The 70,521-nt window shown below is 49.9% G+C and overlaps 2 protein-coding genes across 2 annotated transcripts in view; both read left to right on the top strand.

Annotated features, from left to right (window-relative positions):
* Window positions 1–23,185, top strand: part of Bpi (bactericidal permeability increasing protein) — a 24,408-nt gene extending 1,223 nt beyond the window's left edge. Inside the window, exons 2-15 of the mRNA XM_041670445.1 lie at window positions 1,778–1,892; window positions 2,909–3,037; window positions 3,952–4,110; window positions 5,056–5,119; window positions 9,555–9,618; window positions 10,700–10,788; window positions 13,467–13,643; window positions 14,509–14,568; window positions 15,316–15,483; window positions 16,612–16,679; window positions 17,711–17,753; window positions 20,242–20,305; window positions 21,046–21,122; window positions 23,147–23,185. Coding sequence (XP_041526379.1) covers window positions 1,778–1,892; window positions 2,909–3,037; window positions 3,952–4,110; window positions 5,056–5,119; window positions 9,555–9,618; window positions 10,700–10,788; window positions 13,467–13,643; window positions 14,509–14,568; window positions 15,316–15,483; window positions 16,612–16,679; window positions 17,711–17,753; window positions 20,242–20,305; window positions 21,046–21,122; window positions 23,147–23,185 — 1,316 coding nt within the window. The remainder of the gene's footprint in view (window positions 1–1,777; window positions 1,893–2,908; window positions 3,038–3,951; window positions 4,111–5,055; window positions 5,120–9,554; window positions 9,619–10,699; window positions 10,789–13,466; window positions 13,644–14,508; window positions 14,569–15,315; window positions 15,484–16,611; window positions 16,680–17,710; window positions 17,754–20,241; window positions 20,306–21,045; window positions 21,123–23,146) is intronic.
* Window positions 23,186–29,719: 6,534 nt separating this feature from the next.
* Window positions 29,720–52,640, top strand: LOC121460204 (lipopolysaccharide binding protein). Its single transcript, XM_041670443.1, has 15 exons — window positions 29,720–29,856; window positions 31,847–31,961; window positions 32,888–33,016; window positions 35,459–35,614; window positions 36,192–36,255; window positions 39,906–39,969; window positions 40,579–40,670; window positions 41,124–41,303; window positions 42,889–42,948; window positions 44,956–45,123; window positions 46,522–46,589; window positions 47,035–47,077; window positions 48,236–48,299; window positions 49,069–49,145; window positions 52,241–52,640. Exons 1-15 carry the CDS (start codon window positions 29,733–29,735, stop codon window positions 52,283–52,285), a joined length of 1,449 nt encoding a protein of 482 aa, XP_041526377.1. The 5' UTR covers window positions 29,720–29,732; the 3' UTR covers window positions 52,286–52,640.
* The last annotated feature ends 17,881 nt before the right edge of the window (window positions 52,641–70,521 follow it).

Below are 70,521 nucleotides of genomic sequence, written 5' to 3'. Positions count from 1 at the left end.
GTCAGAACTCCTCATGCTGCCACAGCTGCCTCGCTTTTCTCTTCTGCTGGTGTCCCATGTGGCAACTGGAGTGGGGTTTTAAAAGTGTGTCCCACACCCAAAGGCTGGCCCTGGGGCCTGAGCTCAGGGAACAAGAGGCCTGCATTCCCATTCTGCCTCTGTCTACCACAGGTTGGCTGTGGGCTCTTGAACAAAGCACTGGCCTCCCCCCAAAACCCGCCTGTTTCCTTTGTGGGGGATGGGAGGGGTGAAAGGATTCCTCGATTGCTCAGCCTTGCTGCAAGCAGGGCCTGGTGGACAGGAAGACCCCGTGCGTGCGTTTTATTGTTGCTCTCCGTCCCTCTTGGTTCTTGGGAAACTGGAATCCTATTCGGTTCACCTCTCTGCCTCCCTCCTCTCCCCTCAGGCGATATGTTTGCCTGGTTAATTGGATCCTTGATGCTGTTAGCCACTTCCTCACTGGTGGCAGAATCCCTGCCTTTGGGGCATTCATTTATTTACCCAACAAACAGTAAGTGCCAGGCACCCTGGACATTACCGCCAACTTCTGGGGACTTTCATTTAGCGAAGGAGAGTGACATCAATCAGAGTCATTGTGAATAGATGCCTAATTACAAAGAAAAATGGGTGCTTGGAATGAGACACTCAAGACTGTGAGGATAGTAATATCTGTGTCAGGAAGCTTCCCGAAGGAAGTTAGAGGTAGAACAGGGGACTCCAGATGAAGGTCCTGTAGAAAGCCTAGAGGTGGCTGTCGGTGGGAAGACAGCCCAGAGCAAGGTGTGGAGAAAGATGCTTGGCTGAATGTTTGGGGCTGTTGTATCAGTCTATAGCCCACAAGCTCAATGTGGCTTGCTGTGTATTTCTGTATGAGCTATGATCTAGTAAGAAGGGGTGTTTGTTTTGGGGGTGACTGTGTAAATGATCATGGGGTGAACACACGGGTGTGAGTACATCTGGGAGCCAGGGGAAACCTCAGGTGTTGTCCCTCGGCACCATGCACTCACTGTTGGGGGGGAGTATTCTTCATGTTCATGTATGTGTGTGGGCACACATGGTTGTGTGTGAGCGAGGGTCGTGTGGATGCCAGAGGTTGACACTGGGTGTCTTTCTTGGGCGCACTCCATTTTGCATTTCGAGGCAAATCTTCAGTCCAGAGCTCACTGGTACAGCTGTTCTAGGCAGCCGGCTTGTTCTGGGACCCCTGTCCCCCTTCATGAGCCCTGGTATTACAGAGAAGTCACCACACTGTCCAGCATTCGTATGGGGCCTGGGGATCTGGGATCTGAGCTCTGGTCCTTATACTGTGTGGCCATCACTTTATCTACTGAGCCATCCCCCGCCAGGCAGTTGCTTTGTTTCTTAGAAATAGGGTCTTGCTATGTGGCCTTAAATACAAGCTCTCCGGCCTCAACATCCCCAGTGCTGGCATTATAGGTGCACCACACACCCCTTAAAGACTGTCTTTGGAGTTCAAATGGTTGGAAAAATTTCCAAAGAAGAATGGCCCATTGCATGTGAATGACTTATCCCAGGGCTCCCCATGCAGTGTTGGCACATGGCCACCTTTCTGTCTTTGCTTCGGTGACATCGAAGCGGCACAGAGTGTGGGAGGAGTGGGTGAGCCAAAGGCTCAAATCTTGGCTGTCTGAAGACAGACCCCCGCTCAGCCCTGCTCTTCCCACTGTCGTTGCTGAGGCCAGGCCCAGGGGTCTGGAACTGCTGGGATCCTCCAGCCCTGCTCCTAAGCTGCGCTTGTCTCTGCTCTGCCCTCTAGCATGCCAGGAGGGCGTGACTGAGCTGCAGAAGGAGCTAGAAACCATCAAAGTTCCCAATTTCTCTGGAATCTTCAAGACGAAGCATCTGGGAAAAGGTTCCTATGAGTTCTACAGGTGAGGCTAGCTGAGGCTTAGGCCTCCCAACACTGGTGGCAGGGACCCGAGTCCTGTGGCCAAGTTCTCAGCTCATGGACTTTAACCCTTCCAACCCAGCATGCACACCAGCCCAAGGTTTACCACGCCTCAAGCTGAGCCTGGAGGTTGTCTTTCCAGCACCCTCCATCACTCCACAGTAGACATCATGAAACCCAAACCTGTGCTACACACGTGGATTCCAGGGACAGGAGAACGGCCTGTGCCTGAGGTCACAGCCTCACGTGACTGGGTAGTCTAGCTGTAGCGCCTGCTTGAGCCAGCCTCTCGAGTCTCTGGACATTGGTCTCTCTTACCACCTCAGCGTCAGGTCCTTTCAGTCCCCCAGAGAAAGGACCGTCACCAGGTAGTTCTAAGAGCGCAGCCCCTAAGCTCTCTGTCCAGGAAGAAGCCTTCTCCTACAACACCAGACAAAGCTCTGAGGTACACTCTGATAGGCCAGTTTAAATAATGTATATGCCCCTAAACCAATCACTGTGCCAGAGGAGTAAAAAAAAAAAAAACTAACCGTCTAAGCTTAAGTCGTCCCCCCCCCCCCCCCCGCAGAAAGACAGGTGGGTTCCTAGCACAGAACAGGTGAGATGGGCTCCCTAAATACACTTGCGTGTCTGCTGTACCAAGAAAGGGGGTGTGGCTGCTGGACAGAAAACCCCCAGTGTTTCCTACAGAATTTCATGCCAGGTCCATTCAGCAGACATCTGAAACACCTACTGTGTGTCTCTGGCAGGCATAGGGCACACCTACTATGTGTCACGACAGCATATCTCCCGTTTCCAACAGTGAGGACGAGTGGACACTTAACACCCTATACAGAGCCCATGGTCAAGGCTCAGGGTCGGCCATCTTTGTTGACAGACCGCCTGTCCGCGCCGTGAGCCCAAGCAGCCTAAATGACACACCTAGGGTGGCACGTAGGTGAAGGGCCTCACGACGCCCTCCTGGCCCAGGATGATGACTGGGCGCTTTTTCCTCCGCAGTATGACAGTGGACGGATTTCACACCCCTAATCCCCAGATTCGTCTGCTGCTCGCGGACAAGCTCCAGCTGTCCATCAAGAATGCCAGCATCAATATCAGAGGAAGATGGAAATCAAAGAAGAACTTCCTGTGAGTCTCAGGCGCTAGGGTTGCTGGGTGGGCTGGTGACACTTGAAGACTTCTGAGCCAAGGTGTTGGGCATGTCCACTTCTGCCTTGTCTAGAGACATAGACATGTGTCGCCACCGGGTGGGAGGGTCACTTAAAAACACTCCACCTTGCATGAATAGCTGAGTCAGTCGGGTCACACCCTAGTGCAGGACGTGGCAAGGTAGAACGGGTGAAGAGTCGGCGAGGGTGGCTCAGGAGGGAAAGCTGAGCAGGACTTTTGATCTCTCTCTGTGTTCATCGGCTACTGCTGCTGTGTAACAAACATCCCAGTCTCGGTGACTTGAAACAGTAACCGTGCTGCGTTGTCTCTATCTTGTGTGTCCACAAGGCCCAGGTGAGAGGCGTGGCTTCTTCTCTGAAGTCCCGTGTGTCACCCAGAGCACAATCTTAGAGACAGAAAAAGTGCAAAAGGCAAAGTTGGTCAAGCACACTGTGTTCCCTGTCTTATATAAATTCACTTCGTGCCTACAGGGGAAGTGATTAATTAAGTTCATTAATCAATTACTGGGTTAGTAACTGCTTAAAGTCGTGACAAAACCCTCAAATCTTGAGTGACGAAACTGAGATGTACACACGCATGTTTAGCTGCTAGTGAAGAAACAGAAGCTCAGAAAGGTTAAGAAACCTTCACAAAGCCACACAGCAAGGGCGGGGGGGGGGGGGCAGAATGCCAAGTGAAAATCAGGTTGGGATATCTGGTTAGAACCCCGACATTCAGTGTTGTGAGGTTTGCACAGTTGCTTCTTGTCTCTGACACACCCCTATCCCCAGGGCGGTGCTGACAGGGAACCTAGGTCCCCCGCTGATGCTGACAGGAGAGGTATGAGGAGGAAAGGGTTTGCTCCAGGTCACTTCTCTCTGTCTCCCCATCAGCAAAGCCCGCGGCAAGTTTGATCTGAGCCTCCAAGGCGTCTTCATCTCCGCTGACCTGCAGCTGGGCAGGAGCCCCCCAGGCCGCCTCCGTGTGGATTGTTCTGCCTGCAGCAGTCACATTGACAGGGTTCATATCCAAATCTCGGGCAGCATGCTGGGGTAGGTCTCCTGGGGCTGCAGTCCCCCAAACTCCCTATCTCAGAAAGTATATCTGTAGACTCCCCTCTGTACAGACCTTTTCAGAGCCTTGGGTGTGAGCGGGGCAGGACGTGTGTGTGTGTGTGTGTGTGTGTGTGTGTGTGTATGCGTGTGTGTGCGTGTGCGTGTGTGTGTGTGTGTGTGAAGAGACGCTGCCTTAAGGCCCCGCTCAGTACTGACAGACTTCCACCTTCGGACCTCCAATCACCTGTGTGCTGGCCCTGCACCAGAAGCCTGCACAGAAGATGGCAGGCATTAACCAAACCTCACAACCAGCTTCATCAACCAGAGCCTCGCCGCGCTGCCAGCACAGCTCAGCATAGTCACACGCTGACGCTGACGCAGTCTGCCCAGGGACCACCACGGAGTAGAAGGCAGGCTGTCTGACCCTAGGCCCTCAGGCAACCCAGACTGTTCTCTTAAAACTCCAGGTCTGGGGTGGTTGGGGGGAGGGGGCGGGGGACCTTAGCAAGGTTATTACATCAATGAAGGGCTCACTTAGGGCGGTAAGAACCTAGACTTAAGAAAGGTACAAAGTGCCCCGGACACTTAGAACTGGAGGACCTGGCCCAGTCTGGGGGCAGGAGAAAATGACATTTGAACCGAGATGAAAAGGGTGAGTGGGTAGAAGTTGGCGGTGGGGTGTTTGGGACGGGGGAAGGGGGGACCCACATGTGCAAACGGTGGCGAGAGGAAGCCAATGTGGCTGGTTTACAGAGGGGGAGGGCTGTGGGGGGTGGGTATGGGGTGGGGCAGGTGTCTGTAGCTATTAAGAAAATAGTCCCGTCAACGGGTTGCTGCCAGTGGGGAGAACAGTCTAGTGACGGCTGCATGATCCAGGGCTAGTTTCCAGGGTTCCCAGGCACACCTGAAAACCCGTTGTATGTCCCCACACGTCCCCGCCAGGTGGCTGATTCAGCTGTTCCACAAGAAAATCGAGACTTCCCTGAAAAACAGCATCAATGAAAAGGTAGGTGGGCGTCAGTGGTGGCAGAGCCGAGGCCTCAGAGCGACATCTTAATCGTGCTGGGCACCTTGGCCTTCATCTCAATCCCTCGGCATCTACAGAGCCCAACCGTGTGCTTTAGAGACAGTCCCACAAAAAGAGCAGGGAAGGGCAGGGCCCCCTGCTCAGCAAGCCTTCCGGTAACTGCCAAGAGGCTTCTGCTTACCTCCCGCTAGCTCCTCACAGCAGCCTCTGCTGTCTCCCCCTAGCTGCCATCCCCTCCCCTGCTCACCCCTGCTGGGCCCTGCCCTAGAATACACACCGCCAAGGAAGCCGCTGCGTGTCTGTGATTTCTTGCTGCCACTAGGAGGGACCCCTGTGGAGTATGAAGCAGGGTGATGGCAAGGGTACAGATGGCAAGGTATCCCCCATGCTGAGGACAGACGTAGCTTAGCACTATTGCAAGAACCCTCTGTACGCGCTCCGGGGTCCCTGAAGGTCATCACCAGCAAGGCACCCTTCTCAGCAGCAGCCCTGGCTTGAGGAAGTGAGGTGGCAGGTGGCACAAGGTTACAAGTGGGCCTGAGCAGGCTGGAGTGGGCTGGGGAGTCGGTCAAGAGGGGACCTGAGGCCATGGGAGCCGCAGAGACTCCATGAGACTGGCTGACTTGGAGCCCCCATTGGCCTGTTGCGTGAGCGATGGGGCAGTGGAGCAGGCGATATCTGAGAAGCAGCCAGTGTTCAGCCGTCCCCTACCCCTCCCAGTCTGGGTCAGTGAGAGAAGTGACACAGGAGCCACAGAGGATGGTCCAGTTCCCATTGGGACATCATAGCCTCCTGTGACAGAAACACACTCCACGGGCAACTTCTCCACCCCTTCCCTTTTCCCTTCTTCCTTCCCAAATCTTCCATCCCTCCTTACCTCCCCCATCCACTGCGAAGACCTAGGAGGTCTTGCAAACCAAGGCCCAGCAAATAAGTGGACACTTTATTCCTTAATCCATTCAGCCAATCTGTATCTTTTTTTTTTTAGGTTGTTTTGTTCTGTTTTGTTGTAGTCCTGTCTGTCCTGGAACTCACACTGTAGACCAGGCCGGCCTTGAACTCAGAGAGATCAGTCTGCCTCTGCCTCCTCAGTGCTGGGATTACAGTCTGCATCTTTGGCGAGTTAAGGCCATTTACATTAGCGGAATATGTGTGTGTGTCTGTGTCTGTGTGTGTGTTTATGTGTATACATTGGGTATGTGTACACTCATGAGTGTGAATGTAGACACACTTGTGCCACTCTGTCCGTGTGAAGGTCAGAGGACAACTCAGGTACCCATCCTCACTTTCCACCTTGTTTGAGACATGAAAGTCTCTTGGTCACTTTTCTGCAGCCTACACCAGGGAAAGTGACCCTCAGGCTTCTTCTGGGCACTTTTCTGTCGCCACCTTCCATCTCTCCATAGGGAGCACCAGGGTTCCAGGTGCTTGTGCTACCTACCCAGCTTCCACATAGGTTCTGGGGATTCGAACTCAGGCCCCTCACTCTTGCGTGGCAAGCATTTTTACCACCGAACTGCACATTCAGGGTTATCACTGAGGGGCGCACATTAACTTCTTTCTCCTGAAGGCTTTCTAGTTTACTGTGAGAATATGAGACATGTATCCTTGCCCGAGCTCTCAGGCTGGTGTGTGTCTCCACTGTGTCATGAAACCCCCCTCCCCCCCAGTTCCTCTAAGTATCGCCTGCAGCACTGGTGTAATAGAAAGAATAGCTTTAGCTTACGGATGGACGTTGTAGCTTTAGCTTGAGGATGGACGTTGTAGCTTTAGCTTGCGGATGGTCGTTGTAGCTTTAGCTCGCGGGTGGACGTTGTAGCTTTAGCTTGCGGATGGGAGTTGTAGATCTTTATTTCCCTTGGTGTTGTCCCAGGATAGCTGTTTTGGGGCAGAGCTCTTGGCTGGAGTGTGTTTGAGGACTGAAATGCGTCACCGCTCTCCTTGCCGTAGGGCTTCGGTGGTCAGGTATGCCTTTGCTCTGGCCATTTTGCCTTTGTAAGCACTTTCTCTCCTGCTAGCTTCTTGGTTTTAGCTACAATATGACCTGAGATGGTTCTCTTCCAGTAGAGTCAACACGAAGTCCCAAATACTTAGTGTACTTAAATGTCATTTCTTTCCCCAGACTGAGGGAATTTTCATCCTCGCTGGTTTGTTTTAATGGAGTAGGTGTCTCAGCCTAACTCTGTCTCGGTTCTCTCTTCGCCCAGTCTTGTCATCGTGACCCAGAGTCTTGGATGTTGTCATCATAACCCTCGATCCCTTGCTACTCTCTATGTGCAGTAACCACTCAACCTTGTCTTCAATTCCCAACATTCCTTTTCCCTCTTGGCCTAGTCTCCCAGCAATTGCATCAACTACTCTACTCATTGCTGGTTCAAAACCTGACAAAGGTAGGAAAGGTTAATTTGTGGTTTGCAGTCCATCATGGAAGGGCAGACAAGGGAGCAAGACACTGAGGTGACTAATCACAGCGCATCCAGTCCCAAAGCGAGACGAAAGCTGGGGTATCCTCTCCTTTTATCCAGCTGGGGACCCAGCCCATAGGATGCCGTCACCCCATTCCAGCCTTTTCCTGCCTTTAGGGACAAATCTTAGGCACTGTATCAGCCCAAGAATGAAACACATCCTAAATGAGCATACGCCATGGCTCGGATTTGATAAGAGACTATTGTAAAGGTTCCGGCTGCGTGTGCCTGACCTTAGAGTGCACACCGTGGCTCGGATTTGATAAGAGACCATTGTAAGGGTCCCGGCTGCGTGTGCCTGACCTTAGAGTGCACACCGTGGCTCGGATTTGATAAGAGACCATTGTAAGGGTCCCGGCTGCGTGTGCCTGACCTTAGAGTGCACACCGTGGCTCGGATTTGATAAGAGACCATTGTAAGGGTCCCGGCTGCAGTGTGCCCGACCTTAGAGTGCACACCGTGGCTCGGATTTGATAAGAGACCATTGTAAGGGTCCCGGCTGCAGTGTGCCTGACCTTAGAGTGCACACCGTGGCTCGGATTTGGTAAGAGACCATTGTAAGGGTCCCGGCTGCAGTGTGCCCGACCTTAGAGTCCGTATCAAGTCACTCCCAGCTGCATGAGCACAAACACGAAGGTCAATCTGAGGACCCATGTGGCTACTGAGTAACTGTCCGCAGGTAGTGTATACAGCTTGGGTACGAAGGGCAAAGGGGTCATTCATGTCTTAGGTGGGGTGGAGGGTGCATCATCTCTTCAAACGGACTCACAATTTAAAACTTGAAAATTCTTTACTTCTAGAACTTTCCACTTAATAGTTTTGGATCGTGATTGATTATAGGTAACCCCAGTTTTGTCAAAGACAGAGGTTTGGCTATCCAGGCTGCCGCAATTGATCAGTTCCATGCCGCAGGGGAGGGAAGAGGGCTCTAGAGAAAGGGAGAGAACAAGGTCAGCCAGTGGGGTGGAGAAACTGCCAGAAACAGCTTCTCCAGCCACAAGGCTAAGGTGAGGGCACCTACACACACCGAAGCCTAGAAGGTGCCCTGCTATCCAAAACCTGGAGAAGGGAAGACTGACCACGAACCTCCCTGTGTTTGTTGGCCACCTCATTCTATGAAGGATTTGCGATAACAAGAGACAGATAAAGAGAACAACAGAGAACACAGTGCTATAACCCAGGACCCATAAATACCCGTTAGGGAGGTTCCCGTGCAGGAAAGACTCAGAGTGCAGATATGCAGGCAATGTAGTCTTACACAGTTAATTGTTTCTGAGCATCCAGTGGCCAAATAAAAAAAGGAAACTGGATTAGCTGTGTGATTTTTTTTCTTTTTTTGGGGGGGGGGGGGTTCCAGACAAGGTTTCTCTGTAGCTTTGGGGCCTGTCCTGGAACTATTCTTGTGGACCAGGCTGGCCTTGAATTCACAGAGATCCACCTGCCTCTGCCTCCCGAGTGCTGGGATTAAAGGCGTGTGCCACCACCACCCAGCTAGCTGTGTGATTTTTAACAAGATACTAAAGGAAGAGAAAGCATGTGCTATGGTTTGGATTTATCTCCACAGAGTTCATGTGTTGGACACTTAATCCCCAAATTAATCTGTTAATGGTGTTTAGCGGTGCAGCCTGTGGGTGGCACTAGGGTTAAATGAGCCCCGTGATGGCCTTGGTGACTTTATATAGGTAGAGGTAGGGTTCCTGAGCTAGTACCTGCCTCTGTCTTGCCAAGCTCCACTCTCTACCTCGTTACAATCTGGAAGCCTCTTGGCAGACTCTGCCCCCTTGTCGTCATGGACCTGAAGGAGCCATGAGCTAACTAAACCTGTTTTCCCTGTGAATCACTTGGTCTCTGGTATTTTGCTGTCACCACAGAGAGAAGATGGAGATGGCGTGTCTGGACTCTCACTTACCACATCTGAAGCTCACTGGCATTTCTTTGGTTGTCCCTAGATCTGCAGAATTGTGACCATCTCGGTGTCCACCAAGCTGCAGCCTTACATCCATACTCTTCCAGGTGAGGGCTGGGAGTGGGCTGAGGATGGAAGAGGATGGGAGGGCTAGAAGGGAGGCAGAGTGGATGGAGCAGGCCTGAGCCTGGTGACGAGGGGAAGGATGGGCTGCAGTCCTCCACAGCTAGCATCGGGCCAGTTCCTTGTGCATTCAGAAGTGAAGTGGAAGCCAGCTCCTTCCTCCAGCCAGGCAGAGGGCAAACACCTGAACCCTAGCACCCCAGTACCCCTGTACCTCAGCACACACACACACACACACACACACACACACACACACTGGCTCTCTGAGGCCATTGACACACACAACCTGAGATGAGAGACTGCCCACTTCTCTCTAGACCTCAGTTCCCACGCCCTGAAAAGGGAACAATATCTCTATATACCGCAAATGACAATGAGTCCCAGCTCCTGCTGGCGGGCATCCTCCTGCCCCAGCCTCCTCACTTCACTCCTGGAGAAACTAAGACTCAGAGAGGGACAGAGCCATCTAGAAGAATCCAGATCCCAGTGTGGAGATAAAATTTTATTCTTGGCAATTTCATACATTTATATGATGTGTCTCGATCACACACACTGGAAGTTGGGGTCTTAAAAACCTCAGATAGAACTGCCCCCTTGTGGACTGCGCACTGCTGGCCCATAACGCATGTTCTGGTGAGGACCAAAGAACAGCCTCCTCTCTCTCTTTCTTCCCTGATTTCAGGCTGCAGCCCAAGCTAGCCTCAAACTCTCAGTCTCAAACTCCTGCCTCTGTCTCCCATATGATGGGATTACAAGCATGTTGCCCCTCACTGAGCCATTGCTATCTGTGCCAATGCGTGCATGCATGTGTGTATGTATGTGCACGCGTGCATGCGTGAATATACGTCTGTGTATACACGTGTACGTGAGTCTGGGAACTGAACCCAGAGCCTGACGTAGACACACTGGGTGCTCCAACCCAGTCTTCATCGCCAGACTTCACATCTTTTCTGGGAACCTCAGGGAGTCCTGCAGGGGTGATGGAAAGAGACCACAGTTCCCCCGTGCAGCCGTGCAGGCTGCTGCCACTGGAGCCAGCTCACAGCCCATCTTCTCTGTGTCTAGTGGTTGCCAGAGTGGATGAAATGACCGCAATTGACTACAGTTTGCTGACTCTTAGAACCACAGTTGAGTTCCTGGAAGGGCAGCTAAAGGTGAGGTTTCCACAGAGATGGGTACCTGCTCAAATACGTGCCCTGTAACCCTGGAAACTGACCTCTTCCTATTTGCTTTGCCCCACTCCACACTCCCCTGAATCCCCTGTTCCAGTCATGCTGGCCACCAACATTCCAGAAACTCACTGTGCCTGCCCGGGGGCCCTGGGTCTTTGTGCTCACTCTCCCCTCTGCCCAGGGTGCTCCGGGGCAGATATGCGCATTGCTCTCCCTGCTTCCTTCCGGTTCTTGGTCAAACTGGGCCTTCCCAGGGAAGTCTTCCTAGGGATGCTTTCCCCAACCACTCATGCTGAAATAGCCCCCAACACTGCCTTTATCTCAGCAGAGTTAATCAACCCCACCACCACACACACACACACACACACACACACACACACACACACAATATGTCAAGAGAAGACAGGGACTGCATTGTTCAGTGCTGTATGTACAGCACCTGGGAATATGCCTGGTGTAGGTTGGTGTCGGGAAATTTGTTGGATAAGGGTAAAGGTTGGCAAGACAGGGCAGAAAAGGAGTGACATTGCCTAAATCAGTGGTTTTCAACTCTCTTAATGCTGTGACCCTTTAACACAGTTCCTCATGTTGTGGTGATCCCAACCATAAAATTATTTCATTGCTACTTCATAGCTGTAAATTTGCTACTATTATGAATCATAATGTAAATATCTGATATGTGTCCCCTATGGGGGTCGCAACTCATGATTGAGAACTACTGGCCTAAATCACACCATGCAGAAATAAGCACACTCAAGACTGATTTAGGGCCTCCAAGGCTTCTCTACAGTAATACAACATACACAGAGAGAGCAAGAGGCGGAACAGACACAAGGAGAGACAGAAACAGAGCATACAGAGGCATAGAAACAGATCCACACAGCACAGATGCAAACACAGACACACACACACTTCATGATTTTCTTGTAAGCACTGCTATTCATCACTGAGCCAGAAGAGTACAATGTGGACAGCTCCTAAGACACCCACAAAAATGTCTCCTGTGACCTCCCACTGATGGCTCTGTGCTTCAGTGAACAGCCAGAATAAGGTCCCACCCTAGACAGCAGTGCCCCACCTGGGACAGCTGGACTTTTCTCAGATGTCCCATGCAGCTAACCAGAGCTACAGTTGGTACCAAACCAGGCCATTTTGTCCAGTGTGTGGCATGCTGGTTACTAAAATGACAAGAGTTATTCATATGATGGGCAAGTGTGAGTAGGGAGCCTGGGTCTCTAATTATCCCCAAGGGCAAGCTTGGGGGTATTTATAGGCTGGGACCTGGGGAGAGGTTAACTGGGCAGATGGGGGATAGAAAAACAAAGAACTTGGAGCAGGCAAAGCTGCATGGTGATCTAGGAAGAAAGAGCAGGCAGCTGCATTTTCGGGGATCATCCTGAAAGCTCTCTGTCCACTCAAGACTACTCTCTAGAGGTGCCGGAAAAGACTGAATGCTTAAAATACCCACATACACACAGCAGTGCACATATACACATGCACACACACACTCCACACACAAGCACACATCTGGGTACATACATATGTGCACACGCATGCACACACATACACATAGTGACACATGCACATACCTATGGCATACACGTACACATACATACACATGTGTATGCGTACACATGTGCACACATTTATACATATACACATATGCAAACGCATTCACCTGCTCTTGGCTGGTGACCTGTTTTGCGTGGGGGATGGTGCTGTCCTGCTCATATTTCTCTCCAAAGGATCCATATTGGAGCTAGTGTTCACTATCTTTAAGAACTGCCTGGTCAGCTGGGTGTGGTGATGCAGGCCTTTAATCCCAGCACTCAAATGGCAGAAGCAGGAGGATCTTTGTGAGTTTGGTCTGGTCTACATAGCAAGTTTCAGGTCAGCCAGGGCTACAAAGAGACTCTGTCTCAGAAAGAAAGAAGGAAGGGAGGAAGGCGAAAGGAAAAGAAAGAAACTATATGGTCTTCCACTGTGTGGGCAATGTGGACATTAACTTTAAATGACCGTGTGATTCAAAGGTTCAGAGAACATGGCTGGGCTGTAACTCAGTGGTACAGGGTCACCTGTGTGTATGACGCCAAGGCTTCAGGGAATGTTCCCCACTGCCCTCCTGCCCATGCCAGGCACCACACTGAAATGATGTTTGTCCTTTTGTACACATTTAGACTTTCTGTGCTCTTTAAATTTTACGTAAGTGGTATTCTACCATATGTGTCTACAAGTGGCTTTCCTGAGCTAGACATTGTTTTTCTTCCTAATAAGCAATCTGTTTTTGTCACACGTTGTCAGATCACTTCTTAGAGACACAAGGGACAGGTGTCCTCTCAGTAGCATGTGACGCTTACCAAAAATACACACTTTAGCCTTCCTGAGTCTGTTAACAGGACAGAGGACACAACCTGGAGGCCACTGTTCTTTTGACGGCTGCTGAGCTGACTGGAAAGAGGGAGGGGAATGGTGCAGTGGGAGGAGGCTTTGGGTTGTGTGACCGTCTCGTGCCCTCCCCCCCCCCCCCCCCCCCCCGTGCCCCACGCTGCCACCAGCAGTTCCCGGTTGTGCTCAGCTGGTTCCCTCCCATCTTGTACCGGACTCAAGCTGCTCACCTGCAATCCTAGGACACCCAGACCTGCTCTGTGCTTTCCACCCAGGGGGAGTTTTTCTGGAGGAGACACCACGACCCACTCCCTATTACCCCACCAGCAATGAGCGTCTCCCCCAACAAGAGCTACATGGTACAACTGGGCATCTCCGAGTACTTCTTTAACACTGCCGGGTTGGCATATCAAGAGTCTGGAACCTTGCAAATGACCCTGAGGGACTGGATGGTGAGTGTGGCTGACTAGCACGGAAGAGCATAGACTCCGTGTCCAGCAGACCTAGGTGGGAGGCTTTGTTCCTAGGGATAGAGCCCCAGGGTCAAGTGTCTCAACCGAGAGACTCTAGGTCACTAACATATCCCTGTACCTCAGACTCAACTGTAAGTCACCCACACTAGTGTCCTCCCCGGAGGCCATTGTGAGTTTTAACTGGAAGAACAGTGCGAGAGGCTGGGAACCCAGAGCTCAGTGCATTGCAGCCACACCCCACAATATGCTATTCCCACCCCTGACTTAGCATCATTGACTCTTACCACGTGTTCATGGCTGGACTCACTCTGGACCTCAGTTTCCCCATCTGTACATGATGAAGTAATCCCTCTCTCTACAGCCTGGGAGGTACAGCCATCCCAGCCAGCCAACTTACATGCTGGGCCCCTTTTACAGGACTCCTCAAAACCCTCAGGTTCTCCTCTCTGTATAGGAAGACATGCAGAATGACCACGACTCATTATGGAAGCAAACACAGACCACTCATGGGGGCTGGCCAGGCTGCTTACTCACAGCAAGACTGGGCCCCATGGCTGGTGTACCTCAGGAGTCAAAGGTGGCAGGGGTGGGGGCCTCGTGGGATTGGAGGGGCAGCATGGAGGCAGGCTGGATGAAGCGGGCCATCCTGTGATTGGTGCGACAGCGGCAGTCACTGACCACGCCCACCCTTCCTCGCCAATAACTAACCAAGTTGTAGAACCAGGTGGTACTGGCACAGGGGCGCCAGTGTGCACTGATATGCAGTGTCTCACCCCGGCCTGGCATGCACCTATTCCTCTCAGCTTTAACCGTCTCCCAATGTCCTTGCCCCTCCTCACCGCAGTTGCCAAAGGATTCCAAATTCCGACTGAATACTGAGTTCCTTGGGACCTTCCTGCCCAAGGTAGGAAAGCCTTGTCTCCTGCTCACTCGCTCTCTAGAGTGCCAGGGACGCTCACCCACCCATCAAATCTCTGTTGGGGACCAACAGAACAGACTGCCTACCCACCATCCCCCCACCTGTCCCTTCTGCCTCCCCCACCCCTGAACTTCCCTCCCGCACTGCCCTCCTCTCCTCTCTCTGATTTCTTCATGTTCCTCTCTCAGTCTGTGAAGACAGAACTTTCCATTCAGTGCACATGAACAAACCATGCATGTGCTCTGTGGGTAGATGAGGTTGCGGTAGACGAGGTAGACAGGTGGCTTCCTTCTGTAGACTGAATGGCTTAAGCCAGAAATTTATTTCTCATGAGTTCTGTGGACTGGAAGGCCAAGGCTGGGGTTCTGGGAGGACAGTATGCCAGCCACTAGTCCCCAGAGAGAGAGAGAGGGATGCGCTGATGTCCCTTCCTCTGAGAAGAGCCCTCAGCTCAGAGCTCGTTCAGCCTGGCTGTAGACAGCCATCTCTAAGCTCTAATGGGAGCTGCAGAACAGGAGCACAAGCCGTCCATTTCCAATAGTGTCTAGGGATTTCAACAAGGAGGTGGCGGCTGAGGAGGTGTGGTGGGTAGAAGTGCCCAGGAGGTTTGTCTTGAACACTGGCCTTGTGGCCATTGCTCTTACCTCACCTGGATGGCCTAGGGGGAGGATGCATGGCTTGCATGGATCTCAGATAAAAGGGACCTCTTCTGTCACTTGTACCGGACCACAGGTGGCCTTGAAGTTCCCCAGCACAGAGGTGCAGCTGCTGATCTCCGTCTCCTCGCCTCCACGCCTGAGCATCCAGCCCTCAGGCCTCTTACTCGACCCTGCCCTGGAGACCCAGGCCTTTGTTGTGCTCCCCAACTCCTCCCTGATCCCTCTTTTCCTGGTTCACATGGTAAGCTGGGTGGGGACCCAGATCCAAGCCTGAGCCTGGGGACACCGCCTCATCTGCACCTCCCAAAGACCCTTCTCACCAGCGTCCCCTGTGCACTTGCTTGTTTATGTGTAGATGTCCCTCCCTTGTCCTTTGATTCATTCGGTAATTCATCCCTCCACTGTGCAAAACAGTTCCCAGCTGCCTGTCTTGGGTGATTCAGATTTGCGTGTGTGGTTTTTTTTTTTTTAAAAAAGATTTATTTATTTATTACGTATACAACATTCTGCTTCAATGTATGCCCGCACGCCAGAGGAGGGCGCCAGATCTCAGTACAGATGGTTGTGAGCCACCATGTGGTTGCTGGGAATTGAACTCAGGACCTCTGAAAGAGCAGCCAGTGCTCTTAACCTCTGAGCCATCTCTCCAGCCCCCACGTGTGTGGTTTTTCATCCACCCGTTCACCCATTTGTCCAGTTTTTAATTAAGTCAGTTACTCATTCTTACGTGAAATATGCTGTCCCTTTTCTGGCCCCTATGCCCATTACTTATTCAATTACTCACGGATTCATTTGCTTAACCCTTTGTTCAGCGGGTCCGTCTTCACTTATTCATCCATGCATATCTTGGAGTACTCCTTCATTTGTGAATTTGCTTAACCCTTAATTTGCTCAAATTTTCATTCCACTGCTGATTTGTATCCATTGGTTGGGTCACCCTGTTGGTGGCCTCTGCATGTGTCCAGCATCTCCCCTAGTAGGGGACACTAGAGGCCTGTGGAGCATCTACAGGGATGTTCCCAGCAGGGGGTGCTAGAGATGTGTGGCCGGTCTGCCCAGTTTCAAGCTGTAGCTCACTGGTCAGATGAAATGGGTTCTGATTCAGTTCCCTGAGGCCATAGGTAGGCCAGGGGGCTGAGGTGGGGCTTCTCTTCCTTGGTAGCTTTTGAGGGAAGCAGTCAGTGGCTATTGTGCTGACAGGCCAGCAGGACTTTCAGCCCTTGCCTCTTCCCAGGCTGACAGAACCCCAAGGCCAAAGCCTTTCTCCCTGCTTCCTGGGGCTCTGTGGGTGTGACCCAGAGGTGTGGTCACTCTGCTGACCCTCCCCTGCCAGGGGTCAGGCTCTTTATCTGGATCACTTGCTTTACAGAACACAACTGCCTCTTTGGAAGTGGACGCTGAAGCAGACAGGCTTGTTGGAGAGATGAAGATGGAAAAGTAAGCCTGGGGGGAGGAGGAGGTGGGTGTCCATCCATTCCTGGGGGCATGAGGAGGTGGGTGTTCATCCATTCCTGGGGCAGGAGGAGGTGGGTGTTCATCCATTCCTGGGCCCACAAGAGAGTAGTGGAGGGGGGAGGTGGATGTTCATCCATTCCTGGGCCTGCAAGAGAGTAGTGGGGGGGTGCAGGAGGAGGTGAGTGAGTGTTCATCCATTCCTGGGCCCACAAGAGAGCAGTGGCCTTCCACGCACTCAACACCCAGTCCTGGCCTTAGTCCACCTGACCAGGCCTCAGATGGTGTGCAGTGGGCTCCGAACCCATTTGCTGCAAGCCACAGGTGGTGACTCAGGAGAACTGGGACCTGCCTGGGCAACCTAGTAAGACACCGTCCCAAAGCAAAACTGGAAAGGGCTGAGAATATGACTTGGTGGTAGGGCACTTGCCTGGAACGTATGGGGCCCTGGGTTTTCTCCCCAGCACTGCCAAAGGAAACAAGGAATCAAACTGATGCTCAGAGACAAGCGACTCCCCAGGCTCAGACATAAGTGACCACATGTCCCTGTTTACCCAAATGGCCTGGCTTTAGTAAGTAGGCTATGGGTTCATCTAACTGAGAAGCCCGAGGCTTTCAGGCTGAGTAGAGCCTGGTGCCTGGGTGATTTCATTCTGTCTCTCGGCTTTGCTGTCCCCTGGGCTGGCTTCATTCCTTGCAGGTTGTCCCCACCGGCAACATCCCATGTGGCAGGAGAGAGACACTCGCTTGCTATTCTAGAAGCCTTGCGACCAGCGCCCACTGGGCAGCACATCCCTCCCCACACACACACCCCAGCACTGAGCAGGGAGGCGGGCTGTGCTCAGAGCTTAGGGTTTGGTCAGGAACACTAACCATTCTGGGAACATGTGACTCTCCCCCAAGGAAGAGCCTGGGGCATGCTGAGAAAGCATACTGGGTCAGAAGCCTGGGTGGTATTCATGGGTGGGTTCCCAGCCACTCAGGCCACTGGACGACCTCGTCTCCCCTCCCTGCAGGCTGACGCTAGAACTGAAGCAGTCTGAATTCGGCTCCTTTAAGGTGAGTCTGAGCCCTGTCAAGGAAGCTCCTGGCTCACCCGCACATAGCTTGCTCTGTAGGCAGGCCACCTGAGCCAGAGTCCCTGCCTCTTATAAACCCTGTGGCCTCAGGCCAGTTGCTTGCCTTCTCAGAACTCATTTCTTCCTCACCTGGACTTGTGTGCTGGGATTCCACTGAAACAAAACACACACAAAGTGCTATTTGATGTGTTTATTGATGGGACAAATTAATTATTTTACTGAGACCCTATTCCTAGGTATTATGCGATGAGATCAAGCTGAGTGCATTAATCCCACAGTCCTTGAGAAGCAGAGGCAGGCAGATCTCTGTGGGTTCAAGATCAGCCTAGTCTACATAGTAAATTCTAGACCAGCCAGGACTACATAGAGGGACTGTGTCTCAAAGAAAGAGGCAGGCAAGTGAGATCAGAGAAGGCCACCCTGAGGAGGTGATATTTGGCCGTGAGAATGAGCCAGCAGCAGTGGGAAAAGCAGGGGCATAAGGCCCTGTGGCAGGACCATCTTGGCATGTGTGTGGAATGTAAGGAACTAGGGTGGCTGGTGACCCATGAGGAGAGGATGTAAGAGATGTGGCCGATGAAGCAGGCTAGAGCTGGATCGCCCAGGGCTTTCTAGCTAAGATGGAGGCGAGAAGATAGAGTTCAAGGGCAGTGAGCAGCCTTGGGGAGCCTGTCCTTACAGAGAACAAGGAGCTGTGGTCTATGCCACTCTTAGGGTCCTGTGGTCAGATGAGGGGAACAGCCACAGGACACAAGAGTGTAACCACAGGGTATAAAGCCAGGAACAGAGGAAGGAGGGATTTGGAGGAGAGGCTTAGGTGGAATTGATGGGAGAAGATGTTTGTGGGAAGGCATCATGGTGGTATCCGGGTTGTGGCTAAGTGACTAAGTGAGCCAGAAGAGGTCTAGTTATTTGGCTGCCCGAGCACTGTCCTCCTCCCTCCACATAGACAGACCCATCCGTGTGGCACCTCCACACAGTGCACATCCCTGGAGGCTGAGACTCCTGAGCACTGACAGACCCCGCTTCCCACTGCTTTGAAGAGTACCCCCTTCCCCACTGAGGGCCTTGGAGCCACCAGCTCGAGAATCACATGGTCCCAGCCTGCCACCTCCAAGTCTGCTGAGAATCCATCTGGGATAATAGCAAATGGAAGGCTAGGCTGCCCCTCCTGGGGCTCCTCTGGCTCCCCCTGCCTAGGCTGCCTCCGGCTGGTAACTAACTTCTGCTCCCGCAGAAAATGAAAATGGGCTTTCCCAGATGTAGAGCTAGGGGGGACCGAACTGAGATGCCCACGGGAGCACAGCCTGGGGAGCGATAACGGCTTCTCCAGGAATAAAAGCATACACATTTACGAGCTGTAAGTGTCACTGCTCCAGGCAGGCATCTTGATGGGTCCAGGTTATCATTTATTTATTTGTTTATTTTTATTGTCATCAAAACAACACATATGCAGCCCTGAGCACCGGGAACCTGCACTTCTGCAAACCCAAGCGGTGAAACTCATTTGTGTTTCTACCATTTGACTCCCGATTCAGAATACAGCCTTCCTGGCTTTTCAGGAAGCCTCTTTAATTAAAATTCAGAATTCCCTGGTCCCCAGAACCTCCTTTTCCTGCCTCACACTTTGGTTACATTCCTACAATATCCTGTTTAATGGTTCCCTACTATTGCTTGGTATCAAGTTGTGCCACATCCCCAAGTGAGTGCCCTGCTGTTGCACTTGGTAGTTTTGCTGGTTTATTATTTGTGTTAAATTGTCTTGTGGAAGAATCTTGCTTCTCAGGTTTTTCTTTTACTCCATGTTATTGCCTGCTCCCCGGCCCCCAACAGGAAGGATGTATGAAGTCTGTTACTGCCTAAAAAAAACACACATTTGAAATAAAGGCCTTCCTTCCTTCCTTCCTTCCTTCCTTCCTCTTTTCCTTCTTCCCTCCCTCCCTCCCTTCCTCCCTCCCTGTCTCCCTTCCTCCCTTTCTCCTCCTTCTTTGCTTTTTGTTTTTTTGAGGCAGGGTTTTACCATTATAACCTTGGCCGGGATCTCACCATGTAGACCAGGCTCATAGAGATCACCTTCCACCAGCCTGTGGCTTCTGAGTGCTGGGATTAAAGGCATGTGCCACCATGCCTGGCTTGTTTATTTGTTTTAAGCCAGGGCTCAGGGTCTCAGGAGTCTTGTGTTGATCTCAAACTCACGATGCTCCTTCCCAGCCTCTGAATCACAAGCATGCCCCATGTCTTGCTCATTTGCAACACCTTTATTGACCGCTGTAGTTTTCATAGTCTCCCTACCTTCTGTGTCCTTATGGCCTTACCGGCTGCCTGGTTTCCTCATATTTTGTCTGTCCTGTGCCCACTCTGGGTGCTTCTCCAGGTTGGGAGGCTGTGGAGAGTCGGGTGGCAGGGAGATGAGGTGTGAAGGAAGGGTGGTTGCCCTGATGACATAGCCCCCCCCCCCCCATCCGAAGGTGGAGCTGCTGCAGGCTGTCATAAACTACCTCATGCCCACGATAGTGCTGCCCAAGATCAATGGTAAGGAACTCTGAAAAAACCAATGGTGGGGTTACCTGCCTGCAGGTCCTGGTTCCTGGCCTGGGTTAGAGGCCAGAGGATGGGGCCCCTCAAGTGACCTTAAATGATATGACCCAAAAGTTCAGAGGACAAAAGGAACCGGCATGCCCTGGGCTCCTCCCTTACTCCCATCCCTTACATCACTCCTGCCTGGGAGGTGGCGGGGGGGGGGGGTTGTTTTTGAGTGACTTTTTCAGGGTGGTGTAAAACTAACATCTATCCCAAGCTGGGGTTCACACCAGCAGCCCCGAGACTGACCTGACCAAGTTCACCTTCATGGGCCAGATGGGTCTAGGACAAATTCCTCGGGGCTGACCCAGGCCACTCCAGGTTACAAAACTATCCCCTGTGCTTGTATGCGTCAGTTCCACCTCAGTTTATGGGGTGCAGGTGTTGTTCCCCCAGCTACTGCCCATTCGCATCTTCGTCTGCAACACAGAGGGGTTCCATGTACAGATACCCCCAATCCCAGGTCCATGTTCTGCCTATAGAGCCCCCAGTTTCACTCAGGTGTGGCACAGAGCAATGGTGTGTACCGTCAAAAGAGAAGTCACTGGGGAGAGGCCCACTTGTCCTGCATGTGGGCTTGGGGGTCAGTGGAATAGAAGGGGCAGTGCACAGACACAAGGGCAACCTTCCTTCCCGGCATGCAAACCTGTGCTGGCCCCTGCTTCATGTGCCCCTCTTGTCTCACACCATAGAGAGGCTGCGTAAAGGTTTCCCTCTGCCTTTGCCTGCTGGGGTCCGGCTCAACAACCCCGTGTTTCAGTCCTACCAGGTAAGTCCCCAAGTTCTCCGGTCACCAAGTGGCCCGTGAGAATAGCCACCCACTGTTGTCAAGCCTCCTGTGTGCCACACCCTGCACTGAGCCCTTCCTAGCTTCGCAACATCCTTAGGACCAGAAAGAGTTGGCACTTAGGAAACCTGGGCTGTTGCTTGTTCCTGTAAACGTGGACTCACCAAGTAGCCACACAATTCTTTTTAGGTGGGTGTGTTTAAGTGCCTAATATCAGATTATTTTAAAAAGCAACTGGAGATGCCGGGAGGTGGTGGCGCGCTCCTTTAGTCCCAGCACTCAGGAGCCAGAGGCAGGCGGATCTCTGTGAGTTTGAGACCAGCCTGGTCTACAAGAGCTAGTTCCAGGAAAGGCTCCAAAGCTACAGAGAAACCCTGTCTCGGAAAACAAAAAAAAAAAAAATAAACAAAACGAAACAAAAAACAAAAAGCAACTGGAGAGAGAGTAAGAGGGTGGAATAAAGAAAGGCTTGATCTTACCTGAGGAGGGATCATGTTCATACATAGATAAGGGATGTCTTTGTTACCCACATGTGTGGTTGACCAAAATCCCTGCACACCTGCAGAAGATGAAATGCGACTTTGTTGTTGTTTTTCGAGACAGGGTTTCTCCATGAAATAGTCTTGGCTGTCCTGGTACTCACTCTGTAGACCAGGCTGGCCTCAAACTCACAACAATCCACCTGCTTCTGCTTCCTGAGTGCTAGAATTAAAGGTGTGTGCTACCACTGCCCTGCTATGGGATGCAGCCTCTTGTAGGGGTGGAAATGACTTCTGTAGTCCACAAGGGAAGCTGGGAAGTGTAGTCTTTCACAGGAAACTATCACCTAGAGCATTGTTTATAGCACTGACGCACCAGCCTCACCTTGGTACGTTTACATAAAGAATTCTATCCACGCCTGTCCTGCAGGAATGTGACACCCTGATGTTTGCACACCTTCCTCTGAGTTTCCAGGCTCCCGGGCTCCTGGGAACTTTCCCTCAACTGTCTCAGTCTCCCCTTCTCATTCTGTCTGCTCCTTGCATACCAGCAATCCAGGCCTTCCTCCCCAGGCATCTTCTCCCCAGGTCATTGGCATTTGTGGTCGATCTCAGCAACTCACCAAGCTCAGCATCCACCCCTGCAGCACCCAGCTTTCCTCTGTGCTGCACATGTCGGCCACCTCCCTTCTGCAGTGTCTGTACCTCTTCATCCCTAAACATCCCAATAAACCCATAACCCCACAGGGAAGCCCTCACCTGGCCCCGAGTTCCTGCCTCTGTTGACAGCTTGCTTTTTTGACACATGGCCCCTCTGAGAAAGTCCTATGTCACCAAGTTCCTCTCTCTAATGCATGGTGGCAGTCAATCCTGGTTCTTTAGACCAAGGAGCAGCTAAAGATGAGACCGGAAAACAGGCAACAGAGCAGAGGAATCTGCCCCCCTCCCCCAACAGCATCTCTGTTTCTGAATTTTATCAAGGTCATCGTAAAAAAAGAAAAAAAAAGCCCCTGGCAAAATTTAATCGCTTCACTTAGAAACAGAGGGAAGGAGACTGGGTCAAAGGAATTTTTCAGTCTTGATTGGAACCAGGTCTTTTGAGCTGCTGCAAGGCAGGGGTGACACACAGAGGCCCCCAAGGTGGCCAAGAGAACACCTACAAGGGAAGCTGCTGGCAGGATCTCCAGCTGTCACTGCAGTCACAGAGGCCCAAATGCTGACACCCTTGCCCTTCTCAAGCAGACTGGCCTCAGCCCGCCCCCATCTTAGCCAGGCCCCCAAGTTTGCTTTTCTTAAACGTATGTATGTGTATGCTTAAATGTGTGTATGTGTGTATGGCTGCGTCTGAATGTGTATGGATGCACGTGTGTGTGCATGTGAGCATGTATGTGTGCACACATGTATGTGAAGGTCAGAGGTGGCAAGTGACATCCATCACTCTCTACCTTCCCAGCCAGGCCACCCTTCTTAAAATCCCAACCCAGCATCCAGGGTGCAGTTCAGCTAACGGTGTCTGTCTCTCCCTAGAATTTCCTGGTACTTGGAGCAGATGTCCACCGGACCTGAGAAATCACCACAGGCCCTGGGCCTGGGAGCCCTGCATCTGCTCCCAAAGGGGCCACTGCACTTACAAGACATCCTGCTCCAGGAATCCTTTAGTCTCTGGTCCTGTCCCCCAGTCCCTTGATCTCTTCCCCAAGCTCAGCTCTAGAAATCACCCAAGCCAGTGGAAGTTGAGCACAGGAAAAGAGGGAGGTTTGTATGCCAGGGCTCCACGCCTCTTTCAGTGCGGCCCCTCCAGCACCGGCCTTTCTGCTGGAACTGTGACATTACTTTGGACTTTGCAAAAGCACCTGTCTTTTTCCTGCACATCCTGTGTGTTGGTGTGACTTCTTGTCCATTCATTGATGGGCTTATTGGCAGTCGTCAGCATGGCCTGCACGTGTACTCTTACATCCCTTACACCTGTGTTAGCACAAAGTCCCGCCAGTATCCTTGGGGCTTTCTTAAATGAAGGGATGAGCAGTTTTGAGAGGGGGCTTGTCTACTGGGCTGTTGTTCCTATCATTACCACCTGGTGTCGCTGTTTGGCTGGCGCTCCTGTACGGCCTGTTGACTTCCTGTGGCCAGTGCTGAGACTGCTGTTTCTCACTACCACGTGGTGGCAGTTGAACACGTGACCCAAAAAGCAGGAGGGCCGAGCTAAGGCTCTCCAGTCCCTAGCGTGGGAGTCATCAGTTCCAGGCTGTCCAGGACTAGTGTTAGATCTTACTGGGGGCTTTGGGGCATTTCCTTCCTTGAGACATCTAATGTTGTAACATCTCAGGACTGCCCAAGCCTGTTAGATGTATATATAGATTAAGTGGCCCCAAGGCCTCTGTGGGCTGGGGACCTTTGGTCTGAGATCAGAATGATAAACAAGAACACATCTAAAGGTTGAAGCCGGTGGTGGGGCCCGGGTATAAGATCAGTTTAGTTTTTCAAATGGTATTTTAGTTGACATCAGACAGCTATGGAGAGGCAAAAGGGGAACAGAGTGACTGGAAGGAGGGGGGTTTCTGGAATTCAGACTTCAGCCTGGCTGCTGACAGCAAAGATGGAGCAAAGCAGGTGAGTGGTCCTCCTAAGGAAGGGTGCACACACCTGCTGACATCTTGGCTCTGTTATGTGGAGGCCGAGGTTCCAGGGCCACTAAACACAGGGCTAGCCCAGCCCAGGAGGGCCTCATTCATCCTTCTGTCCCCTCCTTCTGGGACTCATTTATGTCAATCTTTATGATTGTCCCTGGCAATCATAAGCCCCACTTGTAGCAAAACTGGGGTTCCTACACTCCTGCCCTGCTCAGAGTCCATGTATCTTCTGTTCCTTCCAGATGTCAAAGCTGTCTGGGGGGCTTGGCACACAGAAGGTAGGCGTTCTGTGTTCAGTTGCCTAGGTCATACACTGTAAAAAGGACCCAAGCCTCAGGAAACAAAAATTCTCCCTCTGATTTGTCCACCAGGAAGGTACACCGGCTTCTTTTGCTGATGGCTAGTGGAGGACCAGAGCGCAGTGTGAGACGAGGCTGAGCTGATCTCCAAAGCACCTGAATGAGGTGCTGTTACAGGGTGAGGCACAAGCCTAAGAGTTCAAGTCAGGGTGAGCATCCTGGAAGCAAGAGAGAAACCAGATATCTAAACCCAAGGAGGCAGGAGCGTGGGTGCTGAGTGAACCAGGAAAACATGACCCCTGTGGGTCAGGAGAAGCGTCCTGACCTCTGACCTCATGCACTCTGTCCTCTGGCTGAGTCCAGGTTCAGATGAGGAAACTAAGTCATAAAGAACACAAAGCCAGGCCTTAGGCCCAGAGACTATAAAATTCATAGACTGTTTATCCTTCAACTACTTCCTATGGTGAGCTCTATAGCACCAAGAATTCCCATCCCTGAAATTTCCAGCCAACACATTTACACATTTGCAAACATGAGAGAGAGAGAGAGGGAGAGAGAGCTTTCTCAGCAAAGGGAGGTGTGGCCACCATGTAAAGCACAACACCCCATCTGCTTCATGCTATTCACTATGCACTGTGGTACATGCCTGTACTATGTGACGATTCGCAGTCTCGAGCAAGGGCCTGGAGATTGACACACATACAGACAGAGAGACAGAGACATGAGGACACGGGTCATTCTTGAATTCCCGAAGAATGCCCCCTTTATTGTGTTCCAGGGAAGCTTATATAGGGATCCTTAACTGATAGCCACGCCCCAGCCAAACCCACCAGAAACCACTCCCCTGCCATCAGGAACTCCTGAGGGTCTCATGCTCAGAGCGGCTGCAAGCATAGAAAAACAAACTGTTTACAGGAAATTCAGGGTCTGGGGGTCCACAGCCCCCACACCACTGTGGATGTAGACGGCCTGCTGGAAGAAAGACTCCGGGGTCTGTCAGCATCAGCATCAGGGCCATGTGCTCCCTGAGGTCTCTGGCGAATCTTGGAGTGTTAGCAGGGACCTAAGTCAGAAAGGCCATCAGTGAGCAGGAGGGGGGGGGGTGGCGTCTACACCTGGGGCCATAGCACACTGACTGGCAGCTCTGAGGTCCAAAGGTCATTGCTGTGGGAATTTCCCATTCCTGCAAACAGCTCCCAGCTGGGACTATCCGCAAATTACCTGAACTGGGAAGGAGTTCCCATTGCCACCAAGTCGCCAATCTCCCCATGGTCCTTCTCTGTCCTCTAAGCTGCGGAGCCCAGAAGAGTCTCCTGCTCATCCCCAGCACATCACACAGGAGAAACTGAGACCAGAGATGAAGCTACTCAAGATCTGGGCATGGACCTTGGCATGGTGGGAACATACCATTCTGGCCAGGTTCAAGGGAAGCAGAGGCTCTCTGGGGACCCTTGGAACATACCTGTAAGTTATGTCCTGTCCCCAGCATGTGTCCCTGTCACTGGGACAACTCTTTTCCTAGTGCCTGGCCCTGGCATGTCACCTACTCAGACAGGCCTTTCTTTTATTTTAAGATTTATTTATTTATTATGTATACAACATTCCTCCCATGTATGCTTGCAGGCCAGAATAGGGCCTAAGAGGGCATCAGATCTCATTACAGATGGTTGTAAGCCACCATGTGGTTGCTGAGAATTGAACTCAGTCAGTGCTCTTAACCTCTGAGCCATTTCTCCAGCCCCTCAGACAGGCCTTTCTTGACCAGTGTTTTGGGATGGAACCCCACAGCCCCGGACACAGGATCTGCTGGTGGCCATGAGCTACACCAGTTACCCACCAGAGATTAGAATATGCACCCTAGAGGACTGGGCAGGCGCAGGAAGTAGTGCAGGCTTGACCAACAAGGGTCTGGCATGTATAGACCTCAACAAACACAGCTTCCTTCTAACCCCCATCAATCCTTAGCAGCAGCCACAGGGTGGAAGACATGTGTCATCTGGAAATACCAGGCTGGGGGTGAGCCCGGCGACTGAGGTCCCCACATGGGGGGCTGCCCCACGATAACTGCTACGTGGCGCAGACAGTCCTGGGCTGTGAGTTGCATATGCAGAGTTTGCATCTTAACCCCAGGGCCTTCAGTCCTTCCCATGAGCCATAGCGGTGAGCCCGACGCAAGACACCTTGAGTCCATGGGAAGTGAGCAGGCTCCACCTTTAAGGATCTTTTTAAATTATGTTTATGTGCATAGTTATTTTTCCTGCATGCCTATGTGCAGTACCTGAGGAGACCAGAAGAGAGCATTGGATCTCCTGGGATTGGTGTTACAGATCTGTAAGTCACCATGTGGGTGCTGGGAATCGAACCCAGGTCCTTCTGGAAGAGCAGACAGTGTTCTTAATCACTGGGCCATCTCTCCAGACCCAGGCTCCATCTTTGATCATGTTTCCAAGTGAACACAGTTATCAAAAGCAGAATGTAAATGCCACGCTGGGGAAAGTGCAAAGGATTCTGGGACTCCAGGGGCACATGGGAATGGTCCTGGAGACAAAGGTGAAACAAGATGGGGCAATGCCAATCATACAAGACCATCCCTCCTGTAAATTTTGTTTCCTGCTGTAAAATGTTATTACCTTTACTTAACTGTAAACATATATACCAGTACCCAGGAAAATACTGGTAAATGTCATGTGTGTGCTGAGTGAGTAGTCTACCATGGAGTTCTATCTTGAGCCCCAAACACCCACAATCCTACCCAACTATCAGAGACAACCTTCATAACCCCTTGATAATTTTGATCTTGATTATCGTAAGGCATAAAACCCTACAATATAGTGTCACTGGAAATGACACTTTCCATTCATTTCTGTAGCTCTGTCACCAAACCAGACCCAGAGGCAGGCCACTCCCCTCCTGGAAGCCGGTCCTTGGGAGATGAGAGCTGGCGGGTAGGGAATCGGGTTTATTTAAAAGCCAGCAACCCAGATGGTGCAGAGAGCTCACTCTCAAAGCTCCAACACGCAGAACCCAGGAGCCAAGGAGGCTTCATAGGGACGAAAAGACTAGGCTGTGGGCAGGAAGGCTACCTGCTTCTCAGGGTCTTCACGGCCCTGGATGTACCAGGCTCTTTCTTTTGGGCCACCTACCAACTAGCTCCCAAATCATGACACAGAGACTTCTTATTTATTATGAATGCTTGGCCTATCTTAGGCTCATTTCTGGCTAGCTCTTTCAACTTAAATTAACTGGTTTCTCTTTATCTACCTTTTGTCTTGGGACATTTTACTTTTCTTTCCTTCTTTTATCTTAATTTCACTACTTCTCATGTCGGGCTGACTCGTGGCTGCCTAGCTTCTTGCCCCAGGCATGTCCCTGTCTTTCTTCCTTGTTATCTTCCTCTTCCTTCTCATTCCTCTCCTATTTATTCTCTTAGCCTTGTAACCCCACCTATACTTTTCCTGCCTAGCTATTGGCCATCAAGGGCAAGGTGAAACAAATGCAACAGACCTTTGCATAATTAAACACATATCTTTACATCATTAAACAAATGCAGCATAAACGGATATAACACACCTTTACACGTTAAAGTAATATTTTGTAGCATAAACAAATGTAACACATGTTTGCCTAGCTAAAATAATATTCCACAACACCTGGGTGTGAATCTTTCTTATTTCCTGAGATTCTCTGGCTGTGGAACATTGCAGCCTTGGCTTCATGGGGCTAGCTCCTCATAGTGGACATATCCTCACACCCACAGGGTTTGCGCATGCTGGGTTAGTACTGTACGGTGGAGCCATGGTCCTGCTCCATTATGCTCTTTGCACACTTAGAACTTTTCTGTTAGCCGTCCAGGAAGATCAGGGTTTTGTGTTAGCTTATATTCAGAATGAAAGATTGAAGAAGGTAGACACTGTATGCTCTGATGTCCAAGGGTCCCTGATGCTCTGATGTCATATGAGGGGTCCCTGAGGTTCTGATGTCATATGAGGGTCCCTGACACTCTGATGTCGTGTGAGGGGCCCTGATGTTCTCATGTCGTGTGAGGGTTCCTGATGATCTGATGTCGTGTGAGGGTCCCTGATGATCTGATGTCCTGTAAGGGTCCCTGACGCTCTGATGTCGTGTGAGGGGCCCTGATGTTCTCATGTCGTGTGAGGGGTCCCTGGTGCTCTGATATTGGGTGAGGGTCCCTGACGCTCTATTCTGTGAATCTGAGCATGTTTAGCAGTTAACATCTATCTTATAAGCTGCCACCTCTTGGAATTTCGAATGCTGACATTAGGGAAGTGGAAAGGACTTAAAGGGGATCAAGAGTTCAAGACCAACCTGGGCTACATAGGGAGACCCCATCTCCAATATCAGAGAAACAAACAAACGGAAGAATTTTGTAGAATACCAGGAAACAGGGAGGACATACGATCCTGTAAGTAAGGATGATGCTGCCAAGTCCAGCTCTTGGAGGAGCCGTGCCATTACAATCTCGCTCGAAAGAAGCACCCAGTGTGACCAGTGGCTCTTCCCTGACACCTTCCCTGGGGCTCACTCCTCCCCCTGGGTCACACAGTGCAGCAGCTGACACATTTGCACACTGGCTGAGTTATACACAGCAAGTTCCAGAAGGAAGATTGCTGGGCTCACGGGGCACAAGGCTGTTTTGAGAGCTTTTGGGTGGTGTTTGGCTTGGCTTGGTCCTGGAAACTAACGTTTGAAGACTTGCCAAGTTGCCATCCAATTATGCCACAGCAAGACTGGGAGGGGAGGTGGTTATTTAAACCGAGCTGAAAAAAGGGAGAGTCCAGATGGAGCCACACCTATTATCTCATCCAGCTTTCTTTGGCTGGCCTGTGACCCTGAATGAGCATAGTTTCCTGTCTGTGACTCCAGGCCGTCCTAGCAGAGAGGTCAAGAGATTGGACAAGGCAAGGCAGAAATCCCACGGAGTGCGGGCTTCCCTCGGTGGGCGGGGCTTAACTCTTGGGTCCAGGCCAACCCTCCTAACCTGAGCAGTGGCAACAGCAATGACCCCAGTGGTGTTGCAAGCAAGTTCCAGTCCACAGGCCTCCCTTTCCCGCTTGCAGGAGCCCGCCCTCCCCCAAGAACCACCCTCAACCCTGGGCCTCGGCTACTTTAAGGGCTCCAGAGCCAGCCCACATTGACACAGTCCCCACTCACCCACGGTCCAGGATGGAGGCTGGGACTGGGCCTCTGCTCTCTACACTTCTGGGGCTGCTGCTCCTTTCCATGCCCGGGACTCGAGGTGCCAACCCCGCCCTGGTGGCCCGGATCACGGACAAGGGCCTGGAGTACGGTAAGAAGCCGCACTGCAGGCTGGCCTAGGAGACCGACACCACGCACAGCCAAGACAGGGAGGACATGCACCTCTGGTAGGGAGCCTGCTACATGGGTCATGTGACCATAGCTGCGATTCTGGCCAGGTCACTCCCCAGATGTGTTACCTCAGCCCACTGACTTCTGCACCCGAATGGGGAGGAAGGGTCCCCTCAGCTGAAGCAGGAGGTAATTGAGAGAAAGGCAGGTTGTGGAGAGCTCGATAAACAACCCAACGCCGGGGCCTGGGATGGTTCCTTCAGAAAGAGTCTTGGTGGAGTTTGAAACGTGACCTAAAATCCACGAGTCATAGCTGGAAGCAGTTAGAGGCTGGGAGGGACTAAGGGAGGTCTTCTGGGGGGATGGGATGTTCCACCCTGGGATCTGGGAGGCGGTCATATAACTTACCAAACTTTAAAACGTCCTGATTGGTACCTTTCAAGATAAGCACGCCTCACATGCCTATATTCATGTTACTCCAGTTTTTGTCTTGTTTTGTTTTTGTTTTTCATTTATTTATTGTAGTACCGGGGATCGAACCCAGGACCTTGCACATGCCAGGCGGGTACTTGACCACTGATCTACAGCCACGACTACACATTCTCTCTGTTTCAGTTTCGAAGTTTGGATAGCGAACTGAATTACCCAGGCTGGCTTTGAACTCACTCTATAGTTCAAACAGGACTTGAACATGTTACAGTTTTCCTGCCTCCGCCTCCCAAAGTAGCCTGGGTTATAGTTCTGTGCCACCGGGCCTGTCCCCACTTTAAAACCTGGGGAGAAAAAGTATTTGATAAGCTACTGATATAATACCACAGAATTATTGTGTCCAGGGGGCGAGGCAGCTGGGGTGCTTGCACAGCCACAACACGCCACATCTGGAGAGCCTCCACTGCCTCGTCTCCTGGAGGTCACAACATCCCTCAGCTGGGTAGGGATGCTGGGATCTCAGACAGGCAATGGCAGGGTAAAATCGGGTAGGGCCTTCAGGAGGAAGTAAGTAGAAAAGGCAGTGAGAACTAGCCAGGGACAAGGGTGGCAGTCCATCAGAGGGCTCCTGCTGTATACACTTTAGAGAAGAGGTTGCATTACAGGAGGTGAAAGGGAAGCCTCTAGAGACCTGTGTGCACAGCCCGACTAGGGCAGACACTTGGGTTCTGCTCCTGTCAGAGACACAGTAGGGCCACGAACTGCATTTGTTTGGAAACCCTAAGTCAGGTGCATTTGTCTTCTGTCCTTCCTGGGCACATGTGCATGTGTGTGCTCCATGCTCGGAGACTGATGACATGTACCATGTGTGTGCCCAGAGCTCTGAGGTTGGTGCCATGTGCCACGTGTGTGCTCAGTCCTCTAAGTTTGGGTGACATGTGTGTGCCCCGTGCTCTGAGGTTGGTGCCATGGACCATGTGTGTGCCCAGTGCCCTGAGTTTGGGTGTTTTGTCCTTTCCACACTTTTTGTTAATCCCCCTTTGCTGGTCTGGGAATTTACGGAGCACCTACTGTCTATGCCAGTCACAAGCTCTGGGCACCTGCTAGGTCTAGGCTGCCACTGGTGTGACAGGACGGGCCCCATCTCACCCATGAGGAGGGTACCATTGTTGTCTTGTTTGAAGGATAGAGAAAGTTGAGCCTGGGGACTTATTCAAAACCACTTGGTTATGTCCAGGATTCTAGCCCTGAAATCCTTCCAGTGTTTGCCACACCCTAGGCCGGCAGCACTCCTTTCCTGTTCGTGTAGTTGGTAAAGGCTTCTCCATCCCCTTATGTGTGGGCACCAGCCTAAGAACTCCATGATATGCAGGCGTTCTTCTGACTCTCTGGCACAGCTGGGCTGGGCAGCCTGGGCTGTGATTACTGTCAGCAAGGACACCAGCCTCTCTAGTCAGGGAAGGTGAGAGCCACCAAAGAACCGAGAGCCCAGGAGAGGAGGCAGGGTGTCCGGGCTGACCCCACCTTTTCCTTGTCTGCAGCGGCCAAGGAGGGGCTGTTGGTGCTGCAGACAGAACTAGAGAAGATCGCGCTGCCCGACTTCACCGGGGACTTCAAGATCAAACATGTGGGCCGTGGGCGTTATGAGTTTCACAGGTGACTGGGGAGGGGACAGAGCTCAGGAGTGGTCCTGGAGGCCTCTTGGTGCAGGCAGTGGGAGTTCAGAGGGGGGTTGTTGAAGTGAGCTGGGTCCTTGCATTCAACATACAGCAGTGTTAATACCTCCTGAGTGTGTGGCCTGAGCCTCACTTTCCTCACCTGTATAATGGAGCTGCTGCTGCTCTCTCTGCCTTAGAGGGCGAGCTCAGGATCCAGTCACTTCACGTAGCCTGGAAGGGAAGATAGGCTTAGAACTTAAAATGAAGTAGTATCCTGAGCACTAATGTTGCCTTTTGTGGGTGGGGAAGTCAGGGAAGGCTTCCCAGAGGAGGGGGCACCCAAGATGAGTCTTCAAGGCTTTACTGGATGTAAGGGGCTCGTGTTTATTTAAAGAGGCATGAAGGGTGGACAGCAGAAAGAGGGCAGTCAGGCCTGCAGCCTATGAACGCCCTCTGTACTTAGTGTTCCCTTCTGTTATTCCTTTTGTTAGTGCACATTTATTTAGCGCTTGCTGTATACCAAGCTCCCCCAGCCTCTCCACCCCAAAAGGAATTGACCTATTGTTTCCTTTCGAGTCTTCGCTAAGGGCTATCTCAGGCTTTCTTAAATCTGGCCCCCTTCCTGGGTATGAGGAAGCCAGGGTTGGAGGAAGGATCTGCCATCTAACAGAGCGTATCTACCCACCCCAGGAAACTGTCAGTGGCCACTGAGGTTCATAGGGCCCAATCCTGTGTTCCTGAAAGCCCCTGAACCCCTTCCTCAGAGTGTATTCACCCAGCCTGCTGCAGGGGCCCCAGTGACATCAGGAAGTGGCCCAAGCATGCCCGGTGCTCTACCAATCAAGGCCGAAAAGGAGGAAGCGTGGTTCTTGGGTTAGTTGTGTCCCGAAACCAGCCTGATGCCACCCTTCTGTCTCCCTACAGCCTGGAGGTCCAGAGCTGTGAGCTGCGTGGCTCCTCCTTGAAGCCGCTCCCAGGCCAAGGCCTGAGTCTGGCCATCTCCGACTCTTCCATCGGGCTCCGAGGCAAGTGGAAGGCACGCAAGTCCTTCCTGTAAGTTAAGCCCCATCTGCCCTTGGGCCTGTGGTCTCTCTCAGTCTTCAGTTCTTCTTCTTGGGTTATTGAAAGACCACATGATGGAGACAGGTGTCCTGAGTCTCTCTCTCTCTCTCTCTTCCACGTCTTCTGATTCGGAGTGGACTAAATGAGACACTCGGCCTGTTCCTGGTTTGTTTCCCACAGATCTAGACCCCAAAGCCAGGACCTCCCTGAGCTAGGGCTGTCCTTGGGGAATGACCTTCCAAATGTCCCTTCCCTCAGAATGGGAGAAATAAGTAAGCTTAGAGACAGTTGGAGCTCATGGAACAGGATGCTGGGTACTGTGAGAGATGCCCAGAAAGTCCCCAGCTCAGCCTGCTCACTCCTTCTACTGGCCAGCATTAAGAGCTATTTGGGGTCACCAGCATTCCAGCCCCTGGATGGGGCAGCCCCACAAAACACACATGGGTGATTTAAGGACCCTAGAGTTGAGAAGGTCAAGGAGGAACAGGCCTGGCTTCCCCAGGGGCCTCTCTCCTCAGCTTGCAGATGGCATGCGCTTGCCACATTTCCTTGTAGACTCTGGACAGCACTGATGTCGGCTTCCCTACATTCTAACCTCCTGTGACAGTGGCGCTCAACCTGTGGGTCGCCACCCTTTTGGGGTTGAATGACCTTTCACAGAAGTCGCCTAAGATCATTGAAAAACACAGATGTTTTCATTCCAATTCATAATGGTAGCAAAATTACAGTTATGATGTAGCAACAAAAATAATTTACGGTTCAGGGGTCACCACAACGTGAAGAACTGTATGAAAAGGTCGCAGCATTAGGAAGGTTGAAAGCAACTGTTCTATGACGACACGCCCTCCATGCCTCTGTTAATCACATTGACAGGACTGTCTCCCTGTGGTGTCACCACCAAGGGCTACTGGGGGTGGGGCTTTAACCTGTGCATTTGGGGGCACAATTAAGCCCAGGACCAGTCTCAGCTTGGTGGCCTGTTCACATCTACTCCAAAGACCTATGGTAGCTTCCAGCAATGTGTTTTTACAAAGTATCTGGTATAAACTGAGCCCCACTAGAAGTGTCAGATGGCCAAATTTAGAGATTTGGTGTAACTAGGGAAGGGGGAAGGGGCGCACAAATCGTACTGATTCTTACACAGGCTACTGAAGCTTACATGCTGAAATGGCAACATCCATTATTACGCTTATTTGGGGGACTAGAGAGAGAGCTCAGCAGTTAAGAGCACTGACTGCTCCTGCAAAGGACCTGAGATCTGTTCCTAGTTTCACGTGAGGCAGCTCCCAACCACCTGTAACTCCAGCTCTAGGGAACTCGATGCCTTCTTCTGGTCTCCATGGCCACCTAAACACACACAGATGCAGACACACACATGAATAACTATAAATCTAAGAAAGATGTTCTTGCCACTTTCTCTGTCGTTTTAGGGTTTTTCTGTGTAAGTTCTTAGATATCTTGGAACTCACTCTGCAGACCAGGCTGGCCTTGAACTCACAGACATCCGCCTGCCTCTGCCTACTGTGTGCTGGGATTAAAGGCGTCTGCCACCACCACCACCCAGGCAAGTTTTTTTTTTTTTTAAGGTTGGTTTTATTCTGTATGATGTGCATGGAGATAGGTGAGAGAGGGGGACATGCTCACCCGTGGTGGCCATAGGCCTTGCATCACACTGGACCTGGGCTGACGGATCCTTGATGGCCCTCTGGGTCCTCTGCAGGAGCAGTTCACACATTTAACTGCTGTGATCTCCCCAGGTCCCCTCAGGCTGTTTCCTGAAGGTACTTCTTTGTGGGTTGTTTTTGGTTTTTCTACTACTCAGTGAGCCACCCCACACACACATCACAGAGAAAGAGTTGGGAGTCAGGTATTGGGGCCTGATCGTGTGTTCTGGAACTCCGACAGCTGTGCCGGGTGGTTCCAGAAAATGCTCCAGTGTTCTTCGTGGGCCACAGCACCTGCAGTGCCAATTGGCCTTCATCTTCAAAAGCCTCAGCTTTGTGGTGGGAACTGGTGTTGTCGTAGGTTCATTTTCTGTAACTTTTCCTCTGCTCAGCGCTTGGCAGAGCTTGGGTTTCTTTCCATTGCTTTCTCCCTTCCTTGCTACTTTGTTCATTGTGTGGACTAAGAAATGAACCCCCACCTCCGTATATGCTCATATGTTAAGGAGGCAACGCCTCCCAACCCCACCAGCTCAGAAGCTAATTCTTTTTGCCATATATATATATATGGGGTTTGTTTGACCCCTGGCATTCTACCAGCTCTACCAGCTCTTTTATTGGTGATTAAATCTTTATTTTTTTTTCTTGCTTCTGATTAACTCATAAATCCTTCCTGGTGTCCGCTCCTTTTGAGTAAGAATCCAAGTTCCTCTTTCCGCCCCAGTGGTGGCAGATCCTAGCCACAATGAATAACTGCCCCTCTGGCCTCCAGGAAACTGCAGGGCTCCTTTGACCTGAACGTCAACGGTATTGCCATCTCAGTGAACCTCCTGCTGGGCAGCGATCCCTCAGGGCGGCCCACGGTCACTGCCTCCAGGTGCAGCAGCCGCATCTATGACGTGGACGTGGACATATCAGGAAATGTGGGGTGAGTCACCATGGGGACCCCCTGGGTATGGTCCTCGGTGGGCTCTGATAAGTGTCCAGATCTGGGTGGAATGCTTAGTGTCCCACTGACAGTGGAGACTATCCCTTGGGGACCCTGCTGGGACACACAGGTACAGACCCAGGCAAGAATGCTGAGGTGCCATTTCCACAAGTCAACAGACTTAGGGGACCTCGTCAGGGGAGGAAGCTTTGGGTAGTTGGAGGAACATGTGGCTTTGGCCAAAGTTCAAGTTTAGGGTCAAGTCATTTTGCCTCCCAGTCTCTGTTGCCCTTGCTAGAAAACCAGATTCTAGTTCCAAGCCCAAATCCCCTGATCTTATCAGCTATGATAGGGGACTGAACCAGCCATACTGGCCATGGCAGGGCTCTGGGACCTGGATTGTGAGCCACCTGATGTGGGTGTGAGAACCAACCTTAGGTCCTCTGCAGAAACAGTAAGGGCTCTTAATCGCTGAGCCATCTCTCCATCTCCAGATGGCAGAGCTTGGCTTTCTCCATCCCCACTGTCCCTGTACCCAGTGGCAGACAGCTGACTGTGTACTCTGTCCCCTGCCCAGGTGGCTGCTGAATCTCTTCCACAACCAGATCGAGTCCAAGATCCGAAAAGTATTGGAGAACAAGGTAATTAAGGCCAAGGGGGTCAGGCAGATCTCTTCACAGGCCGCTGTCTCTGGACAGGCTCTGGGGGCCTGTTACACACACACACACACACACACACACACACACACACACACACTGTGGTCCTGGGATCTAGGTGAACTTGATAAGCATGTCAGCCTCTGCCACGACACCTTACCAAAGTGACTTACACTCCCCACTGCTGCTCCTGATAATGATTAGCAGTATGTCTCATAGCAATGTACATCTCAATTATTATCATAAAATACAGGGGTATAATTATTGTTTTCTCAATTAATATAATTAGTGCAGAACATACTATTCTTATTTATTTATTTATTTATTTATTTATTTATTTATTTATTATGTATACAATATTCTGTCTGTATGCCTGAAGGCCAGAAGAGGGCGCCAGACCTCATTACAGATGGTTGTAAGCCACCATGTGGATGCTGGGAATTGAACTCAGGACCTTTGGAAGAGCAGGCAATGCTCTTAACCACTGAGCCATCTCTCCAGCCCCAGAACATACTATTCTTATTTATAAAGAACAGCTGCTGTTTTATGATCCTGTGCTTTGGCCAGGAATAGTGAATGATCTAAGGTTCTTTTGCATAGTCTTGGCCCATTTTTTTCTTTTCAGTGTTATGAGACAGGGTCTGACTACATAGCCCAGGCTAGCCTCACACCTTCCTGGGGTTATGAACATCAACAACAAACTGGGATTGAACCTCAGACTTTGAAAGAGACAGTGGGGTGGCTCAGAGGGGTGTCAAAAACTAAGTGGTGCTAGGCCAGGATGGAGACTTTCCCAGCCCTGGGGCTCCATTTGCCAAAAAGTCCTTAGGAGTATCTTGGAGGAGTTGAAGATCTAGCTTGACCCCTGCTCTCTACAAGTTTTCAGACATCTCTTCCCTGCAACCTCTTGTCTCTGACTGCTACAGGACACGCTCGTCCTGATGCTAAGAAAACATACTCTTGTCATGTTGCCCTGAGCCCCCAAACATCTAGGATGTGGTTGGCCTTGGGTCCTGTGAGCAAGTAGCCAGAACTCAGAGATACAGAGGTCACAGGGCCAGCAGATACTGATCAGGACTTGAACCCAGAGCAGAGGCTTCCTCCTCCTTACAGCACCCTTAGCCGCCATGCTTCTATACACCCAAAAGACCCCCCCCCAGACATCTGGGGCAGAGGACCTCATATTTCCCTTCCACAACCACTTAGGTCTCTGAAAGAATAGGGTACCCAGGCATTGGGGCAAAGTTTCCATGTCTCTCTCTTCCATTGAACACGTAGATGGATACGTTGCAATCAGTGGGAACTCACAAATCAAAAAGAGCCGTAGCTGGGCATGGTGGCACACACCCGCAATCCCAGGATCAATACGGAGTCAAGAGAATCTCAAGCCTGGGGTGCATAGCAAGAATCTGTCAAAATGGAGGGAAGGCAGGGCAGAGGTGGCTCAGTGGGGAAAGTGCTTAATGTACAAGTTTAGATGTCCAGCCCCATGTAAAAGCCAGCAGTGTGGTGCATCTGTAACCGAGAGCTATGGGGTCACAGACAGGCAGGTCCCAGGGGCTTGTTGGCCATCTAGGTTAGATAATAGTGAGCTCTAAGTTCAGAGAGAGATCAGTCAAGGTTCAAAACCAAGATGGGGAGAGAGAGAGAGAGAGAGAGGAAAACACCTAAAGCTGGCCTCTGGCTTGTTTGCATGCATGGGTGAGTGCACCTGCACACGAGTGCATGCATGCATATACGTGTGCACACATGCACACAACATACAACACCTACAGAAGGGAGCAAAGACATGCTGTTCAAAGTTTCCACTCTCCTGTGCACATATCAACAAAGAAAATACTTATACATTGGTGTGGGAAGTCCTTCTGTATATGTGTTGCTTTTATTGGTTAATGAATAAAGAAGCTGCTTACAGGCAATGGTTTAACAGAATAAAACTAGGCTGGAAGGGATATGTATATATATAGAGAGAGAGTAGGTGAAGTCAAGGAGAAGCCATGTAGGCCTGCTGGAATCAGGTGCCAGATGCCGGAACTTTACCCGATAAGCCACAGCCACATGGCGATACACAGATGAATAGAAATGGGTTAACCAAAGATACAATAGCTAGCTAGCCACATGCCTTTAATCCTAGCACTCGGGAGGCAGAGGCAGATGGATTTCTGTGAGTTCGAGGCCAGCCTTGTCTACAAGAGTTAGTTCCAGGACAGGCTTCAAAGGTACAGAGAAACCCTGTCTTTAAAAAAAAAAAAAAAGATTTAGCTAGCAATACGCTAAGTGATTTAAGTGATTGGCCAAGCAGTGATTTAAATAATATAGTTTCTGAGTGGTTATTTTGAGTCCAGGCTGCCGGGAACAAACAAGCAGCCTCCTACAACAATGCAGGGGCTCAGATGTAAGTAAATGTGAGTTGATACAGGATATGGAGCTGTTCTTTGAGATGGGCTCCTGGCAGGCACAGCCCTTGGTCTTCCTCACCTGTGGGATCAGCTTGTTGCAAGCTCCACTTCTTCAGCCAACTGCGAATGAAGAGTTCACTCGCAAACCATCGCCATGTTGGCAACGTTTATTTATTTACTTATTATTTGTGGGAGGGGCACACGGGCCGTGGTGTGCATATAAAAGCCAAAGGGCAGCCGGGCGGTGATGGTGCACGCCTTTAATCCCAGCACTCGGGAGGCAGAGGCAGGCGGATCTCTGGGAGTTCGAGGCCAGCCTGGTCTACAAGAGCTAGTTCCAGGACAGGCTCCAAAACCACAGAGAAACCCTGTCTCGAAAAAGCAAAAAAAAAAAAAAAAAAAAAAAAAAAAAAGCCAAAGGGCAATCTGTGGGAGATACTCTCTCTTTCCACTCTGTGGGTCCTAGGTATCAAACTCAGGATGCTGGGACTGGTCACAAGTTTTTTTTTATGCAGTGAGCCACCTCGCCAGCCCCCATCTTTATTTTTTGGACCCCTTTCCTCCTCCTGGCTTCTCTGTTGTCCAGAGGGAACCACATGGTTAGAACCTCATCTTTCAGAGTATTTATGTCTGGTCTTCTTGAACACATTTCTTCTTGGTCATATTTTGTTGGCTTATATAATAAATAACTCAAGTGATTACAGCAGCCAGGACAACAAACCGGTTTGAAACACATATTTCCTGCTCTTAAGAAGTTCACGGCTCCACTGGTGGCAATAAATTGTGTGTAAGCGTTTCATACGCACGACCACTGGGTGTCCTATGGGTACCCAGGGAACGAGCAGCCAAAGCTGCCATGCCCAGTGACAGGCAGTAGGGGACCACTGTACGACCTCTATGTCTACTTAGACAGGGGTCCGCTGTGCAGTTCTGAGCTCCTGCTACCAAGGCTTCCCCTAAGAAGCCCATAATGGTGAGTGTCACATACCATGTCCCACCAGTGCCTTTCTGTTTGCAGGCATCCAGCCTTGGGGCCAGCTCGGACCCTGTTAGAGTCCATGTCCAGGCTGACATGATATTTATTTTTATCATTTCTGCTCTGGTGACACCTGGTACATGCTAACTAAGCATTTGCGGATATTTGCAGATTATCCGCTCAGATTATTACTGAGCCCATGTCACCGAGGGCTTGGACAAGTGGAGACTCATGAACCTTCCCCTTCCTGTTCCTCTCAGGTTTGTGAACTGATCCAGAAGTCTGTGACCTCTGACCTGCAGCCTTATCTCCAAACCCTGCCAGGTAGGGGCACCCACATACCCCTCGGGACTCTATTTCTCTTCATTTTTCTTAAGTTCAGATTTGAACCTTATCAAACAGAGACAAAAGAGTAGAAAGCAGTGATTTTAAGTCCCCTTTTCTCCTCAGGTTTTCTCCCAAAAAGTAGCCTTGATCTAGGCCATGCCTATAAAAAGCATTTAACTGGGGCTTGATTACAGTCTCAGACGCTTAGTCCATTATCATCATGGCAGGGAGCACGGTGGCTCACAGGCAGGTGCTGGGACACCTGAGAGCTTCATCTTGAGAGGCAAAGAGAGACAGCCTGAGCCTGATGTGGGTTTTTGAAATCTCAAAGCTCGCCCCCAGTGATACACTTCTCCAAAATGGCCACATCTCCTAATCCTTCCAATCCTCTCAAATAGTGCCACTCCCTGGTGACGAGGCATTCAAATATACAATCCTATAGGAGTCATTCTTACTCAAACGACACAGATGTCTAGTATTTGCTATATTTTTTTTGCAGTGGCCACAAACAGGATATTTAGGGAAGCAGGGCTCACCCCCTCTTCACCTGCTGCAGACCACACCTGGCCCTGCTGCCCCTCACACTCTTCCTGCTCTAACTTGCAGTCACTGCGGAGATCGATGACGTCCTGAGCATTGACTACAGTTTGGTGGAGGCTCCCCGCGCAACGGCCCAGATGCTAGATGTGATGTTTAAGGTGAGGGTGTAAGAACGGGAGTTAGCGACAGGACACAGGACAGTCAGCCCACTCCGCTTCCTCACCGCAAGTCTGTCCTCATTTTGGGGGGGGGGGGGGTTCTTGTTTTGCCCAAGGCCCAGAGTTATGGAGTGGTGGATAGCCTCAGCTTCAAAACTCCTACTTGCTCTCCCCAAATTCTTCAGCACCTTGCCCACCCTGATGGGTGGGGGCATCAGAACTGGGTGGGGCAGAGGGGCTGGGCAGCACACATCCTGCTGTTTCCATAAAGCAAAGTTCCTAGCCATAAGAGACACAAATTTGCCCAAAGGACTTCCTCATTAAAAGGGCAGTTTAGGACAGTGTTTCCAGTCAGTGCTATTCATCAATCAATCGTCGCAGGTAAGCCCTGAGCTCCATGGCTAGCTGTGGGATAGACTTCAAACAGTCCACTGTCCCCACTTCTCTCTCCAGGGTGAAATTTTTAATCGGAATCACCGGTCCCCGCCTGCCTCCCCGACTCCGATGATGAGCCTACCTGAAGACAAGTGTAAACAAATGGTCTACTTTGCCATCTCAGACCACGCCTTCAACATAGCCAGTCGGGTCTATCACCAGGCTGGGTACCTGAACTTCACCATCACAGATGACATGGTGAGAACGTGGGTTCTGCCGTGCTCCCCAGAGACAATGTAGCTCCTCCTTCCCTCCATTCTGTTTGAACTTACACCAGAAAAATCGTGAGTTATAGCTAAGCAAATATCAAGACTAGCAAAATATATTAGCATAATTTCTCTTTATTTCTTGGGTCGCCAGGAAACTCAAGGCCAAAGTTCTTTCTCCCTCATAACTATCAGAGACTTGTTTATGTGTCTCTGTTTGACCTTCTAGTCTGGGCCTATTCTAACTCATATTTTCTGTTATCATGATAACTCCTGCAGGCTTATTAAAAATAATTTAATGAATGAAGCAAAGTCGCATTACAGAGAAAGGAAATAAAAACCGAATAAAAAGTAAATGACAGTTAGTTATGAAGACACTGGATTTGTAATTTTTCTTTAAATCACAGATCTGTCTGGGGGCTTCCATGCAGCCAACATGAAAAGGGTACCTAATTTAGTGATTTGGAGTGAGAAGAAGAAACAGATCTTCCTAAGACACATTGATGTCACTGTCACTGGTGGGATTTGCAGAGAGAGTGACTTTCACAGCAAATCACACCACATAACCCCACCCCACCCCACCCCAGTTCTTTTAGGTTTTCTAGGGTTCAAGCATGGTTTGTTGTAGCACCTCTTAAAAATTGAGGTCTGTGGCCGGTTGTGGTGGTGCACGCCAGTAGGATTTGCTGAAGGAGGCAGAGGCAGGAGTATCACAAGTTCGAGGTCAGCCTGGGCTACACATTTTATTTAAAAAAAAAAAAAAGAGGTCTGTGAACTATGTCAAGGTGGCAGGGACACAGAGTGATCACCCTGGCCAAGATGGAAGGTCATCTGATGACAGATGGGTGACTTTGACCTGGCAGTGGCTTCTCCCCATGTTACGGGTCCCTGAAGGCAAGGTCGAAAACCCTGGCCCAAAGTCTCACTCAGAATCTGAGAGCTTCAATCAGGTCTCAGCTGAGAACTCTGAATGATGCCCACAGGATCACAGCTATAGCCCCATCTCCAGGAGGTTCGTGTGTTCTATAAGACAGAGGCCTCATGGTAGCCAAGGCAACTGGACCCATAGGGAGAAGCTACTCTACATACACACACACACACATACACACGCACGCACGCACACACACACGCACATGCACACACACACACGCACATGCTTGCACACCATAGCTCATATTGCTTGTCAACCTAACAGGATCTAGAATCACCAAAGAAACAATGACAAAACCCTGGCATCTCTGGAGGAAGTATACAGGATGGGTTAACCAAGACTGAAGACTCAGTCACCCGTGGGCAGCATCATTCTGTAGGCTGAGGTCTAGGCTGAATAGAGAGGAGACAGTGAGCTGGGTCAGGGCCATCTCTGCTTCCTGACTGTGTGTGCAGGGTGTCCAGTTGCCTCAAGCTCCTGCCATGATGGGCTGTACTCTTGAACTGTGAGCCAAAATGAGCCTTCTTCAAGTCGCTGTGGTCAAATATTTTGTTACAGTCGTGAGACGTGACTCACTCGTCTGTCTCCACAACTCTCTTCTAATAAGCACGCTAACGCCCTCCCCCACTGTGTCTTCTTCCTACAGTTACCACCTGATTCCAACATCCGGCTGAACACCAAGGCCTTCCGCCCCTTCACTCCCCAGGTAAAGCCCCTTCTGCTCTCCATGGGCACAACTTGAGCCTACCAGTTTGCCAAGGTTTCTCTCTAGAACCTCTGTGGCCCTCTCCACTTGACACAGAATCAGAGACTAGTGAGGAGACCCTGGGGACTGCAGACCTGAGGACTCCCTTCAAAGTCCTTGCAGCATGAACCTATGCTCCCTTAATCACCCTTCCTCAGAATTTCCCATCTGGTTTTGGTGTTAAGGAGCCCAAGGGAATAGTGGGAAGGGCACCTAGTTAATATCGCCTAGCAACCAGAAAGGGTTTACCAGGATCCAGGCTTGTTCCACTTGCTTTAAGGGGTTCTTACAACATTTGATGTGCTGGGGATGGAACTTGGGGTACACATATGCTACATAAGCTCATTACCCCTGAGTTACAACCCAGCCCACAGTTTTCTAACACAGAATCTCATATGCAGCCCAGGCTGGCTTTGAACTTAATGATCCCCCTGTCTCAGCTTCTCGAGAGTTTGGGATTACAGATTTGCCCCACTATACCCAGTACCGACATTTTTCTGAATGGAAAAGAAGTTCTCATATCTCACTCACCATTCTAGAAATATATAAAAGGTTATAGAGGCAAGGATTCCTGACCCCTGCTGGCCCCTGGCACCTACTTCCCATGAAAAGGCTCCCAGGTTCCCAATAGTGTCAGATCCCAGAAGAAGGTGTCAGATCACAGAGGTCATGAGGCCCCATACAGGTATGAAGAATTGGACCCAGGTCTTCTGCAAGAACCAAATATGCTCTTAACCACCAAGCTCTCTCCCTGGCCCCCCTCCCCAGCTCCTCTTTCATTGTCCCTGCAGGAGGCAGTGTGTGTTCCCCCAGGTTCTTTTGCACAAACAAAAGGCATGGTCTGCACTCTCCCTCTTTCCTGTCTGTGGGAAACCCTTCATACTGGAAGTTAAGTAACTTCCTCCCCCTCTTTGGTCACAGTGAGGTACAGTCTCCATAGAAGGGCACAGGGGTTTGCTTGCAGTCCTTGCTGACACCAGCATCACGGTGAATAACCCAGTGGTTCTGCCACGTGGCGCCCAGACCTTTCTGTACGTGGCTTCAGTTTGTCCCCAAGATTCCCATTGACTCCTCTCTCAACTTTTCCAATCATGTCCTGCATAAGGCTAGGTACTGTGCAGAAAGGAATTAAAAATGTGAGAAAGAATTGAAAAGTTTGGTTTGGAGAGACGGCTCAGCAGAGAAGAGCTATTGCTCTTACAGAAGACCTTATTCAGTTCCCAGCAGCCACATGGTGGCTCCCAATCTCCATAACTCCAGTTCCAGGGGATCTGATGCCCTCTTCTGACCTCTGGCCAGTAGACATGCATGTGGTGCACAGACATACATGCAGGCAAAACACTCATAGACATAAAACTAAATAAATCTAAAAACAAATTAAAATTTAAGCAAGGACTTGAATGCCCAAGACCTACATTGTCAGGCCCTGTCCCTCCTCGAAGCCACAGATTTGTCCCAGCTAGCTCTGCGGCATCCTTGGTCACACCCTGGCTCCAGCACCCCTTGGCTCCCGACTGCCCCCCTTCTTGTCTTCACCAGACTCACCTAGCAAAGCAGCCACCTGCTGTGTCCCAAACTCCCTTGACAGTAATAAATGGATCTGCCCTTATAGAACCAAAGGCTCATGGGAGTTTGTTCCTCCACCAACTCCGCCCTCCTCGGTCTTGTCCCAGATTAAATTCCATGGCCACCATAATTCAATAAAATGCTGAGCCCCCTTGCAATGATGAAATCTGGTTAGGTCCGGTTTTTGAAAGCTAGCCCAAATGCTACAGTATTCTCCTTTCCCTACTGGCCAGGGAGGATGGGGTGAGGTATCTACACGGGCAGATCGATGTTAGGAAGGCACAGGGTACAGCATGCTTTGTGAAATGTAGAACCAGACCCAAAGTGTCCCCTTTATGTTTTCCCTCGAGACTCTGTAGACATATTTCGTTCTTCTGACACGATCTCCAATCCTACCCCCAGATAACCAGAAGATACCCCGACATGAACTTGGAGCTCCGTGGAGCAGTGGTCTCTGCCCCACTCCTGAATGTCAGTCCTGGGAATCTATCCTTGGCCCCTCAGATGGAGATTGAAGGCTTTGTACTCCTGCCCAGTTCCACCCCGGAGTCTGTCTTCCGGCTTGGTGTGGTAAGGCTCTGAGTCTTTGCAAATGCTGTTCCTCTTCACAAGCGCTTTTCTCCTCCCTCGCCTCGGGTCTCAACCGATGTGTTACAGCCCGGGAAAGGGCTGCCTGGCTTTCTCTTTTCATGGATCTGTCTGACCGTTTGCATTTTTACAAATCTGTGGCACTCTGTGAACTCTCTCCGTAGTGTTTATTGCCCAGGCATTTGTGTAGTTATTTGGAGATTTGTTTATTTAATGTGCACGTCTCCCTCTGAGTCAGGACTGTGGTGGGGAGGGTCTTTGTCCTGTGTAGCCGTTCTCTGAAGACTACATTTCCCAAGCTCCCTTGCATTCTGACTTCCAGTTTTATTGGCCAATAGCAGCATTGTCAGAATACTATCAGACTTCCCGCACTCACTGAGTTCTGATGCCCTCTCCCACACTTTTTTTTTTTTTTTTTTTGGTTTTTCGAGACAGGGTTTCTCTGTGGCTTTTGGAGCCTGTCCTGGAACTAGCTCTGTAGACCAGGCTGGTCTCGAACTCACAGAGATCCGCCTGCCTCTGCCTCCCGAGTGCTGGGATTAAAGGCGTGCGCCACCATCGCCCGGCTCCCACACTTTTTTTTATTATTTATTTATTTATTTATTTTGGCTTCTTAAGGTTCCTTCATCTACATAACCATTCCCCCTGAACCAAATTCCTTCTAAATTAAATAATAAGAGTGTTTTTTGTTTCTTGGTGGCCCCTGGCTCATGGATTTCAGAATCCTTTTGGGGACCCTGTACACTGGATGAAGAATTTTCTGTCTTCTCTCAGGCTTCAACTCAACAAGGCCAAAATCCTGAAGGGCAGTTCCTCTCAGAGGGCGTACCCGTCTTTCCAACTGTTACTGCTGATATCAACTTGTTTTTAAATAAAATAGAATTCATCACTATCATTGCTAGAGCTGAGCAGGGCCCTGGGGGACCTGGCCCTGACCTCTCAGAGCTGACTAAGGATGCGAATTCCAGGTCTTCTGTTGGTGCCCCGTTCAAAGTTTAACTGCTGTGATTCTCAGCAATTTTAAATAAAGTTGTTCACGTCCAAGTTCAGTCCCTTACTTAATGACACACTGAGTGCCATGGGAGGCTGTAGCCCAATGGGTGAGCTTCTGAGGGTGCTGGTGTCTGCCTCAGCCCGTGATGACAACCACCATCAGTAACGCTTCTTTCTTAATTTTCTTTTCTTTTCCTTTTTTTTTTTTTATTTCTCAAGACAGGGTTTCTCTGTAGTTATTGGTGCCTGTCCTGGAACTAGCTCTTGTTGACCAGGCTGGCCTCGAACTCACAGAGATCCACCTGCCTCTGCCTCCTGAGTGCTGGAATTAAAAGCATGCATCTCCACTGCCCAGCTAAGCTTGTTTTTTTCTACTGCCTCTTCCAGGTCACCAATATGTTTGCCTCATTGACCTTCAACAACAGCAAGGTCACTGGGATGCTGCATCCAGAGAAGTAAGGAGCCTCAACAGGGAATGGCATCACAGCAGGGGAAAGCTGTGTGTGGGCAGCCAGCCGGGCTCCATCTGGACTCCGTAATTGGGGTCGGGGTGGGATGTGACGCCCCTGTCAATGTGGAGGGCCTGCCACTTGGGAAGGAAATATAAGTATTACTTACTCTGGTTGGCTTAATTCTTCTGCTGTACTGCTCCACAAATTTCAAATGTCTGGATAACCAACTCGCTGCTCTTGCTTAGTCTATGGATTTTAGCTCTCAGCTGTATTGATGTACTGAAATGCTAAAGACCATGCTTTGACACTTCCCCAGTCCCCACTGGTCTTCCCATCATCAATGTGTCTGTTTCTCCTGCCCCTCTGGCACCTGCACCTCCTCCTCTCTGGGAACCCACTTAGCCCCCCCCCCCATGATGCCCACCCCTGTGATTCTGCTTTGTTACAGGGCCCAAGTGAAACTGATAGAGTCCAAAGTCGGCACATTCAACGTGAGTTACTGTCCTCAGTTATGACATGATTAGGATGCCTGTTAGTTGAGATGTTTCTGAAGCAGTTGCCATGGCACCTAGAATAGGAACCGGCATAGAAGCACAGATCTCTGCCCAGGCCCCTGTCAAACCTCTCAAGAATGCAATACAGGGTCAATGAATAATTATGTCCCAATATAAGACTGGCTGTTGGTCAGAATTATTTTAACTGCAGTGAAAAGAAATCCATCTCAGGTTGTCTCGAGCAAAGAGTTGGGATTCATAGGGTCACAGAACTAAAAATAAAAGGCATGACTCAGTTGGCAACGTGCTTACCATGTAAAAGGGCATGAGTTCAAATCCCCAGTGCACAAGTTAAAAGCCAAGCATGGTAATCCCAGGGTTAGGGAGAAACAGGTGGACCCTTGGTGTTGGGATTAGCGCCGTATCTTACACCTCGAGCCCGCTGGCCAGCCTAGTCAGTGAGTCCCAAGACCAGTGAGAGAGCAGGCTCAGGAAATAAGGTAGGAGACTCCTGAGGCATGACAGCTGAGGCTGACCTCTGTGCTTCATAAAGACACACGCGTGTGCACCCACACACCTGCACACACCCCCCACACCCACACGCGCACACGCACACATCCACACACGTTACTTATCTATTCAAACATTCACACACACCTGCATGCACGCACACACACACAGGACAACTAGCATCACAAAACTAAAGGTGGGTATTTCAGGTAGAGCTGGACCCAGGTGCTCAGGTCTATTCATCAAGAGCCTCTGCCCATCCCTCAGGTCTAATTTCACCCATCTTGGCTTCATTCATAGACAGGTGCTTCCACTGGTAGCAACTCCAGAGTCTCCTGTAGAAGAAAAAAAATCCCTCAGCTAGTTTTCATTAGATTAAGGTTTGGTGTGGGTTTTGTTTTGTTTCAAGACAGGGTCTCATTATGTAGGCTTGGCTGTCCTAGAACTCACTATGTAGACCAGGCTGGCCTCAAACTCACAGAGATCCACCTGCCTCTGCCTCCCGAGTGCTGGGTTTAAAGGAGCAAAGATTTGTAGTCAGCTTCATTCACCATCACCACATGGGCTTAGGTGAATTGCACATAACTGTTTATTGGGGCACAGAATGGCTGCGTGGTCACAGTGCACCTCTTCTCTTCTCCCCAGGTGAAGCTGTTTCAGGCATTCCTCAACTACTACCTTCTCAACACCCTCTACCCTGATGCCAACAGTAAGAATGGCTCTAGGCCTTCCCAGGTCTGGGGGAGAGACTTTGCCCTGGATTGGAAATCAGGGTCTCCTGAGAGCTGGGTGACCCTGAGAAGTCACCTGACAGAGCTTTAATGGCCTATGTGGGATAGAATATTGAAGGCAATCTCACATTCTTCCAGGCTCCACTGGGGATTTGGGATTGAGACAGTTCTTTGATGCACAGTAAACTCCTTATGGGGAAGGAGAGACTTCTGGAAATGCCCATACTTCCTGGGGTGACAGGAGAAAGACCAGGATTGGGTCACAGTAGGACAGGACACCGCCTTGAATGTGTGTTTCCAGGCAACTGCCCCACTCCGCAGCCAAATAAACTGATGTCAGACCCAAGGGCAGATCCATGATGTACAGTTTCAGCAGGCTACAACAGGAAGCAGGTGGCAGAAGCGAGAGAACTAACTGCCACTGCTCATGACACTTTCCTGCTATCCTGTACCCGCCACTTCCTCCGTCAGGCCATGTCTAGGGGCTTAGGTGCCCTGCCAGACATTCTGGGTTCAAATCTGTAGTTTTCTTGCTTTAGAACCCAAAACAAGCTACTTGGCCACTCTGTGCCTCAGTTTCCATATCTGTAAAATGGGAATAGTGGTAACACCCACCTCACAGTCTTAGGCCATCACTGAGTGGGAATACACTGCCTCAGGCATATGTAGAGCGCTGAGCTTTGGTAAAGATTTGTCTGTCGCTGTCAGTTACCAACACATCTCCTCAATGGTGTTGTCAACCCACAGATGAGCTGGCCAAGGGCTTCCCCCTCCCTCTTCCAAGGAATATTCAACTTCACGACCTTGACCTCCAGATCCACAAGGTGAGTGGGCCCAGTGGGGCTCTGGGGATGTGAGGGGTGGCAGCTGGGCAACCTACCAGGTCCGGAAGCCACCACTCAGAGAGTGGGCCCAGTTCAGTCCTGCAGCTGAGAAGACTCATGAGGACAGAGCATCCCCTGGAGTTAAAATACACCAGGAAGCCAAGGTTGGGGTTGGCGGACAGGAGAGATGGCTCGGTGGTCGAGAGCAAGCATTGCTCCTCCTGGGGACCATAGACTGTTTGCAGCCCCCGTAATGGGTGGTTCACAGCCGTCCGTAGTGTAACTCCAGCTCCAGGGGATCCGACACCTCTGGGCTACGTGGGTCCCTGGGCTCACACGCACAATCCCACACACAGATGCATGTGCCCACTGCAGCTTCCTGGCGGTCTTATGGATGTTCTTTGTGCCACCTAAATTTCCTCTCCTTGACAAAGGACACAAAATTGGGAGCTCCTGGGCCTCGCTTTCTTTTGATGTTCTTGGGTTTCCATTGTCTAGACAGGTGGGAATTGGGCCAAATTCAGTTCTTCTCCAGGGCTCCCCCACTGTCTTTAGCAGTCAAATGGCCATGGTTGACCTCAAAATTCTAATAAACAGGGTAATGTATGATGACTCTTACAGTCACTCCCCAGGTGCCAGGCGAAATAAACATATTAATTATATGCACACACACAATTAATAATAAAACATACAGATGTTGTCACTATTGGGCTGGAGGTATCTGACACAGCCTGAGGCCCCAAAAGGCTCGCTTTGAAAGTCCCAGCCTTGCCAGCAGGTCATGTTCCAAAGGCCGTTGGTAAACTTTATGATTGCCCAGGTTGGTTTGTTTAATTTTCTGCTGTTCTGGACCTCACACATGCGGGGAAGCCCTCCAGCTCTGAGCCACAGCCTCAGTCCCCACACTGATTCTTTTTTTTTTTTTTTTTGGTTTTTTGAGACAGGGTTTCTCTGTGGTTTTGGAGCCTGTCCTGGAACTAGCTCTGTAGACCAGGCTGGTCTCGAACTCACAGAGATCCTCCTGCCTCTGCCTCCCGAGTGCTGGGATTAAAGGCGTGAGCCACCATCGCCCGGCCCCCACATTGATTCTTAAGTGGAAGAGCTGTACCCCAAATGCGGCCTAAAGCACCCTATTTTAAACAAGCGCTATAGGAGCATTACCACCCACAAGCATGGTTGGAATTTGGTGGACTTGTCTCCAGGACCCTGGGGGCTTATTTGTTTGTTTTCTCTTTCCCTAAGGTTTCCTTATTTTTTGTTAGTTTGTTTCAGACATGGGCAGTATGAGCTCTCATACCATTAAAGGGGTCTCTAGGTTCTGAGCTGTCTGAATTCAGTCAACAGGCAGACAGTTTGAGGAGTAGTTTATTTAGCCAGGGCTGGTGAGATGGGCCAGGGGGCGAAGGCACTTGCCCTCAAGTTTGATCACCTGAGTTGGATCCCCAGGACCCACATGGTGGAAGGAGAGAGTTGTCTCCCATCAATTCCCAGTTATCATCTGACGTCAGGCGTGCACCATGAGACCATGAGGGGTGTGTGTGTGACATGTGCATACTCGCACACACACCAAATAAATAAACAAACGGAAATATGATTTCAAAGGCTAGATAAAATCTCCAAAGAGACCAGAGTGGGCTTTCCACTCGCCCAGCTACCAGGGGAATCTACTTTGTGGATTTGAAAACTTTTATAAATAGGAGAGGGGTGACGTTCATAGACTAAGGTAAACCTTCCTCCTTCCAAAACCATGGTAGACCAGATCTTTCCAGCGTATTTCTCCCCAAGATCTTCACAAAAGGGGGAGGCAAAACCACTGTGCAGGTAACAACGGAGTCATCTTGGGTTAGTACATGATGAAGACCCTTCATTTGTGCACACGGCTGGGAGGATGCCCTGGGGCCTCAGTTTCTGAAACAGAGAACAACCTAACTGCAGAGGGGCAGCCTGACCATCAGAGACACAGGTACCAGGATGCGACTGCAGCTCTCCTGAGAGACCTCGTATCTGACAGCTTTCCTCCTAGAATTGAGAGTCGTTGCTTTTCAAAAAAAAAAAAAAAAAAAAAAATTCCTGAGCTCGTTCCTCCTCCTGTCTAGCTTCTACAGCCCAGCGATAGTTGGATACAGTCCCATTTGACACAAGGATGGTGATTGACTCCATCAATACAGCAAGAAATCTATCTGCTTCTCGCTCTCCTGACGATTATTGTGATGGCACATTTCTGTGGCCCATCTGCGCCCTGAGTCTCAGTTATCTCTCTCTAAGCAGCATCTCTAAGATAAGATAATGGGGTTGGCAGCTGTGCAAACCTCACTGAAGATGCTGTGGTCCATGGCCAACGTCCATCCGACTGCTGCTCCGAACAAAGGCTAGGTGACCATTCACACAGCTGGCCCTTGGCTCTCTCCCCTGTACACGGGGTATAGCTCCAGCTTCCCTGAGTTTTTGTGAAAGTCGGGGGCCAAGAATGGCAGCTCTTGGGAGGAGACTATCAGATTTATCATCACCCCCTCTTCCTTTTAAGACATCAAGTCGGCAGACAAGGACCACCTCTTTTGGGACAGACAGCCCATGGTCATGGGTGGAGCTAATACCCACTACACTTTTGACCACCAAAGACCACGGTGGATCACTATGGACAAAGTCCAAGCTGGCCTTGAGGGCTGACTTCCCACCCTATCCAGATGATGGAAACTTAAGAACAGCAAGAAAGCGAAGCCCAGCAGCTCACGAATTCATGTCCTTTGCCAAGGAGGGAAAATTTAGGTGGTACAAAGGACATTTATGAGGGCCTGCCAGGAAGCGGGTACCATCTGGGAGAAGGGGCTGGCAAAGGCTACAGTGGAGAGCCGGGACCTGAAGCTGGACGTGTGTACACTGACCTGACTCTTATTCCTAGAGGAGCTTGTGTTCTTCACAGCAGCTACATCTCTCTGAAGTAAACGATTCATATTCTCTGTCCCCCCCCTCTCACTTTCTTAACAAGGTCTGGCCTCAAATCATCCATCCTCCTGCCTCAGTCTCCTGAGAGCAGGGACGCAGGTGTGCACTACAGTGCATGGCTTAGAGCAATCTCTTTCCTGTTTTTTTCCTAGGGCTTCCTATACTTGGGTGCCAATGTCCAGTACGTAAGAGGCTGAGGACAAGAAGAAAGATGGACCCTGGAGACCACAGCTGGACCTGCCATTTGCAATCCAGATGTGCAACATCTGGAGATTTTGGACTCTGGAGAGTCCCAGAACACAAAAGATGTTTCTGTTTCTGGCTCTAGTGGACCCCGTCCCCATAGTCCTCCTCATATGTGCTCTCTTGACCCGGACTTGACTCTCTCTTCCAGGAAGTCCCACCCCCACCCCCACTGACCTGGAATAGCTTTAAAAGCAGGCACTGTGGTTAAAAGCAGAACCTGTGGTTTTGAAGTCACCATCTAAATCTTTATATCTGGCAGTGTTGGCACATAGTAGATCCTCAATAAATATTTATAGGATGGCTTGACATTCCAGCTGAAACTCTTTATTGCTCCTTGCTCCCTGCCCCCACCCCCACCCCGCCATCTGGTCTCAGGCAGTCTTAGATGCTCGGCTCCAGCTGCGGTCTGCAAGGCTAGACTTTGGCTTGCCCCTCTCTGCTGTTGGTCCCTGCTCTAAGGGCCTCACCCAGAGAGTGGGTGGAGGACTGCACACGCCGCTTTCCCAGCCCTTGGTCTGGTGTCCAGCACAAAGGCCCTTGTCCTGTCTAGACTCCTGGCCTCCTTCACACAGCATCACCTCCTGCTTGCAGCAGCAGCAGGTCCAGAGCAAAGCAAAAGTCACAGACCCTCACTGCTGTCCCCAACAGGGCCTGTGCAAGTGAGGAAGAGAGGGATCCAAGGAAGGTTTTGGTTGTACCCAAATCAAAAGCTCATCTGACTGCCTGCGAGGAGAGGCCCCGGTTTCTAACTACCGAACAATAAGCTTTTGATCAGACTTAATAAAGAGTCATTCCCCTGTTATGTAGTTAGGCCCCCAGGCTGGGAGTCAGAAGGCTCATTGGAGTTGTTTTTTGTTAATTGTGTTAATGAGCAGATGGATAGCGCTGGCGGCTAGCAGATAACTCATGGGGAATAGACCCATTTACTACGTGTATGACAGAGATGGGCTCCCAGACTGGAGGATGCGCTGTCACGAGCTGGTGGCAGGGTGACGCATGGCTTCTTCTCCTCCCTCCACTTTGCCAACCCTGTGAAGAGTGGAAGGGGCTCTCAGGCTCCTTCCTATGGCCCTGGGCAGCTCACTCCCCCCCTGCTCTGTTTGTCTATGAAGATAATGGTGACAGGCGTCACATCTTAGGGTTGTATGGTCACTTCATTAGGTCCTAATTGTATAAGGGTGACCAGAACTGTGGACTTCCTGCTGCCTACCACCACTAATGCCAGTGAGCAGACAAAGGAATTGAGTCTTCGAGGTGCAGTATATTCAGGAAGGCTGGCGACCCAAGACGGTGGCACATGCTTTGTAGGAGAAATAAACCACTTTGTATCCCATCTCCAGCCAGCAGGTCACACAGGAACAGGAAGCAAAGGCAGCTAGTCATCTCAGAGCTGAGTGTTGCTCCTCTGGTCAGGTGGTCAGCTGAGTCCCTGAGAATCATGGTGTCATGCCTCTCTCGTCTCTACAATTTCTTCCTCATTGTGTCTCTGGCTAACCCTTTCTATTGCACACCCGCATGTACACACACACACACACACACACACACACACACACACACACACGCTGGTCTAGTCTCAGGTGGTCTTGGTTGTTCAGCCCCAACTGTGGTCTCCGAAGCTGGACCTTGGCCTCAGCCCTTTTCTTGTCAGTGGCTGCTGTGGGGGACTTCAAGGAGAGAGCGGAAGGTTCAGACACTCACAGTCATACTGAGCTTGGTTAGTATCTGCCAGAATCAATCCAGCATCCCTCCAAATGCCACCTGGTCTGGGGCTGAACTCAGAACAGGTAAATGGTGTGTATGAGATGCATGAAGTATAACTGCGTCCTTATGGAACAGAAAAATGGCCTACCCATGCTCCCTGTTCCCTGTCAGGGCTGCTTAGCCACGGTGAAGATTTGGTGTTCCCTGGCCGAGAAGGCCCAGGCAGCATAGACACAGCTCTGATTCCCGTTTCTGAAAGCACTGCCTTGGGCCTTAAGGAAAGAGCCAGTAAGGATGGTGACTGCCCCAACCTGGCCTGGGCCTTTGGCAAAGCTTCTCCGAGCCCCCATGTCCTTACCTGTCAGATGAGACTGTGGATAGCTCATTCCCTGGCACGGTGACAGCAACTTCTCATGTCAAGCTCCCGTGAGTGCCCAGGGCACAGCCAAGTCCTGTAAATGCCAGATATGGTTGTCACCTGTTTTACCTTGGGCTTTCCAGAAGCAGACTCCACGACAAAGGGAAAGTCTCGGCTGTGTTTTTGACAGATGATCCCAGGAAGTGTAGAAGGGAATGGAGAGCAAGAGGGAAAAGAGATGGCAGTCGATACAGGGCTTGGGCAAGCCGGCCACAGCCACAGTGGCTGCAGTTCAAGTCCTTGAGGGAACTGAGCCCTGTAGAGCCCCTCAGCAGACTCCTCCCTCTGTCCCTCTGTCCTGTTGTAAAAGTCTCTATGCTCCTTTTATTGTCACTAGGACCAATAACTGGCAGAACTGCTTAAAATGGATGAATTGTTCATGTTGGCTCATGGCTTTAAGCCTGTCTTCATATGGCAGAGCTGAGCAGTTCATGTCTTGGGGCCAAGAAGCAAAATGGAGGAGAAAACTGCTTCTCAGCTTGTCTATCATCCCAGGTATGCCAAGTTCCTAACCAAAGTTAGCCAGTACACTGTTCTTGGCCCAGCCTCTGGCCCAGGGGAAGGAAGACCCTTGAATTGTTCAGCTGTCTCCTGACTGTGGGTTTGGCATCCCTTTTTTCTCACTGGATTTGGAAGGCTGCATGCATCCTGCCAATGTGTTAGGAAGGTAAAGGCATTGTGGATTTCTGCTGGAGCCTAGAGCATCAATCCCCTGCAGCCTGCCACCCTCGGCCCTCCAAGGACTGCAGGTAGTAAAACACAGTGGACCAGATGGCTGCCTTATGAGCCAGAAGAAGATGTCTTCCCACCTGAGGCCACTAAAGAATCCAGTCCCCCTTCTCTGCTTTCCCTCAAGAAGGTATGCCTCATCTTAAGTGATCTCATGGGGACATAAGCATTGCCCCTGCAGCAGAAACCCCAGGCACAGGAGGGCTGGTGCAGGAGGATGCTCTTGCCTGCTCCCGTCTCAGCCCTGAAGCACCTGCATCTCCCCTGGACCCAATCAAGGCTAGCTTTCTTTCAATGCCACCCTCTCCCCCAGCGGGCTTCCTAGGGAAATCAGGGCTCTAAAAGCTGCCCTACTTGTGCTAAAAAGTCAACACAAAACAGCTGTTAAGAAAAGGCTCCAACAGGGGCTGGAGAGATGGCTCAGTGGTTAAGAGCATTGCCTGCTCTTCCAAAGGTCCTGAGTTCAATTCCCGGCAACCACATGGTGGCTCACAACCATCTGGAATGAGGTCTGGTGCCCTCTTCTGGCCTGCAGACATACACACAGACAGAATATTGTATACATAATAAATAAATAAATAAATAAATAAATAAATATTTAAAAAAAAAAGAAAAGGCTCCAACAAATGGAAAGAATGCAATGATTGGGGAGCCACGCACTGCTGATCGGAGCTAGTCCAGCCAGCAGCGGTTGCACTAAAGAATTACCAGACTGGGTGGCTTAAGAAATAAGCAGATAGTTCTCACAGTTGAAAAGGCTGGGCAGTGAGATTAAGGTGCCGACAGACCCAGTGCCCTGTGTGGGTGTCTTCCTGGTTGAAAGTTGGCTGTCTGCATTGCATCCTCACATGGTAGAGGGCAAAGAGGCAGAAAGTCAGTTCTCTCTCTCTTCTTGTAAGGGCACTAATCTCATGGTGAGGGCTCCATCCTCCTGACCTAGTTACCTGGCAAAGACCATCCACACATGAATTGGGGGCACAGATATTCAATCCATGGCAAAGGGAGTTTGCCCAAGTGTCAGATGGCAGTTTGCATGCAACTGCTGAGATTGAACACGCACACAGCCCTGGCCCAGCAAGCCCAAGTTCCTAACCAAAGTTAGCAAGCCCACATTTCAGAACACACTCTCCAGAAATGCCTGCAGGTGTCCCATATGTCACATGCCAACAGCTCATGTGGCGATTTAAATAAGAATGGTGCCTGCAGGCTCATCTGTTGAATGCTTAGTCCCCAGTTGGTGGAACTATTCGGGAAGGATTGGGAGGTGTGGTCTTGTTCGAAGAGGAGTACCACTGGGAGTGGATTCTGATGTTTTTTAAAGCCCACACCATTCCCACTTAGCGTTCTCCCTCTCTGCCTTGTGACTGGTAACTCAACCTGTAAGTTCTGGGCTACTGCTCCAGCACTATGCCTGCCCACTGTTAGGATTCAGGCATTGTGCTGGTCCCTGTCACCTGGCAGGATGCGCCAGGGTCCTATGACTGCTATGTCACTACGCAGGTGCAAAGATCCCCTTAAGAGACAAGCTCCATCCACTCCCACTCTCTCTCTCTCTGCTGTTTCTCTGAGGAGGCAAGTCACTGTCTCTCTGTCTCTTTTTCTTTCTCTCTCTCTTCCCTCCCTTTCCAATAAACTTCCTTCCCATGGAAGCACTGTCTGATGGCATGCTTGTCCCCTGCCATGGTCCCACTTCACGCCACATGTCATTACACCCACTGCCATGCTTCTTGCCATCTTGGTCATGGGCTCATCCTCTAAACTGTAATCAAACCCCAAATTAAATGTTTTCTTTCATAAACTGTCACTGCAATATAAAAGTAACTACCGCAACTCATAACACTCTTCTACCAACCCTACGCTGGAAATAGTCCGGACAACATCACTATTGGGCAAACAAGTTGTAAATTATTCAGACAATGGGATATTAGATAGGAATGAGCATAAATGAACTCTAACCACTGGCAACAAGACAGATAAAACTCAGGTGCCGAGTGAGAGAAACATAGCATGGAAGGGGGTGTCGCCATATAAATGTCAGGTATTTGTGGCAGCTCCCCTGGAATTCCAGCCTCAGAAGATGAAAATAGATGATTCCTGGGCAGCCTGGGTGGTGGGCGACAGTAGCCAGATCAGCGAACTCTAGTTTTAATTGTGACCTGTCGCAAAAGAATAAGGTGGAAAGGCTGGAGAGACGATTCAGAGGACCCAAGCCAGTTCCCAGCACTCACACGGTGGCCCACTGCCATCTGTAATCTCAGTCCCTCAGGATCTGCCCCCCTCTTCCGGCCTTCTCAGGCACACACATAAAAATAGAAATAATTCTTTTTGTGACGTATTGGTCTCCTGTAGCTGTGGTAACAAAGTGCCTCAAACTCGTTAACTTCAGCTGTAAACTTCTTGTCTTCTTGAGGTGAGGAGGGCAGAGAACAGCTCTCCTAGATCCCACAGGCTGCCCCCTCCCCACTACAGCCGTTCCTCCCACCTTCAAAGCTGGCAGCAATCTAGATCTGCTCCCCCTCCACCTCCAGCCCTCTATCTCTCCCCTCCATGCTGACACTCCTTCATCCCTCTTACCTCCTGCTGCCAGCCCCACGTTGATACCCTCTGTCACTAGGACTTCATTGTACCCGCGGAAACAAACTGTGGGGAGCAGAGGGTTTATTATTTATTGACAAGGATGGATACTGCAGACCCATGGGAATGGACAGAACCTTCCTTCAGTATGGAGGAGTCATGGTGGCAGCTTCCTCTTGCCCGATGTTTACAGCCAGAGACCCGGCTCCTGCTCCCAGCCAGAGACCACCCACCAAGACTAGCTAACCCCTCCTTCTCCTGCTGTACGTATACAATAAATGCTCTAGGGTTCTGGGCTGTTGTGTAGTTGGCACATCAGAGCCAGCATGGCCACATGTGTCCATGTGTCTGTCCTTTCCTCGTTCTTTCATCATCCCAGACAGATCTCCAGTGCCCTGCCATCCTGTGTGTGCCAATGAACCTCTGTTGCAGTGAGGACCTGAGACTGCCATAGGTCTCTTTAAGGGGTGTGGGCTTTAGTTGATACAGAATACAGAAAAGCAGGAGCATTGAGGCATGTGAATTGCTGCCTTCTGTAGTGAGTGCTCAATCAATGGAGGCTGTTGCTATCATAAACACCCCAGTTTTAGAGCTCTCCAAACTGCCATGTTTGTTAACCCTTCACTTCCCCCAGCAAGAGAGTAGGCACCTATAGATGCCACAACCAACCAAATAACCTCTTCTAGCTCACAATTCCAGTATTGTTTGCCATTGCCTCTGCACGCCATTTGACAGCTAATGGAGGTGGCAGGGTTGTGAATTGCTGTTTAAATGCTTTGCCATCTCATTTCTCCCGTGTTTTATGTCTCAGTCCTAAATAGATTATAATTGCCTTGAGGGCAGGAGGCAGGCATTTTGTATCCTCTGTGACACAGTGCAGGGCTGGTTGGGCCCTTCTTGTGTGCTGTTGAAGTGAGTCTCATTTAATCCAGCACTCCAGTCCTCCAATCATATGGGGCTGCCCTGGGCCATCATCTCCTACTCCTCCCGTGTATCGCCAGCTGTTAGCGATCTCAAATCCCTGCTGTGTTCACGCTGAACACACTCAGCTGCCCCTAGTATCCGTCACACCACCACAGGAGGGTTAGCCACTCTGGTCAGAACACTGAACAGCAGCCACCTGAACCTCTGCCTCAGAGCATCTAAGACTCACACAGGTGGGCAGGGAGAGTCAGCAGGAAGCCAAACAACCTAGAACGTTCCCCCAAGAAGGATACTTGGCAGACTGGGAGCCATCAGCCTGGTAATGCTTCCCTTGACCGCCAAGTGGACCTGAGAGGCCAACATCCAGCCATAAGATGTCTAGATGCACCCCTGTGATGCTGGGGTGTTATTGCCTGTGTGAATTCTCAGAGGACAGAACAAGGGCATTCAAACATGTGTTTGCCTCTGTATTTGTCCACCTATATGTATGTATATATATGTATATATATGTGTGTGTGTGTGTGTGTGTGTGTGTGTGTGTGTGTGTATTTATTTATTACAAACCATGGTTTCTACTACCATTCCTGAATACAAACTGAAACTGCATGGAGTTCATTCTAGTTCTTTCTTATTGACCTATTTTTGCAGTACCTGGGTTTTGTGGGATGATCCTTTTGTACACTGTGAAGATGTGTCTTTGCTAAGGTACCTTCTGATTGGTTTAAGAAAAAGCTGAATGACCGATAACTAGGCAAGAGAGAATAGGCAGGACTTCTGAGGAGAGAGAGGAACTCGGGAAGAATCTAGGGAGACACCAGCGAGACTCTGAGGAAGCCAGATGTACAGAATGGAAGAGAGGTAAAAAGAAAGCAGGTTAATTAAGTTATAAGAGCTAGTTGGGAACAGGCCCAACCTAAAGGCCAAGCTTTCATAATTAATTATAAGTCTCCATGTCATTATTTGGGAGTTGGTGGTCCCCAAGAGAAAGTCCAACAAGAAACCTGGCTACGGCTACACCGCTTGCTACGCCGGGGATTGAACCTAGGGCTTCACAAGTGCTAGTTAGGTAAATGCTCTACCACCTAACCACTCCCAACCTTTTTTACTTGTAACTTGTTTTTCTTAACAGAGAACCCTGGCTCTCATTATTCAGAGCTCATTTTACTTAAGAGCTCGATTGCCGTATACCCGGATTTACAAAACAGAACATATTTGTATGCCAGCCTCTTAATAAATCGGCTCACATCCTCTAGTCAAAATGCTGTGTGCAGATCCATTGGTTGAGCTCTTCCCCCATGGCTGCCAGGGTCTCAGCTTTCTCATCGGTGTCATGGTCTCACGTGCTGCCCCCACAGGTCTGACTTTTGAGAGCATCAGGAGAAGCTAAGACATTATCCTCTTGGATGGACCACTGGCTAATGGACCATTTCCAGTTGGTTCCCAGACCTTATCATGCTTATTTAGAGGGGTTTTTTTTTGTTATTTTTTGGCAATTTGTATTTTGTTTGTTTGTTTTTTGAGACAGGATTTCTCTGTGTAACAGTTCTGACTGTCCTGGAACCCAATTTGTAGACTAGGCTGGCCTCGAACTCACTGAGATCCACTCACGGCTGCCACCCAAGTGCTGGAATTAAAAGCGTGTACCATCACCACCTGGCAAAATGAGTTAACCTTAACAAACTTTTTTCTTTTCTTTTTTTTTTAAGATTCATTTATTTATTACGTATACAGTAATGTATACCCACAGGCCAGAAGAGGGCCTGTGAGCCACCATGTGATCGCTGGGAGTTGAATTCAGGACCTTTGGAAGAACAGTCAGTGCTCTTAACTGCTGAGCCATCTCTCCAGCCCCGGCAATTTGTATTTTTAAGGTTTTATTTTTCTTTTACTAAATCACCTGACTTTTTAAGAAAATTAGCATTGCATTGTGCTAAGTACTCTTGTATGCTTCTCTTTCCTCCCTCTGTCATTAGACAGTATGATTGCTTACAGCAACTAAAGAAAAGAAAGTAGACCTATAGAGACCTTCAGAGACATGTAGACCTTAGAGACCTGTAGAGACCTTCAGAGACATGTAGACCTGTAGAGACATGTAGAAGCTGTGGGTGGAAAGATCTTCAAGAGATGCTGAAATATAGTCAGCTTCAGAAAAATGGAGAATTTTTTTTTTTTTAATGAAATGTCCTCTTGGAACTTGACTCTTTCATATGTGTGGAATCAATGTCAACAGATCTGCTAAGTTGTATACTCAACCAATAGCAGGGCAGTTCTTAAAACCAAGCCAACAACCTTGCCCCTGTAGGGCCTTCTCCCACTTCCCCCCAGAGGCCCTTGTCCCACAGACATGGCAAAGGGACACTCTGCTGCAACCCGAGCCCTCTTCCAGACCAGGCCTGGGACCCTGGGATTCCCCAGAGTGGGCACATCCTGTGGGGTGGAGAGCACATCGCTATGCGACCCCTGCTGGGCTTGACCAGTGGCTAAGGCTACAGCCACTACACTGTAGAGGATCTGGAATGTGCTGGATGGAGTTGGGAGGGAGAGCTAGGACTCACTACCGCAGTGGACTGGGAATTCTAGTTCCCAACAGTTCTCCATGGAAGCCTGCTTGCTCAGCGAAGAGAACAGCTGCTGCCTAGTGGGATTGGACCGCAGTATGTAGACATAGGAAGGAGCCATGCTGAACCGCCTAGCCTTGGTTTGACTCCGTGCTTGTTCTGCTAATGTGGGCAGTTATGTGACTCCTGGAAAGAGGGTGGCCACAGGCTGAGCTGTGACCTCCCAAATGCGTGTACAAGCTCTGGCCTCACCCCTGTGCCCACCTCCACCCTGGACCTCAGAATGGGACTGTGATCGGAGACACGACCTTTGGAAAGTTGGCTGAATTAAAATGTGGCAATCACGGCACCTGGTCCAATTTAATCTCACCGAACTCGAGTAGCGGAAACTCTGGTGTGCAGAGACCCCAGGGTGCTTACGTACAGACAGACAGCAGTATAAAGAGGGACAGCCAAGGAGAGAGACCTCAGAAGAGTGGGAGCCTGCCAAGGGCGTTGTCCCTGCTTTCAGTCTCCAGAACTCTGGGGAAATAATTTTCTCTTGTGTCAGGCACCCAGCCTGTGGCAATCTGCAGAGACAGCCCTGATAACCCTGTGACAAGAACCTCGGCATTTTGCTCCGTCTATTCTTTTTATTTGACTCCTATCTCCAATAAACATGCTCCCATGTATTTTTTATGCAATTAAAATGCATATTAAGTGTCTTGTGCCTTTTTCTGTTCTCTGTGCTAAGGGTGCTTCCTAGGGGGAAGACTTTTCGCTTTCACTAGGCTGTCTCGGAGCGCCCTCTTGAGGCTGTTTGCCCATCATGTGGCTAGCTCTTTAGTTAACCCTGTTTATTTCAGTTAAAGGACTCAGATTCGTTCATTTCTGCCTGTGTTCACTGTCTTTTTCTACATCTATTTTGTTGCTCTTTTTATTTCTCCTAGAGTTGAATATTTATTAGTTCGCCTGCGTTTTTCTTTTTCAAAAATGGCAGTTTCCCTTTCAATCCGATCTTAGCTGGATCTCGTCACTTAAAAAAAAAAACATTTATTTCTATTTTATGTGTATGTTTGCCTACATGCATATCTATGCACCACGTGCATGCCCGGTGTCTGCAGAGGCCAAAAGAAGATATCAGATCCCTGGAAGTGGAGTTACAGAGAGTTGTGAGCTGCCGTGTGGTTGCTGGGGAAAGAACCGGTGCCCTTAACCACTGAGTCATCTCTCCAGCCCCTGGATCACAACACTTTTGATATAATGTCCTTATTTTTTCTTATTTGACTTTGGACTTGTGGTTTTGACTGTCTTTTGTTCTCAAATGGAGCTGTGGGGTTGTCAAATGTTATGGGTGTTTGGGCTTTGTGTCATTTCTATTTTTGTTTTAATTTCTGGTTGACTGATTGCTAATTAACAACGTCTCTATTATTTCTTTCATGGGAGCACACTGTGTAAATGACATGTCTCTTAGTCGTGACAAAATACTGGGGTAAAAGTATCTTACAGGGGCTGAGGAGGTGGTTCGGTGGTTAAGAGCACTTGTAGCTCTGGCAGAAGACCCGGGTTCGATTCCCAGCACCCATATGGTGACTCACAATCATCAGTAACTCTGGTTCCAGGGGATCCCATGCCCTCTTCTGACCATAGCAGGCATCAGGCATGCATGTGGTGCACGTACATCCTTGCAAGCAAAGCACTCATACACATAAAATAATAAAATGACTTTCTAAAAAGGCAGCTTACATAAGGAAGAGTTTATTTTGGCTCACAGTCTGAGGGTACAGTCCTCACAGTTTTGAAGTCATGACACTGGGAATTTGAAGAAGCTGGTCCTTTTTATTCAGCCTGGTACCCCAGGCTATGAAAAGGAGCTCCCACAGGCAAAGTGAGTCCTCACGCCTTAATTAACCTAAACTAGATAATCCCTCACAGCCAAGCCCAGGGGCTTGTTTTCTAGATGATTCCAGATTCTGTCAAGTTGGCAATATGCAACCTGACTCACCACAGCCCAGTCTGTTTTGAAAATGCCTCTGAGTGCAGGTCATTCACTATGCCACTACCTTGTTATTCAGCTCAGATTCCCCCACCTGACCTAAGACTGTGGCTCACAATAAGTGTTTGGTCACCCTTGACCCAGAATGGGCTTGTTGAGTCGTCCTTACTCAGCTGGCCTTGTGCATGAGTGACATTGGTTTGTCATTTCCCTTCTCTCCCTTCTTTGCCCTGGGTTACTGATTAGACGAGGCTCAGAGCACAGATAGAATCACAGGGGCATCCTCCCTGGAGCTGCTCAACAGCCCATCACTCCAGAATTTGAAGGCCAGCCTATGAATGACTATCTCGATTCTACTCTTGCCCCGAGTCTCCTTGTTTCCAAGTAAAGGTATTGACCATAATAATAAATAGGTATTAAAATAGGAATAAAAAGTATTCAGGACCTATCCCTGACTTTTAGGGAGCCAGTGTCCACTGGAGGTGTGAGGCAGTTGGGTATGGAAGAGGTCATTAACAACAGCCTTAAATCTGCTGCAGAGGGCTGGAGGGATGGCTCAGTGCTTAGGAGCAGTGGCTGCTCTTCCAGAGGACCCAGGTTCAACTCCCAGCACCCATACGGCAGCTCACAACTGTCTGGAGCTCTAGTTCCAGGCAATCTGACACCTTCACATCAATGCACATAAAATAAAGTTAAATAAAATTTTTTAAAAATCTGCTGCAGATCTGTGTGTGCGACTGAAAACGGGGTCGGCCCTGTCTGCCAGGCTCACTGCAGATGGTATCACGTGACTTAGCCCGCATTTCATTATCGCATGGTCCCTTGTGAGGCATGGGGAGGAATGCCGCAGCTTTCATGTTCCCATGTTGTGTGTGTGCCACACACGCACGTCTGCCAATTGCATCTATCCGTGCCACGTTCTGTGGACGCTGTGAGATAGGTCCTCCCCGCTTGAGAGACCGTTAGATTTTCTGAACTAAGGGGTAGAGAAGATAGTCCAGTGGTTGAAAGCACATACGGCTCCTGCAGAGGACCAGAATAAGGTTCCCATGTTGGTTGGCTTACAGCCACCCAAAACTCTAGCTCCAGGGGATCTGACACCCTCCTCTGCCTTCCATGAGCAACTCCATTCTTGGGCGCATACCCTACATGCAGACAACATGCGAACACATGAATTTGAAAACTATCTTTTAAGAGTTGTATGAATCACATAAAAGCTCTTATCTTTGTGGACACTCTGGATGGTTCCACAGTCTCTCTGAATCTGGCATCCGTTATGAGGTCAGTGTGTTACTCACGAGAGTAGACAAGGTCTATGGAGATGTGATGGTGTGATTGCCACCGACAAAGTGCCTTTGTGGGAGGGGTGCTCAGGAGCTGCCTCTCACATAGGAAGCTCCAGATGAGCAACAGTGGTGTTTGATGGTTTCTCAATGGGCCTTTTATTTCCCTGGGCCACAGCAGGACACACGATGTTCACTCTTCCTTTCCTCTGATGTTTTATCTTCTTTCTCCTCTCTGCTTTGTTTTTATTCCTCCACATAGACCTTATTTATTTATTTATTTATTTTTAATTTTTCGAGACAGGGTTTCTCCGCAGCTTTTGGTTCCTGTCCTGGAACTAGCTCTTGTAGACCAGGCTGGCCTCGAACTCACAGAGATCCACCTGCCTCTGCCTCCCGAGTGCTGGGATTAAAGGCGTGCGCCACCACCGCCCGGCTCACATAGACCTTATTGATCAGGGTTGGGCAGATGGTTTAGGAAGACGCTTGCTATGCAGTATGAAAACCTGAGTTTGGCTCCCTAGCATCCATGTGATGAGACCAGGTATGGTGACGCACATCTAAAACCCCAGTGATGGGGAGGCAGGCGGGAGGATCCCTGAGCTCTCTAGCAGGCTTTCTTAAATCACAACTTCTTATTTGTTAGGAATGCTCAGCCTATCGTAGCTCTTATACCTAAAATTATCCTGTTTCTCTTTATCTACACTTCGTCTTGGGGCTTTTTCTTCCTCTCTCTCTCTCTCTCTCTCTCTCTCTCTTTCTCTCTCTCTCTCTCCCGCCCCCCTCTTCCTTCTTTCTTTCTGTACTTTCTGTATATCTTACTTTCATTGTTTCTTATATCTGGCTGGTGGCTGTCTGGCTTTTGGTCCCAGGCATGTCCCTTTCTTTTTTTCCTCATTCTCTTCTCTCGTTCTTCTTTCTCCTTTCTCAAGCCTAGATTTCTCCTCCTACTTATTCTCCCTGCCCACCAGCCCCACCTATCCCTCTCCTGCCTAGCTATCGGCCGTGCAGCTTTTTATTAGACCAATCAGGTGCCTTAGGCAGGCAAGGTGAAACAGCAACACCTTTTCATAATTAGACAAATGCAGCATAAACAAGTGTAATATGTCTTTGCCCAGTTAAAATATTTCACAACACTAGCCAAATCACCACTGCCTGTTTTGGGGTTCTTTCTTGCACACTGGAGAATGTGTTGTGGGAACCACAGAACCCAGCCCTGGGAAGATTTGAGTCCAGATGGAGGAAACCACAAAGGAGGAGCTGCCCAAGATGGCCTGGGGGGAAATAAAGGCAATAGCAGACTCTTCAGAACAAAAATGACAGGCACAGTGGTGCACCTGTAATCCCAGCGTGTGTGAGATTGAGCCAGCCTAGGCTACATCTTGAGAACCCAATCTCAACCAGAGAAAAAGAGAAATTATAATAATTTTGAACAAGTGGGGTCCAATTGGGAATTCAAATCAATTTGCTTTCTTATTTCTTTGTTTGGGTGGTGTGTGTGTGTGTGTGTGTGTGTGTGTGTGTGTGTGTATGCATGTGGGGATCAGAGCACAGTGATGAGGTATCTTTCTCTATCCCTCTCAGATTCCCTACTTTTTCAGGGTCTCTCACTGGCCCTAGAATCCATCACCTGGACTAGACAGGACAGGATCTGCCTGTCTCTGCTCCTTGGTGTTAGAGTTATAGGTGCAGCCTCCACACCCTGTGCTTTATGTGGGTGCTGGGAATCCGAACTCAGGGCCTGGTGCTTGCCTGCTGAGTCATCTCCCAGTCAAATCCTCTATGTTAAAACTTCAATCAAGACTCCAGTATATAGAACATTCTATTGGCCTTGTGTAGGTCACCCCACCATTTCCCTTGGGGTAAGGCCCTAGAAGGAAGACCTGCATGGCTGTCTACCAGGAACATGAGGTCTGGAGGCAGAGCAGAAGCCCCAAGTGGAAGAGTTGATGTCAGCCTAACATGATTGTAGCCATCTTGGTCCTAACTGCCATTTTACCAGCCAGGTGACTGTGGCCACATTCTAAACCGTATAAAATAAGCAAAGTCATTAATTTAGTCAGCATAGCTTTCTGTGTCAGCCACTGACTCCACCTGTTTCTTGACTGACATCTGACACATTCATACTTCTGAGGAAAGCTGGTTGCATCCCGGTTGGCCCAGGCTGATCTTTGTCTACCTTTGGGCGTAGATTCTTTCCTCCTGTCTAGGGGGAGGGACCTTCCTGTGTCGCTGCTGCCCAAGACATCTCCCTATCTGTAGTCCCCAATAATCCCTGTGAAATCTTGTGTTTGTCCAACTTCTCTCCGTTGCTCTACACTTTCCGACTGTGGCAGCCAGATCCTTCTCAGTGAGTGTTTTCTAAACAAGTCATCATTTCCAGAAGGCTCAGCAGTGACAGATACAGATGCTCACACATGCAATACCCAAAGCCATGCACCAGCCCCTCCCGGCTGCTTGCATTCAAGGAAATTCCCACAAAGAACTGGGCCCACTGTCTGTTCTGGGGCCTCTCTGTGAACAAAGGAGATCCAGAAACGATGACTTACACAAGGTCAAAATGTCAGAGAACGGGACCACGTCTGGACTGTGTGAATTCTAGGGATTTGCCACTTCTCTTGACCTTCGCGGTCTCTTCACTCGATATATATGACAGGGTTTGTTCCCTGGGCCCCAGAAAACCAGCAAGGTCCACTGTGACGTGAAAGAGACCCTGCAGCTCGTGGAACTGAAAAGGCCAAAATGAGCTCAGAGTCAGGAACTCAGAGAAAGTTTCCCTTTTCTTTTGCCTTTGTTCCTGCGTCCCCTGGAACACTTCAACCACACACCCTCCTCCATTGTGATGACAGGATCCAGGCCCAACCTCTCTTTCTTCCATTTAGAAATTAGCTTTGAGAAAATGGGATAATTGGGGCTGTAGAGATGGTTCAGCTGTTGAGAGCACCACCTGCTCTTTCAGAAGATCAGGGGTCAATTCCCAGCACCCACATGGCACCTCAAAACTGTAATTAACTTCAAGTTCCAGGGGAATCTGACACCCTCGCACAGACATAGATGCAGGCAAAATACCAATTATTTATGGAGTGCCTTCAAAGCCGGGGGTGGGGCACGCACCTTTAATCCCAGCACTCAGGAGGAAGAGACAGGTTGATCTCTGAGTTCGAGGCCAGCCTGGTCTATAGAGCGAGTTAGTTCCAGGACAGCCAGGGTTACACAGAGAAACCCTGTCTTGGAAGAAAAGGAAGAAGGAAGGAAAAAGAGAGAGAGAGAGAGGGAGAGAGAGAGAGAGAGAGAGAGAGAATGGGAAGATGATTCTGGCTAAGAAAAGCTGCAGAATAAACACTGAGCAGCAAAGGGAGTATAGCAGAGACGTCACTCAATGTCCTCAGCGGTGTCACTTAAGCTATAGACTGTGGATTCATGGAGATTTGAGAGCAGGAAGGATGTCATCTACCTGTCTAGGAACATTTAAAGAATAATTAACTAGTCAGGCATGGTGACTCATGATTTAATCCCAGCACTCAGGAAGCAGTGTCAGGTGGATCTCTATGAGTTCAATTCCAGCCTGGTCTACACATTGAGTTCTAAGCCAGCTAAGATATATAGTGAAATCTTGTCTCAAAAAAAGCTAAAATAAAAAAATATTATTTTCAGACATAAACAATGTATGGTAAGGGGTAGCGGACAGTGAAAGGACTGTAGGGTTCATAAACTGAAAGACACGTAAGTCCAAAGATGGGTGCTATCTAGGGAATATTAGCTATTAGCTCCATCTGCCCCCCAAACCTTGGCCCTGTGTGTTAGAGTTACAGATTCCAACAGGAATGTGATAGGTTAGCAGTTCTGTGGCCTGGCCATGGACACCTGCCCCCACAGCCCTGTCCAGCTAGGCTCTCTCCCAATGCCTGTCTATCTCATGCATCATTTCTCTCCAGCTGCTCCTCGAGCTCTGAGATTGGTGTACGTGTTCCCAGGGCAACAGCATGGATGAATTCACCAACGCAACGTTCAGAGAAAGAAGCCAGACACAAAAGACCTCCTGCTGTACGCTGTCATCTGTGTAACTTTCAAAATAGGCGAAGCAATCTATGCAGTCAGAAGTTGAGACAGGGGTTCCTCGGAGTGATGACTGAGCAGAGAATGGGGGGGGAAGCTTCTCAGATGCATGTCAATCCTGTTTCCACAGCCCAGTGGCCATCTCTGCACGCCCACCTTGTGAAAATGTCTAGCACTGTACAGTTTAAGACTGCTGCAGTCTGTCGCCAGGATCTCCCATCTGGTGTCCAGGCTGGTCTCCCATGGTTCATTCATGTTTTGCTTCTTAAAAGCTTAGCCATAATCCCAGCACTTGGGAGGCAGAGGCAGATGGACCAATGTGAGTTTAGGGCTAGCCTGTTCTACCTAGCGAGACCTTGTCTCAAGCAAATAAATAAAAAACTTTATCATTGGTGTGTGTGTGCATACACGCACACACGCATGATGTGTGTGTGAATACGAGTCACAGCGTTCGTGTAGGTCAGAGGTCAACTTTGTGGAGTCACTTCTTTCCTTCCACCTTTGTGTGGGTTCCGGAGAGTGAACGCACGTTGTCAGGCTTGTATGCTAACCCCTTTACCTGTTGAATCATCCTATCCCCTTCCTGACATGTTTTTTGCATATGTATATGTGTGTGTTCGCATGTACATGGGTGCATACGTGTGCGTGAAGGTCAGAGGTTAACCTCGGGGGTCATTTCTGAAGAGCTATCTATCTTACTTTTTCTTAAAGACAGAGTTGTTTTACTGAGGCTGGAGCTGATTTTAGGCCAGGCTGTCTGGCCAGGAGCCCCAAGAATCTGCCTGTCTCTGCCTCCCTAGCAGTGAGATTATACCACTATGCCTGGAATTTTATAGGGGTTCTGGGCCTTGAACTCAGCGACTCATGCTTGAATCTCAAGTACTGTACCCAGAAAGTCATTTTCCTGGATCTGATCCACACGTTTTTAAAGTTTTCCTGCATTTACACAAATGATTCCCATATCCTCAAATCTTTTTCTTGTTTTGTTCAATTCTAACTTATTTTTTGTTTAGTGAGTTTGCTTGTGGCCATGGTGTTTATCACACTAGTAACCCCAAGACAATATGTCTACCTCCTCAAACGTCTGTCATTTCCTTATGGGAGACAAATTCAGAATATATCTGTAACTTTGAAATAGTCACTAATGTGACCAACAACCCCCCTCCTCTGCAACAGTATAGCACACTTTTATATATGTGTGCTGGACTTCAGTATAAAGTTTAAAAGTTGTAAAAACCTGACCAGTCCGGGCTGGAGAGATGGCTCAGAGGTTAAGAGCATTGCCTGCTCTTCCAAAGGTCCTGAGTTCAATTCCCAGCAACCACATGGTGGCTCACAACCATCTGTAATGAGGTCTGGTGCCCTCTTCTGGCCTGCAGGCATACACACAGACAGTTGTATACATAATAAATAAATATTAAAAAAAATGTTTAAAAAAAAAAAAAAAACCTGACCAGTCCTGTCAAATCCCGATGGTCCTGTAGCTCCTGTCACTACAAGATCAGACGTCAGCTGGGAACTAAGCCTGGAGATTTAACATCACATGCACATACAGACAGAGACACAGGGACACAGAGAAAGACACTTACACGGGTCATCCTTGATACAAGAATGCCAAATGCCACTTTATTGTGTTCAGGGGCAGCTTATATAGGGATCTTTCAGCTGCAGGTCTCACCAGCCTGCCATCAAGGTCTCGTGCTCAGAGCAGCTGCAGGAAAAGAGAATCAAGGGGCCAGAACAAAAAGTAGTAGGCAGAAACTACTGAGGAGCAGTTTTTGTTCTTTTGTTTTGTTTTTCGAGACAGGGTTTCTCTATGTAGTCCTGGCTGTCCTGAAGCTCACTCTGTAGACCAGCTGCCCTTAAACTCAGAGATGCCCCTGCCTCTGCCTCCCAAGTGCTGGGATTAGAGGTGTGCACCCCCACCACCTAAACTAAGCATTTTTTTATTCTTATAATCATTATCTAC

This window comes from Microtus oregoni, unplaced genomic scaffold (assembly GCF_018167655.1).
Source record: "Microtus oregoni isolate MIOR12 unplaced genomic scaffold, Mior012 000020F_ref0000438, whole genome shotgun sequence".
NCBI lineage: Eukaryota > Metazoa > Chordata > Mammalia > Rodentia > Cricetidae > Microtus > Microtus oregoni.
This window is presented reverse-complemented; position numbering and strand designations above follow the sequence as displayed.

What these genes read in the sequence shown, in the direction of transcription:
- LOC121460204 (XM_041670443.1), top strand. Translation starts at nt 29,733, where the DNA reads ATGGAGGCTGGGACTGGGCCTCTGCTCTCTACACTTCTGGGGCTGCTG. An exon ending in TCCGCCCCTTCACTCCCCAG is followed by an intron (nt 42,949 to 44,955) that starts GTAAAGCCCCTT and finishes TCCTACCCCCAG; the next exon opens with ATAACCAGAAGATACCCCGA. An exon ending in GGGATGCTGCATCCAGAGAA is followed by an intron (nt 46,590 to 47,034) that starts GTAAGGAGCCTC and finishes GCTTTGTTACAG; the next exon opens with GGCCCAAGTGAAACTGATAG.